This window comes from Saccoglossus kowalevskii, chromosome 10, assembly GCF_978046115.1.
Source record: "Saccoglossus kowalevskii chromosome 10, keSacKowa6.1, whole genome shotgun sequence".
Taxonomy (NCBI): domain Eukaryota; kingdom Metazoa; phylum Hemichordata; class Enteropneusta; family Harrimaniidae; genus Saccoglossus; species Saccoglossus kowalevskii.
Window position 1 is genome coordinate 24,798,091 of NC_140650.1, and position 52,108 is coordinate 24,850,198.

Sequence of the window (52,108 nt, forward strand, 5' to 3'; positions counted from 1 at the left end):
ACTTCCTTGTAACGTCATTTTAAGACATACTGCTGAATAATACATTGATTTCTGAATCAATGTTTTGCATTCATTTAATGTGATTATATTGTAATTATGTATTACGGCACTAATGTGCATATATAAATTGCACAATATATAACTTTATCTGTCATCGGCAATTCGATCACAACCATATTTTACATCCCGTTAGAGCTTATGGGATGAACAAGCGTACGTCGTTTATATCATATAGGTCCCGTTTGACTGTATTTGGATGAGGTATATTTCACGATCATTTTATGCGATCCCTATTAATTTTGTTATACTTGTCATATCAGTAATTCCCTTTACTAAAATACAATTTTCACGCGCCTCGCATTCTCGTACAACACATACGTTTAGTAAACAATGTCCACAACACGCGATAACACGCCATTACAAGAATTACAATACATTCATTATAGTACATGAGAGATATTTTCATAATAAACTGAATGTATTTTTCTTGGCATGTTAGCGTGATTGATTTGATATAAATCTCTTAAAGTATTACATCTGTATTACTGCATAACAAACACATCATTTTGCATCATTCTTTCTCATATTACTGTTCGTGTCTTACCCATGTGTGATACACACTGTATACGTTTTATGTTTGTTTTTTTAAAACCATTCAAACGTTTTATATACGCAATTACGCGTTTAATACATTGGACATTTGATTGCGCGTTACGGAATCAATCTAAACCAGAATTGTATTTCATGATTTTTTTAGTAACTATAAACAAGAATGACATCCAAGTGATTATAGGTAATCCTACACTCTTTCACGTTACAAGGCAGGTATACTTATTAGGAGCGATTTAATGCAGTCATATTTCTAGCGGAAACCACATAAACTGCATTAAGGCGTTCGACGTGCATACAATATAAACGACGACGAGTGTTGTTTAACAAAAAAGATTCTCACTGTGGGTCAGTCTAGGAAGTCTTATACTCAGTAGTTGTTTGAACGCATCACTGACAATCGTTACGCGGTGCGAGTTCGCATTTGCGTAAACAATCTTTTTCAAAGAGACGTTGTGTGCGTCGTTTGTAGAATTACTTGTTTAGCTTTATAATCGGAATAATAGTTTAACACGGGACATTTAATTAATGCGTGGATCAGAGTCACGCAACATATCAGTTCATCCGAACTCAAAAGTAGAAGGTCATCTCATAAGCGCCAGACCACAAAAACCATTCTCAAAACACACAATCAGGTCTAAAATTTCAATCGTCCCAAGAGAGATGAGAAACTTGCATTTACAACCTGTTTCACCTGATTTTAGTTTGAGTAAAAAGCAACTAACAATTGATTACTGGTATTGTTTGAAATTCAAAATAGAAAATATGAACTGAATATCGACTAACTGAAGTTTAGAAACTTTTTTTCCCAACATACATGAAGTTACAGGTGTTTTAATGCTTGCTCTACACATCTTAGGACTGCGTAATTTAACGGACATTAGAATAATTTATTGCTACATGCTTCTAGAACGCTTGAATAGCACCATAAACTAAACTGTCGGACGGCAATCAACATTCCAGTCGGGTATAAGATTTAAAGTAAGCAGAGTAAACCGAATTAGGAAATGCGAAAAATCAAGATTGATTATGACAAATTTCAAGTAAGGGTGCTCACACACAATTCAGCGAATTCAATAAGCTACTGTCGTTTATATTCAGACAGACTTACTTAGGTTAACACTGTTTTTGAAGCATTGGCACAAATTGATAAATAGTGACAATGCCAGCACAAAAAATGTCAAATACTTAGAAGGCTTGACCATATGTTGCAAATATCCTGGGCACATTTTTGCCTACATTTATAATTAAACAATATGATTAATGTTTGGTGAGTTATGTGTAGTGATTATATGAACAATCCGTTTTTCAAAACTAAATTATACTTATTATGCTCGTAATTGTTTCGGTAACTCGAGTGTTTGTTTCACTTGAAGTATATTTCTGTACGGTGTGCGGTCAAGATATATACTAAAGGGTTAGGAAGGATGAAAACATTTTTTTTATTTTTACGTCAACCACATATATAAATACATAAATGACCTCCATCAAAAGAGTACAATTTCTACACAAAAAACATGGTAACGAGATAATTATAAGAACATAAGATGGATGAAAACATATTATCAAAAATAAAGGTGCTGAATCAAAAACACTTGAATATTGGTCTTTCGTTTGCAATCTCTATATATAATATTAAACATAGAAATTTAAATAGCCAGGTTTCCATGGGAACCTGTTTACACAAACAATTCTAACTATTAAAGTAAACCACACGTCAAGTGTCTCAATTTATATTTACCTAATTAAATTTGTCACACCTGGGACACCGCTGTTATTTGTAATTCGGACACGTTTTACACCGACGAAATCAAATGACCTTCATGAAATTTCCATTTCATGGTTAATCCTACAAGTATCTGTCTATTTATGGATTTCAATATTGGTGCAAGATTAATAATGGAGTTCCTGTTTATTGTCCGACATAAACGTTTGTCAGTTACCTGTACGCCAACACTCACTGACATTGGTCAACGGGGAAGAACTTTCTGCACACTTTGTCCAACACTGCTAATAGCGGTAATTTAGCCAAATCGACGATAGTCGCATCAGTGAGATTACAACGACCTGCTAAGCTCTTGACATTTTATTGGCCTAAAAAATATCCCCCAGAATAAAACTAATTTATTTTGCCCTGAATTCCGGTCGCATCCCAAGAAAAAATCTGTTTTCAGCAAATAAATGTATTTACCGGATCTTTCTTTGAGTAACGAGCAAACGTAAGATGATTAGTTATCTAGCTGCGTATCGCACGATCCAATAAACTTCAAATGGTGTATTAGAATGTCAGTATATTTATATTACGTAAACGAGTAGCCTGTGTAATGAGACTCACTATAACCAGCCACCGAAAACGATTCGATTAAAATAACTCGATCAACTAGATGGCAAAACAATCTTCATTGGGGTATTGAATCACCGTGCTCATTTTCCAGCCAATAAATGAATTTATAACAGAGTAATGAGATAGTGTGTGTTAGAATGGCGTCTTGTCAGCCAGTAAAATACTCCCATGTGTTTATATGAACCGTCGAAAGTCGGCATGAAAATATAACGGGCAATAGCGCGAAAATTGTAGACGTATGCAATCACTTTTATTGGTCGGGTGATAATAATAATCGTATACGTGCATGTTACAAGGTTTTGGGAAGCAGTGGCTGATGGGTAGTGTCGTAAAGTAAAGTAAAGTGTAATCGATACGCGCATACACTGGGAATGTCCTTACATGGCCACTGCGCTGAATAGAAATATCAATCGTCGGATTGGTAACGTTGATAGCGCGAAAAAAATTAAAATGATTGTTGTTACAAAACACCCAGGAATTGATCTATCACGGGCTCATGTTGCCGCAAGCAGCTTGTCAACATGTAAGTCGATGTAATTGAAACAGTACACGCGTACACTTAAACATATTTATGTAATATTACTTATGTAATCGCAGCTGGGAAGGCAAATGCGTATCCATTAACGAATTAAATACGTGTGTGAAAGTTCTGGCTTTATTCCCAGTAGAAATATTACCCACATATTGCACTATTCGATGTAGGTTCATTTTAAAACAAAGTAGCAGTTCGTATGTTCACATAAAAGCTTTCAGTACCGGTTTCAGCTTATGGCGCATTCTTCCAATTTACTGAGCCTAATGATGTGGATGGAGCGATATTTCCCTCCGGGTTATTTCCATTGCATTTCTGCTCAAGTCACTTTGAGTCATTTTGTGTGCAGTCTGTTTCTATTTAAATCATTATGCCAATGCGTAGATTGTGCGTCAAACTTGTTTTAGTAGAAGGCCGTAAAGTCAGTGAATGATACGAGGTGGCGAACGGGTAATTCTGAAGCAGAATGCCTGTGAATGGAGACGTGGACACAACGGTAACTCGATGTACAAGAACATTTTATCAACAATGAGTCACAACGTATTATTTTCTTTAAGATCATAGTTTTTCATTCAAGACCCCATACCTGATCATAAAACACCCTCGTGCCAAAGACGTAGATGCTAACTTATAATAAATGTTCTATGAAATTTAATATGCATAGACGGTAAATGAAATATGAGAAAAACTATAACAAACAGAACCGCTTTCCGATGGCGTCTGTGGTGTAATGGACACTTTTGTGCACGATCTTCAACGCTTATCGGAAAAAGCTTCGGGTTACTTACCCGGATGTGTGGGCGCACAACACTACAATGGTGGCAATAATAGTTACGTATCATATTTGCCAATTATCTACTGCGAATATTACAACTAATAACCCCAGTATTTGTTGCTGGTGACTTGGGACATTCAGAGATTATCTTGATGGCGGAAGCTATAATTGGGGCTCTTGTTTTTATCAAATTTCAATATAATTTCTTATGAGAGGCTCGTTTGAAAATAAAAATACCAACTTGCTCAAAAAAAGGGATCTAGAAGAGTATGTGAGTACAGACCGTTAGCATTAATAATTCACGCGATTGATTCACGTTATAAATAGAGACACTAAGATACGTTTTACCTATCTCTATTCTCGGATGAAAAGAATATATGCTGAACTGAAGATAGCAATAAGGGACTAACGCTAAATACGGTACGAGTCAGTCAATCAAAGACTGCGCTCTTTTATACCTTTGTGTGCGGAGAATTGGATGAGACACTTCTGACAATGAGTGTTAGAATGAATTAAGAATCGAGGTAAAGCTGCAAAGTAAGAAGCATGATATACGTTATTAGACGTCTCTGTATATCTCTTTTAAGTAAGGTTTGAGTGGTGGTACTCGGCGGTTGTATATAACCGTATTGTCCTTCGTTATTGTCATCTAGTTGTGGTCATGGTGTTTACTGTAAGCGAGGGAGTGCAGATGTTTTGGTTATGAAACTACCTAAAGACTGAACAATCCGAATAGCAGTCACCTTATCAAAAAAAAAACATTACTTCTAAGTACAAATTTCGATGTAAACCAAAAGGAATTATCTGTTAGAGTTGACTGCCATTGATAAAATTAATATTTCTGTCTGAATTTGGTAAGCACCGCTCAAGAGACAATGTTAATATCAAATCTCTAGGTCAAGGTTAGGTGATAGCATACTGAGATAACAGATGGTAGCTCATGTATTTCTTAATCCGGAAATCCCACGGGAGCATGTGATTAGCACGATCGATATATAGCGAGTGATTAGTATTACCATCCAGGTGATCAAAGCATTGGAAAATGATAGTAAGCTACCAAGGCTTCAAATGAATAACATAATGAGCCCTCGTGGAGACTGACTGTTCCGTTTACATCTCGCGCATTGTTGCTGCAGCTGTCTAACAAAAACGCGATGAAAAGGAGAGTGACAAGCCCACTTTTCACCACACGGTTGTTAAAACAACAGCAGTATAAACTACGAATGATAGTTATAGAATCACAAAGTGCTAAATCTAGTCAGACTCCGTTTTATTGAGAGAAACGCTATACTTTGCAATGTGTCATCTGCAATCATGCTTAGACTAAATTGATTGATGGTACGTTGTACACGTGTCAAAAGGTTTTGCAATGCGGCGAGAAATATACAACTTGATTGAGAACTGCCATCACGTGATATCACAGTCTATTAAACGTTATGCTGATTATATTTTGTGAACTTCGTGATCTCGGGAAGTCTTAAGTAATATCCGGTTGCGCCATCGGCCATAACATGGGTAAGCAACCTTGGAAGAAAACAGTAAATAGTTTTGCCAGGTATATTACGAGGTTTGAACGTATAGGAGTCAAGTATACTACAATATATTGCTCGTATAAATGCCTGTGCTGAAAATTATTTCGAATTTGATGATTTTTTTTCTTATAATTTCAACACAGTTGTTTTCTTCGGACTTTCAAATAGTCAAGGACACGTTATCTAAATTTCAGGAAATTCCCTTGCCATAAAATGTAATGATGACACCTTCCCGTTTTTCACGGACATACATGAATGTTAATTGGATGGTGTCATGTCAGATTCTTGTTTATAAATAATTGTCCGTCCTAGTAGCTTACGGCTATCCTATCCTATAGGGTTTCAACCCATTGATGACTGTAGCATGAAGTGTCCATCTGTGTTGGTTATTTAATCGGAGAGTGTCTGTTACTTTCGCGTACTTTGAAGATGTAGAAGTTGTGCATGGTCGCACTCGTATTTTAAGAAGGAACATTTAGCCATTGTTAGTCATTGTTACAACTGGTCGCATGTAGTTGTAGTTGTAGCTGAAACTATTGGAGTTTATTGCTTTCACAAAACACCCTAATATAGTGTCAAGTGTACGATGGTTTCTGGGGTTCAATTATAGGTCACGCACATGTCAGAAATAGATCGCGTTAAGGGGGTGGTGTCATAATGATTCGCGTGGGATTGCTCTAAAGGTAGACGACTGCTCATAGTTATTGGGAGAATTGATTAATATGACTTGACAGTCTGCAATGTTTAAATTAGCATATAAACTATTCATTACGATGTGACAATTTTCTGTTGTGTGGTACATAACTACAATAATGAAATAGGTCAACTAGTTAAATTGTTCATCTTGAGGACAGTTTCCAAAGAATGATCAAAACATTTCTTTTAAAACTAATAGATATAAAAATAGCCCAAACTACCGTGGCCCTGTCATATATAATTTTTATTTGCAATTTAATGAGATGTCGTTACAATGGGAACCAGTGATAAAAAAAAGTTCTCAAACAAAATGGCCGCTAAGACTCAACTTTATTCACACGATAATTTCATAGTGTCAAAAATATAATATGTTTTGGGGTAGATTCGGAATATTTCATTTTTTGTAGGTTTTTGCCCAAAACAAAATGCATGTCACATAAAACAAACAAACACTCGCCTACTCCCGACAAAAGGAGGCGATACTACGCCAGTGATCGTATTCTTTACTTGATATGCGTCAACCAATAAGCTACTCGTGTTAATATCACTCTCGGCGTGATATGTCAAAGGTCAATATCATAACGTATCATGCTTACACTATGAATCATCATCTGCAGATAATAATAATGTTATATTCAATATCGCGCTATTGAACAAAGGCCGTCATACTTGTCATTGGTAATCTTTTATGATTTATTCCATCCTATCATGAATTATTCCCACATAAAAGACGCATAAATAGAATTTCTTTCCTAATTAATTCCAGATTAGTTTTATCCTTTGCTTTAATGGTTCATCGATATATCTTGTCACTTTGAGTATTTACGACTTGTTTTTTCCATGATTAATCGCTAATTTAATTCTCAGGATGGAGAAAGACGTACGGTAATAATATATACGAACATATGGCATCATAATGTTCATTTCCACTGATCAGCATGCATTCTAATTTACGTGTTTCTTCCCATGACTATTTGTGTGTACAGCAAGCAACTCACGCTGCTGCACGGAAGCCGGTGAATTGCATGCTATTACCGCTCGCCAAGCCACACATTTCATAGCATTATATCATTTTTTTTAAATGTGCAATCAAATGCTGCGAATGCCTATATTCCCACATAAATGACGCCGCCGTGATAATGTGTTCAATACTTAATTTGTTTACGTAGACACAATTACATTGAATCGCTTAACGTCTTTCTTGCCGAGATGACATATGCACATGCGTGATTAACTTAATTTTAATTTTGCCAGGGTATTGCTCAAAACCGGTATGACACCTGTAAATTCGATTGTTTTTGTTAAACTACATTACTTAGTTTGACACAATATTTGTTTTCGACTGTCAGCGTTTCAAGATAATAGCACACATGGGATTTCTTACTTGTCAGTTTAAACGTAATCTTGTAAGCCCGTTAATCAATGTACCTATGAAAATGACGGACGATTGTTGTAGAAGATGGGAAAAAATAGTACTGTAGAATACTTTATTTTCGCTTGGAATTTATTTTCGCTATTTTCGCTGAAGGGATGATTCAGTGAAAATAACATCCAGCAAATACACTTTTTTCCTATATTTCATATTAAACTCAAAAAAAATCAGTGAAAATAAATTCCATACAAAACATCCAAAAAGCCCTTTCAGCGAAAATTAATTCCAGCGATAAATAAAGTATTCCATGGTATCTGCTGTCTGTCTACCAACACGAAGTGATAGACTTTACATTAAAGCGGCGGAGTCGTCGCCTGAGCATGCGTCAGATGGCCATAGCGTGTCATTTTTTTTTTACAGCAAGCGTCTACCAATAAGCCTTTGCGTTTTTAGCGTGTGTTGTTATCGTCGTCTGGGACTCAATTCCCCCGCGCGCGCAGGTGACGACCCTCCCGCTATTAATCGCGACAGTCGGCGTGAAACAATTTGAATGTATTTCACACACGCAGTATATATCGCATGTCAAACAGGACACGGCGCGACGTGACGATCGTGACGTGTTGAAGTCACCGAGTCACGATGTGACCATGCGTTGAGTTGTGACCTAAAACCCGATGTCAACATTTTAGAGCACAGCTATGATTACAGATAATTAAGCTGGTCCGGCATGTTTCTAGCACGAAAGGGTACAATTCTTTCTCTTTACGGACATGTTTGTACGTGTACTATACGTCATTAGTCTTACTTCGTTGCTAGTAGTGTTAAAAACTCTCTCAAAATACATTTAACACACGATTTGGCAGGTATATATTTGATTTGAAGTGCTAGAGAATCGCCATATCTTGAAATAAAAATGTAGCTCGGCTTAGTGTACATGAACAAGTCGGTGACAGTACGCCTGCGCATAGATCCTCTGTTATGGCCTGCGCAACAAGCTGCCGCTGACTCGACGTAAATTGAAATAAATCCTGCGCACGCGTCAGAATCTAAGTAATGACAATGTATTGCAGATGAAAGTCCCTACCACACTATTACGACTTCATCTTGATTACTAAGCGGAAATTGGTGACTACTCTTTGTCAAGTAGATTGGTTATTATTATTATTAACGTGTTCCAGTAGAGAGTGACTGTTAAGGAGCAGCCATTATTATATGAACAACTGTTGTTATTGTTTGAACCGGGGTAAATAAATAAATAAAAGTCACTCCAACTGGGACTTCGCAATATATTATAATAACAATATCCTTCTTTATGTGCAAGACAACATTACAAAGTCATTTTGACTGCCAATGGAGCACTCCTTCCGCACATGCCGTCCGCATTACAATAGGTACAATACTAGTATATTACATTCAGGAAAAGCTCCCTCAACGGTCCAATCACAGTCTCCGTCTCACTGAGACACGTCGCTTCGTACAAATCATTTACATACGTGTATGTAATACGCCACGAGTGATTAAATTCATCCAACATTGCTTTGAAGACGATTTTGATGGTCATAGACAATATCTGTGTTAGTGTGAGTTGATTGCACGGTTTGGCAGATATATGCTGTCATCAGATTGTGGTTTGATTCAGTATTGATCCCGGTGAACTCATTATAATTGATCGGCTCAGTTCTAAGAGATACTACTGCATGAGTAGCGTAAACGAAATATGGAAGGTCATAACTCAATAACAAGTCTGGAGATCATTTAAAATGATAACCCCCGAGGTGACATCATATGCTATCAAAATGTCAACGGGTGGGAGTGTCTATGATTGGTTTAAAGTTGAGAATATGATGGTCGTCAGCATGCAATTGGCTAGTACAACTTTTGAAGGGCGGAGTTTATGTCAGAATTCTGGAGTGTATCACATATTATATACTTTCGTTGAGCGCAGAATTAAGGCAGATATACGAGGAGGGTGCTGGGAGGTTCGGCACCTGGTTCAATCCAAAACAGACATTAGACTGAATCTATCGTGTTGTGTGTATTCATCGTAATGAGCAAACTTTATCCCCGAGAACTAATTCCCGAGGTAGCTAGAGACAGTGGAGAATCCGATTCCAAGTAACCTAGATGAGGACATTCATACAAGACATGATTTGATTTATTGAAAGAACTGTTAGTTACTTCGACTTGATTTCCAAAATGGCCTGATTGAACTTACTGAGTCGTTCCATGATGTAATGCAGATTATTAACCGGAAATAGACTCAGTTGTTGTCACACTTATATGATGGTATAACGCACGAACACATACACGAGAACCTACGTCACGTCTACGTCACGTTCACTACCATACCGTACTATTCCTGAATCTCAAACAACCATTCGATGCAAAACGCGGTTGGGGTACAGGAGAGAATATCAACACTCCTTTGACTTTGATAATATACACTCATCAGAATCAGAAACTCGTTTGACGCAAGAGAGATTATCCAATTTTGCTGCAGCATTCTCAATACGTTGTAAATAAGTAACAATAAAGTTGCTAAAATAGATATGTTTTCAGTACAATACGGAATATCAGAATTGTTTTATTCCTTCGAAACGCCGGGATAAGACGGCGAAATTATCGAGCGAGGCCATGCTTATTTCTGACTCTGACATCTCAGAGATCTGATTGGCCAACTGAATTAAATTTAGCCGGGTAATTTTCAAGTTGTCCTCGTTCGTCCTGAAGAAAATGGTAGTCACTAAAGTTACGTAGGGTTTGGCAACTTAATCCCGAGAAAACTATTTGAAACATATCAGTTTTGTCGCGTTTTTCGAGCTGGTGAATGGAGTCGATTGGTGATAGTTTTGATTGTGTGATAAGAGAAAATGGTTTACTTTTGTTGACTTTTATTTGCGATTCCCTTTGGCGTCGTACCTTAGTGTTACGCAATTCTAAGGGATGAGTCATAGCTCTTCTGTGTCGATAACATTTTAATATTCAACAACAATTTTTAGGACACCAAGTGTGACAGAAATGGCTTAACTACCATCACAAAGTTTAGGGACCGAGACAAAAATAGATATGGACGTTTTATGTGATTTATTAAACAAGACAGTATTTTTGCAAGATGGGATGAGAAGGCATACGGCTGGTGTTATAATTTTCTAAACATCGTTTTATTGGAAGGAATGCGGGGTCTATGTGTTGTCAGGTGCCGTTTCGAATTCATACTTTTGATACCCGAGGGTTCTCATCTTGATATTTTGAAAAGGAGTGAGAACTGGACACAAACAAATTTTCATTTTATTTTATTTTATTTATTTTCATTTTTCTTGGAAAACGGTTCGACTTGTATGTAAACCAGTACGAAGATGTCGGAGCGTTGTCTATGCCCACTGACAAAACAACTCTCTGTGGAAGTTATGCTGTATATTTTGAGACGCAAAGATTAAAGCGGGGGAGTCGTCACCTGCGCATGCGTCAGATGGCCATAACGTGTCATTGTTTACAAACAAGCGTCTACCCATGAGCCTTTGCGTTTTTAGCTTTAAATGAAGCTACACAGCGTTACTATTCGTGTGTAAGTTTTGAACTATTCGTTTTATTTTCTCGTTCGTTGCAATTCGGGCTGTGATATTTCAACCGTCGGAAAGTGTTTGAAATTACTTGCTACCAGCCTCTACGCCAATACGGAGAACTTTTCGATCGGGCTGGTAAAAGTCAAAACAAGCACATGCCGGCCGGTGCTGTGCCGTGGTCGAGCACAAAAATGGCACCAAACTAATATTTTATGCATGGCTTTCCGGAAAGAATGGAAAAATATGAAAGTTTCCTGTCTTGGTGTCTGGTACACAAGTTTGAAAACTCTCAGACACTGCCTCAGGCCACTTCTTTGATTGGTCTGATTTTAACCGAAGTTCCCAGACCTGTAGTGTAGTACGCTGGGAACCGGTGACAACAACTTTTTGGTAGTAGAGGGCGCCCTTGCTTCTGAAGATCTGAAAAGTTGCCCTCTGTGGTTGAATGTTATATGTTTCAAACTGCCTGTCTTCTTCGGGAGTCAACCAGCGATGAGACCATTGTGTACATTTGTTGAGAGAGGGTCTGTTATTGTGTGTCTGTGGAAGCCGCGATACGGGTCCCATGCAACGCGGAAAAAGCGCGCTACACGAAGCACAGTAATCCCATTGAAATTTGTGCAATTCAGGCTAGCACTATATACTTTATCATGGGGTAGAAATCCACTCAAGAACAAGAAACAAACAGATAAAATTCAGAATATATTGCCAATATATATTTTTTTCTGGAAAGGTTTCGGTTTCACATTTTTTAATGAGAGAACGTTCCAACTTTTTTAATTATTAAAAGACTGTACGTTGAAAACCAATTGAATATAGTCCACCAGAGGGCGCTATATCAATATTTATTGGTTTAAAGGGATACAAAAGTCCACAATTTATCACTTTCACAATGATTCTTTTGTAGTTTTATTAAAATAAAAATAAATTTAAAGTTAAACCGTCTGTATCGCTTTAAATGACCCTGGTTAAAACATTGGGAAAATGAATAAACGAACGAAGCGCTCACTTGGCCGTCATTTCCCCGCGGGCGCTACAGCGAATTGTAACGTCATTTCTGAACCACACTTTAGTTACGCTGTTCGTGTATAAGTTTGCGTCTCTACTTTTCTGAGCCGTTGAATATGCAGAATACTATGGTAAGGTGATGTACAGTTGCCTGCAACAATAACTCGAGAGAAAACTCGAGAGAGGCTAAATGTTATTCAATTACCAGCGACAAAGTCCTGAGAGGCAGTAAAATTGGCAAATGAAATAATCTCACATTATCTCACACGTAATTATGCTCCGAATATTATTATCATGTTATTACGAGAATACTGCGATATTATGCAGATTGGCAGAGTGCAAATCATAACAACTGACAAGTAAATAAAGTACGCTCATTTAAACTTACAATTGACTGTACAGTGTAGAGTGCAATGTTTATTTTATCAAAAAACCCACCTCGGTAGTCCGTACGGCGTTTTTCTGTTGGCTGAATTATGTTTTCTCTGCCAGAAAACATTTTCACTAATCTGAATGGTGCTTTTGTGAATACACTGTAATTGCCACTCGTCTAACAGGAAATGTAGTAGGAGCTCATAATATCTGCCATGATTATATGTACATGTACTTGACTTTACTATAATTTCAACACAGGAAATGATCCATGTTTTAGACGTTGTATTGGGCTCAGATTATGGAAATGGAATGGAAATAGTTTCACACATCTTTGATCGGTAAAACAATGCAACGGTTTAATAATAACCCATTTTCAAACCCGCGTTATGAAGCAATAAAAAATACATGTGACCTATTTTTTTTTTTTAAATATACTTTATCCAGGGGCATCAGAGAGCATGAATATAACATACAATCCTAAAGTTTTTGACCCAGTTTGTCCCTTGACCGTTTGCATCTGAATAGACGTCCATTTGCAATCTCCTTATGCAAGAACAAAATAGTTTACAATTTGCATAATAATAAAAGTGTGAACATAAACAATCGTCACATGAATACAAGTTCCTAGTCTATGAACAACATTAATATTGCCACTTACAACCTCTTTATGGATGAAACTTGTATATAAATTAAAACTCCACGTCCTGCTTACACAGAACGAGAAAGTTGCGGTTTATCAAATTAAAGTCTGTAATCGTAACTAATAGATTTCCTTGCCAAGAGTGACATAAAATTGGGAGATACCAACATTTCTTTATGTTGGCACCATCAGTGGAGGTCTATTTCATATCCATCGTATACGCTGACTCTTGGCATGTTATTGTAATTGGGCCAGTGGTAGATCGGGGGTGGGGGGTTCTTGGGGTCCGGACCCCCTGTTGAAAAATTTATTCAATTCGGTTTTGTATAATATAAAAAAATCATTAACTTAGTCTGGCGATTTTAAAGTTTGCCCCCCCCCCCCATTAAAATCGTGTATCCGCCCATGTGGTCGGAATTCAATTAGAAAAATACCGGAGTGTGTGGAGTGTGGGATGTCTGGAGAAATCAAGAATTGGACAAGAACTATTATTCTTTATCTTTGAAAATATGGAATTTCGAGCCAGAAATGACAACATCCCAAAATTCCATAAGACAGAAAGTTGTTTACAAAAACCTTTCAGGTGGCGCTATATAACTCTAATCACGGCATCTAATCACGCTCTCGATTCCAGGTTTAGCTGGAGCCATATTTTTTTAAGTTGCCAATGAAACAATGAAACTTCTATAACCAGAGAGTGAAATGAGAATTTAGCAGTGTCGAATAGAAATTTAGCGTACCCAAATGACTTATGTCGTGCAAGAAAATTGGTAAAAAATATAGTTAAGAGTTACTTAAAACCCCTCCAGTACCCCAACTCCATTTCAATGGTATATACTCCACTTAGGGTCACTTATAATTATTTAGGGGGCATATCGAATTGCATTGTGGGACTGGAGTGTTAAGATTAGGGTTCAGGTTAAAGGTGAGGAGGCCTTAGGAAACTCTTTCCGAAAATTGGCGTACACGGATGTTTGACATCATATACGACATTAAGTATAAACTTGAACAAATAATGAAATTTTCCTGACTTCACTGGGCAAGCTGAGCGCATATACGGCTTACAGAAAACACTACTCAGCTGATGTCTACTATACACCCTCGTCTTCCAAAATGAAGTTATTGTTTGGAACTACGCAGCATTCTATTTGCGGTCACATGAAAATCAAAGGTTTTATGATGTTGTTCCTAAGTAGAAGATGATATATTTCTCAGGGTTCAACATTAAAACCGCGATATCGTTTTCGTTAGGTTTATGTAAGTGCCATTTCATATTACTAGGGTGAAGAAACTTGAAACAAGATGGGATCAGCTTATACAATTGTAAGAAAACTAAAGTATACTATTGATTGAAAATGGGAAGTTTTCGTACTAAGTGACTTGAAGTAAGTTTAAAAACGTGTTTTTAAAGAGGTATTGTTATACGACAAACTTCACAACCAATTAGACAGAGTCGTCTATTTGTACGACACTGCCTACGTCATGCCGACGTCACGGAATCACTTAATTGCTGCTAGTAGAAGCGAATTAATGGGGAGTTGTATAAGTTTACGTTACGTAAAAAAAAAAAACTAGACCAGAATAGACAATATGGGAAACACGGGGACGCTAGTGGCATTGTAAACAACGATAAACACTAGAAATGGTGGACATAAGACATGATGATGGCACCTTGCCATGGTAGTTACAATATAGGAAAGTAAATGCAGACGAGCAGATGGCGAGATACTATATTTGGAACAGTACGCGATAATCTCAATAAGAAGTACAGAACATATAAATCACGGCGAGTAAAAATTACATCATCATGATTAATGTCAATGAGAGGCTACGCGTTAAACGAGATAACAGCAAGTCTATATACCCGGTTTAGGATAAGCTGGCATAAACGTTGAATGGCGTATACAGCACTCCGCAGCCGGGCTCTATTCCGTGCATACGTCTTCTGTGAGCACCGTCGGAAACTTCGATGTTTCACAGTATCAAAAATGGCGTCATGTCTAAGTAAGTGCGACGACCTATCCTATATTTGTTCAAGTGTTTACCTTATCTACACAAATTATGCCGGTGTAACTCGAAACCGAATCTATAAAGCAACGTCGGTGTTTCTATTAATAGTAACATTACTCATGCCTTAGTCACGTGACTACGCGTTGGTCACAGGACTGTCAAACACTTCCGCAGTGAAATGGGTGCTCTCCAATCATATTGATTGCGTTATGTACTACTCTGACCCAGTTGCTGCCCAGCTGGTCAGCCACCTGGTTAGCGTTGACAACAAGGATGGCAGGATAAGATCAAAACGCCGGTCGTCAACAGTTAAGTCAACCGGAAAATCGAACCAAAGCTTGAAGACTTCAATATGGATATGTATGTACTTCATTTGAACTAGGCTTGCTATATCTGGATCGGGGTCTCAGTACGTCACTTCAGCGGTAAGTGAGTAAGTGTCGATTTCATGTGTCTTCAACAAAGCACGATATTTGACATATATCGAAAGACAAATATTTCACTATTATTATTATAATTTCCTTTATACATTAATTAATCTATTACGAGATGTATTTTGTCGGCATATATTAATAATAGACGTGTTACTATGGATACGAAATTGTGAATGGCATGATAATTAAAATATACTCATGACAATGGTGTGTTAATTACCATGAACAATTATTAATTGAATCAGTACGACGTATAGTTTTGGAGTGAAAGATGAGCGAAATATACTTTCCATACCGTACAATATACATAATATTTTAATCACGATTATACACGTAAATCAAATGTACACAGTTCCGTACTCATTGATCTGTTTTTAACGTGAGCATTTACCAAGTACTTAAAAAAACATCTTTAATATTAATTCAGAATTTCCTGTAATTCAGTTTTGTTGACTGTGGTGTATGATTTATACCGTCACTGTCTTGGTTACGCCAAACCAAAACGTGTGTGCATTATAGACACCGTATAGTAAGTGCATTGTTGTGATTAGATGGTGTACTGAGGTGGCTAGGTCTATTCGTGACACGGTGATGCTTGGCTGACAAAGAACTATGGGTGCATTGTCCGCCACCACGGGACGGTCATCGTGATAAATCGCTGTCACTATTCCATGCTACTGAGTCTGAGAACGACTATGCCGATCCATAACCACACAGTCTTTCAATAAATTGAACCATGTTTGTTAGTGTATGCAGTGCATACTATTATAATACCCGTTCTCAATCACGTCGCCAATAGTAAGCCCGTGATAAGAAGTAGTGTTAGATTACAAGCAACATCCGCAGCATTATGGCTCCACCAGACAGACAGGCATCAATGATAACTTGAAATAGCACGTCAAACTTCTGATGCCGTATATGGTTGACACACTTGTTGTTTTTGAGAGATTATAAACTGTGCTTACTGTCTTCTCAGATCTGCTGCTGGGAGTGACCAAAAATAGGATGGGGACGAAGACTGTAGTTACCATGACTACAGCTTATTCGAGTCAGTTCACAGTTATTCAAGACATGCCTGATTCCCGAAAGGAAATCGAGAAGAAGACTAATCAGTGGCGCTGTCATTGGACACTTACTGGACTTATTTTGTTACTTATTGCTGTGGGAAGCGATGGCCGCTGTGACGTCATCAGAATAGTCACACACATCATCATTGCGTATATTGTATCTATCATTACCATATATACCCTTCGAAATCACGCGCATGTGCATTGGTGTACGTTGAGGGCGCTGCAAAAACTTTCCACGCCACCTGAGAATGGATTACTCAACCCGAAGGCAGTTAAAAGACACTTGGTCAGACAATTGGGCCGTGAAGGGGAGTCTGAGGAGGAAGAGGAGGAAGAAGAGGAAGAGAAGGAGATGAAAACTACAATTACAGAAGATTTTCATATTTCGAAGAAGCGAAGTGCTATTGTATTTTACTGGAAACGCTACAATCTGAGACGGAGGCGAATAATTCGCAAACCTAAATATAGATTGGACTGCATTGGGTGCAAGTGACCTTGCACAATTTACTATTATTTATTACCGAATAAGTTATCCTTTTTTTATAAATGACATTATATTCAAAGTATAATAAAAATGTATACTTTTCTTTTCTACTCTGTGACGTGCTACTGTTCTCGATGCGTTTACTCGTGACGTCATTCTTATCGGACCCCTGGTCCCTAAAACTAATTTACATAAGCCCGACATTTGCTGCTCTACATGAGAACACCATCGTATCGAAAGTGAATGTAAAGTATAGATTTCAATTCACACTTTGCAGAGGAGTATTGGACAAGGTTGTCTGTTATCTACCACACTCTTCATTATATCGATTGAACTACTTGTGATGCAATATAAACTATCTATACATTGAAATATACATGGATGTATGCAAATAAGACAACATTTGAAGAGAGTGTCTTATGTTATATTTATTTATGAAAACCAATTCAGATTCTATGATTTCATACTTTACCCATAATCCTTTGCTTGGGAATCAAGATGGATAACTACATAATACTGATAAAAAGTTGAATATCTAGAGAATGAAAAGTAATATAAAAAACTGTAAATTGCATTCTCCTACATTTGTCGAGCTTTTTCTTGAGGGGTCATTATGTTGTTTGGCTTTTCCTTTCACACATTAGTGACTTCGGAAAGAACAGCAGCAGAGACACTAAAAACTACAAAACAATACACAAAATGAATAACAGTGACAGATAAAAAGTGGAAACAAATTCCAATGTTACATTTACAAATTATAAGATTCACTGACAATTAAACATACGAAAAAAATAGTACTACATATGAGGTGTTGCTGTATGTAGCGCCCTCAACCATGAATAACATTAATTGCGAAATGTACTAAACAGCTACTGGTATATGAGAGGACGCTACTAAACGACTACAGTTCACATCACGTTTGACTGCGCTAATAAAAGTACGGTACTGACATCATATACTACTACATTATTATTTCCCCACTCTCATAGTGCACGTGATTACCATCGATACTATGTGGGTTATGTAAACATAAGCTGATTTAGTAACATTTTGGTAAATATCACAAATACAGAGACATTTGTTTGCTTCATACATGAAAACATAAGTTTTTTCCAAATGTTTTTCTTTTCTTATCTCCAAATAGTTTGATGGTTTGCTAGAGTAGTGGTTAATTTGTAACATACAGCAAACAACATTTTTATATCCGTAATAAATAATTCTTAGATAATTCAGAGATTCCCAAGCATCTGATTGTGACTTTGAATGAATGGAACAAATAAATATGCATGTTAATTTCCTGGTGATGAAGACGAATACTTGTGTTGGTAATTACATTCTCAAAAAATCGCAGCATTTTTAGAATCATTTTCTTTCATCAGACTTTGAGGTAAATTTAACATTCGGATCCTACAGTTCAAAACGTACCTTTGAAGAACAAATACAACATATTACTTATTTAGCAGTCCGAAAATGGGGACTTATGTTTTGACCCTTGTGCGTCCGTGCGTCCGGACCTGTATCTTAGAAATGCCTGGACCAATCACAATCAAACTTCACACATGTATCGTACATGATATTATACATATGCACGTCAATTTGTTTCACGATCTGATTCAAGATAGCCGAATGGCGGCAATTTTTGTACTAAAAAATCGTCAAAATCAAGCATTTCTCGGCTGTTTACAGATGGATTTTGTTGAAACTTGGTATATACGTTAGCCATTATAAGACCTTGACGCACATCATTTGTTTTTAAGATAAGATTCGAAATAGCCGACTGGCGGTCATTTCCATTTAATGAATGGGCTTCTAGAGCCATATCTCTGACATGCTTTGACTGATTATGTTCAAATTTTATATATTCATTATACATGTATTCAAAATGGCTGATTTTGTTTTAATTAATGCTGTTCCAGAGCAATATCTCTCAATACTTGTTTGACGATCGGATACAAATGTCAATCATTTTAATGTTAAACAATCATTATAATTATATTCCTGACATGTTTATATACCAGCTATATTACTATAAATAAAACTATATATCTTAAATTCGATTACTAACGGGACTGTGCCATGCATGGCTTGTTAATCTTTGTTAATTTTTATTATTATTCAATCAAACATTGAGCGACGGTATGGCGGTTAGCGTGTTCTCCTCACATCAGGAAGGTTCTGGGATTCCCGCAGTCAGCTGTTCACTCTGCAGTTCATTACAGTACAATTCGCTCTGCCTTCCAAAAACATATCATGAGGTAAGTGAGACTGGTCTGAACACATGCACTTGCAAGTAGGACTCAAGACGAAAATATACGTTTTCCTTTTTTCCGTTTAACACGTGTTTGTTCTAGATATGTCAACGAGATCATAAGAAATTATACAGGCGTATTGTCAGTGAAACCTTGTCAGTAATATACTGTCTATGGCGAAACCCAAATGGAATAGCGTACGTACGTATAACTAATTAATGTTTGTCATCGTCATCGTCATCATCATCATCATCATCATCGTCGTCGTCGTCGTCGTCGCCGTCGTCGTCGTTGTCACCAATGACGGCATAGACCACGTGTAGAAGAAGCAGTATAATCAGCAGGTATTTTTTTTTAAATTCATCATACTAGTTGTTGATCATGGGTTGTGCGAGTAGTGCCGTCGTTGTGCCGATCCATGTTGCTGATGACAATACCCGAGTACCATCTTCAGGTGCGAGTATTCAAGTTAATGCTCATTTAACGAATCGCCAGCGAGAATCACTATCAGGAGAGAAAAACAGACCGATTGATTCCCACCTCCCTCATACCCCCTCAAAGGGATCGAGTTTCATGGTATGTGAATATATACGAATTTACGCCGCGAAAGAAGGGGTATTAGCACATGCAGAGGAAAAACAAACGTCGAATTAAATCACAGAGATGTGTGAAAAAAGTCCAAACAAGTAAGTTTTGTTACATACACCAACCTTGCAAAGAGACGGAACTTATTACATACGTAATGAAAACAGTTGCTTATTTCGTCACAGCTGCTTGTGCAATCAGTCAATCAATCGATCAATTTAACGCAATGTTATTTCTACAAAATATGCATCAAACGATGAAACAGTAGTGAAAGTGTGCAAGTCATTCAGCGTGATGTAAAAACAATCCTAACCGGACGTTAGGAGTAACTTTATAGTCGACGAAATCAAAATAAATTCGACGTTCTTGCGTGAAAGAATTCCCATGCATACAACAGTAGCCTTTCATTTGATTTGTTTACTTGTATATGATTCAAGATATGGTTGTCCAAAAATATGAGCAAAATTATTTTATTTGTTAACTATCATTTACAATCGGCTGACTATTCATATCCATTCCGTATTCCGCCTCATACGAATTAAACCAGGATTTACGGACGTCAGTGAATCGTGACTGTTCCCCTGTGTACGATTTTGTGACGTATTTTGTGAGTTTTGACAATAAACCTAAATATATTGTAAAATTTTTGTGTTGGACAATGATGATGTTGACATACATGTAGGCCTAAATTCGAGCTCTTCAACTTACAGATGTGTGTAAAAACAGTCACGTCTATATGAGGGTTAACTCATACGACTCAACGCCACAATGTCTGTTTTAATATTTATTTTTTATGTTCATGTTTATGTTCACATCTGTTCGCTTGAACCAGTGTCTATTGGTGCTAATAGACAACCAGAACATGAACTGGAAATTGATTATCTATACCTCGTGACGTCATACATCTAAGTGGTAAATTTGTATCTCAAAACTGTTGAAGCCGCCAATATCTAGATAACGGCGTTCAAAATACTGGACGTGCAAATGAATAAACTATGTGTATAGAGACTAGTTAATAATAGTAGTTTTGTTTTATAAAAAATAAATAAAATCTTTGCATTTCAGTTCCTCCATTATAAAAAAGAAAACTTGGTACGGAATGCAAGAGAAACCTCTATCACATACGTAAGCACTGATGGCGAGACAATGTAGAAATAGCAGAAATCGCGGCATCATTTTATAATCCCCAAGATAGTATTGGGAGCACTCGAGTGGGCATCAATCCAATGCCTGGGAAGAATTCGCTGCCAGTAGAGGAAACGCCGATTCGGTGAATAATCATCTAAATGAAGGAAGGAAAACATTCGGGTTATCACTATAGCAACAGTGGAAAAACGAGTTAAAAAATAATCTATGTTTCAGAAAGTTGCAAAGCATGCTAAAGTAACAACGTATACATCATGTGAACGCATTGGTATGGGCGATAACGGTAGTGGATATGTCGTATCAATGTTTGCCTAAGCGATTACTGGGACGGTAAATATATTACTAGTATTTCTTAGACGAATCCGACTATTAATAAACACAAATTTAGCACAATCAGTCAAACGACCGACCGACTAGGCGATCTTCAAAGTTACTAAAAACGACTTGCCGGTGGCATGTCAGTCAGTCAGTAAATGACTTTTCTCGTCAGTACTTGCCGGATATATACATGTTTTTACTTCGTGATTTATGGTCGACGAGTGTGGCTTTGAATTCAATTGTCTGTTTGCACTCTCCATCCACTATACACCATATACAGAGGCGGCGACACGAAATTTTGCGCGACCTTACTACGGGGTTCGGGGGTATGCTCCCCCTTAAAAAAATTTGAATTCTACACCCTCTGAAAGACTATTTCCTGCATTTTGAGGAGCAAATTTTGCTGATACAAAGGGTTTCAGCTTAATTTTGGAAGGGCGACGCCCCAAGGATTTTTCGAGAGCCCCCATCAAACCCCCCCCCCCCCTGTGTCACCGCCACTGATATATACGGAAAATATCACACTTTTGAACGAGTGTCTCCGTCTATTGTACACCATATATACGGGGAATATCGCTCCTTGTGAGGGACTATCCCCACCCAATATAAAACATAAATACGGGAAATATCGCTCCTTCTGAAGGAGTGTCTTAATCCTCTGTACACCATATATACGGGAATGTCGCCCCTTCTGAAGGAGTGTCTCAATCCACCGTACACCATATATAAGGGAAATGTCAACCCTTCTGAAGGAGTGTCGCAATCCTATGTACACCATATATACAGGGAATATCGCTCCTTGTGAGGGACTATCCCCACCCAATATAAAACATAAATACGGGAAATATCGCTCCTTCTGAAGGAGTGTCTTAATCCTCTGTACACCATATATACGGGAATGTCGCCCCTTCTGAAGGAGTGTCTCAATCCACCGTACACCATATATAAGGGAAATGTCAACCCTTCTGAAGGAGTGTCGCAATCCTATGTACACCATATATACAGGGAATATCGCTCCTTGTGAGGGACTATCCCTATCCAATATAAAACATAAATACGGGAAATATCGTTCCTTCTGAAAGAGTGTCTTAATCCTCTGTACACCATATATACGGGAATGTCGCCCCTTCTGAAGGAGTGTCTCAATCCACCGTACACCATATATAAGGGAAATGTCAACCCTTCTGAAGGAGTGTCTCAATTCACCGTACACCATATATACGGGAATGTCGTCCCTTCTGAAGGAGTGTCTCAATCCACCGTACACCATATATACGGGAATGTCAACCCTTCTGAAGGAGTGTCTCAATCCACTGTACACCATATATACGGGAATGTCAACCCTTCAGAAGGAGTGTCTCAATTCACCGTACACCATATATACGGGAATGTCGCCCCTTCTGAAGGAGTGTCTCAATCCACCGTTCACCATATATACGGGAAATGTCAACCCTTCTGAAGGAGTGTCTCAATCCACTGTACACCATATATACGGGAATGTCGCCCCTTCTGAAGGAGTGTCTCAATCCACCGTACACCATATATACGGGAATGTCAACCCTTCTGAAGGAGTGTCTCAATCCACTGTACACCATATATACGGGAATGTCAACCCTTCAGAAGGAGTGTCTCAATTCACCGTACACCATATATACGGGAATGTCGCCCCTTCTGAAGGAGTGTCTCAATCCACCGTACACCATATATACGGGAAATGTCAACCCTTCTGAAGGAGTGTCTCAATCCACCGTACACCATATACGGGAATGTCGCCCCTTCTGAAGGAGTGTCTCAATCCACCGTACACCATATATACGGGAAATGTCAACCCTTCTGAAGGAGTGTCTCAATCAAATGTACACCATATATACGGGGAATATCGCTCCTTGTGAGGGACTATCCCCACCCAATATAAAACATAAATACGGGAAATATCGCTCCTTCTGAAGGAGTGTCTTAATCCTCTGTACACCATATATACGGGAATGTCGCCCCTTCTGAAGGAGTGTCTCAATCCACCGTACACCATATATAAGGGAAATGTCAACCCTTCTGAAGGAGTGTCGCAATCCTATGTACACCATATATACAGGGAATATCGCTCCTTGTGAGAGACTATCCCCATCCAATATAAAACATAAATACGGGAAATATCGCTCCTTCTGAAGGAGTGTCTTAATCCTCTGTACACCATATATACGGGAATGTCGCCCCTTCTGAAGGAGTGTCTCAATCCACCGTACACCATATATAAGGGAAATGTCAACCCTTCTGAAGGAGTGTTTCAATCCACTGTACACCATATATACGGGAATGTTGCCCCTTCTGAAGGAGTGTCTCAATCCACCGTACACCATATATACGGGAATGTCAACCCTTCTGAAGGAGTGTCTCAATCCACTGTACACCATATATACGGGAATGTCAACCCTTCAGAAGGAGTGTCTCAATTCACCGTACACCATATATACGGGAATGTCGCCCCTTCTGAAGGAGTGTCTCAATCCACCGTACACCATATATACGGGAAATGTCAACCCTTCTGAAGGAGTGTCTCAATCCACCGTACACCATATACGGGAATGTCGCCCCTTCTGAAGGAGTGTCTCAATCCACTGTACACCATATATACGGGAATGTCAACCCTTCAGAAGGAGTGTCTCAATTCACCGTACACCATATATACGGGAATGTCGCCCCTTCTGAAGGAGTGTCTCAATCCACCGTACACCATATATACGGGAAATGTCAACCCTTCTGAAGGAGTGTCTCAATCAAATGTACACCATATATACGGGGAATATCGCTCCTTGTGAGGGACTATCCCCACCCAATATAAAACATAAATACGGGAAATATCGCTCCTTCTGAAGGAGTGTCTTAATCCTCTGTACACCATATATACGGGAATGTCGCCCCTTCTGAAGGAGTGTCTCAATCCACCGTACACCATATATAAGGGAAATGTCAACCCTTCTGAAGGAGTGTCTCAATCCACTGTACACCATATATACGGGAATGTCGCCCCTTCTGAAGGAGTGTTTCAATCCACCGTACACCATATATACTGGAAATGTCAACCCTTCTGAAGGAGTGTCTCAATCCAATGTACACCATATATACGGGAAATATCGCCCCTTCTGAAGGACTGTCTCAATCCAATGTACACCATATATACGGGAAATATCAACCCTTCTGAAGGAGTGTCTCAATCCAATGTACACCATAGAGGCGGTGGCACAAAATGTTGCATGAGAGGCGAGATCTACTCACCAACCTAGCGCCAAAGGCGCAACCTTACTAGGGGATTTGAGGTAATTTTGAAATCTAGACTCTCTGAAACGCTACACCATATATACGGGAAATATCACACTTGAACGACCAATGAATATCAAGAATTGCTAACTGTACCTAATCGAACCTAACAAATATCAAAACTGTTTTGGAAATATAAAATGGCAATTTTCACAGAAGAAACAGAATACAGTTAATTTAATTTATGGCCATGAAAGGCCATATCTGGTAGATTAACAAATGAGTATCAACACCACTTGGTAAAAAGTGTGAAACTCCATTATCATCACTGGTCGTGATCATTGGTGGTTGACGTCTTGGCTAGGATTTCAAAATGCTTTTTTCTGACGGAGTCGGGGAAGCAAGATAGAACTTGTAAAGGGGCAGACTGGCATGGTGAGGGACAATACACATTCAAATAAAAGAATAAAAATCTAGATTTAATACTAAATATCTCTATCACAAAATAATAATATACTAGCACATAAAATAAAGTCTAATAAAAAGACTGCAATAAAGTGTCTGACACTGTCAGTGACTTTAGTGATTACATTACTACATAACAGTTCTCCCACACAATGGAGATGCGTTTCCGCAGGTACAGTATCAAAAGCCTGTTTCACACATGTAATAAATTCCACGCCCATCCACGAATCCAATCGCAGCTACATACAATATTCCATTCACACACCAAGAAAAACGATTCAATATTTGTCTTATGTTGTCAGGCAGGCTAACACCCTTTGATCGACCAGGACCAGAGTGATTTCGATCTTTGTTACGTCCCAAATGTAGTTATAAATATTTATAAGCTTATTATGCAATGTACAATCTCCAGGTGCGAGTGACGTGCTGCAAGTCAGATAAACTGTAGGAAGGTTGATATTTGATGGAAAAATAGCAGAAAAACTGCAATTTTTTGGCCGAACGAGCTTCAGGTCGAAAGTATCGGATAACGCGCAAGGCTTGATCTGTATGTATACTGATTTCGCGATCATTCCAAAGCAGACAATAAGAACAGAAGTACAGAGAAGTGAAGTGAAACCATTTATTGAAGGTGTCCAGATCAAACTGATTAAAATCAGATGTATTGTTACAGTAGGGCAGCTTATTTTTCTTTCTGAATTTCATATATTTTATTTTAATAGTACTACATTTGTTTAGTATTTCGTAATTTTTAAAAAACTGCTCAAATGCTTTAAATGCTCAATTATTCAGTTTTACAATGTACATATTCCCCCATCCTCAAATAAAAGCTAAACACCCCCTAAACAATTATAGGTAAAAACTTCTGAAACATGGGCATGGAACGGGAGCTGGGATTAACTGCTTGAGTTAATGTATCAACAAGACGAAAGCAACAACGAGGAGTATACATGTTCGTGGAGTATACACCCTGGGCTCTTCTCACGGGGACGCACACACTTCCCATACATTTACGCCGAGCGTCAACGTCAATGTACCGGCATGACATTCAAATTTCATCGATAAGCTTATCGTAGCATTCAAGGCGAATTTCGTTGGTGCTGGCCTGGGTGATAGTCACACGGCAATGGACAGATATTACGCCGAAGATTCCATCCATTACAGCCATACATGCGAGGATGTTCCGGCAGAATGCCATTGTTACAAACATCAGGTTCTAGTGACTGTCGGGGTCCCAATGGGCGCCGCCATTAGGTGAGTATAATACAAACGTACCCTGAGTGAAGGTTAGACCAGTGCGAATGAACGGCAGCAGTTGTACATCAGTTTTCCAAATTTCGGCGAATGTCACCAGTGCGGTTAGCAATACTGTAATCACCAACATATAGTGCAGGGAAATGTCTAAAGGTGAACGGGCGTGAACGTGGAAGTAAAACAGCATACCTTTGATGACAAAAGCCAAGGCCATGAAAAAGTGCTCAAAAGCTTTCAGCCCAGTGACACACGTACGTGCAATGACAAATACTGCACCGGCGATGCCAAAGAATATGTGCATAGTGCAGTGCTGCCATTCTACAGAATGCACAAATTTTCCCGTATCTTTGTCTAACATGGTCCATTTTCATTCAGGCCAAGATTGTTCAACGATGACCCCAACACTACCGAACACAACGACGATTATACCTTCAATGAACTCGGCATCGCGGCTTGTAAAGAAACGTCATATTCCATTGCTGTTGACAGTCGGGTTGTTGGTCTGCCTAAATATGTTTGAATTCTTACGAATAAAGCGGTAGGAATACTTTATGCACCACCATACCCCGAAGACGATGAAGAAGCTGCCGAGGAGAGCGTGTCCCATGAAAAGCCCTCATAGCTGTTCCCGTTAAATTATCGTCCAATTCAATCGTAACTAAGAAAGTAATCAGATGCTTGACCTGCAGTGTTTTGCCACGTCACTTGTGCATGGACAATATGGCTTCTCATAGGGTCTATGAGCTTCCAAGACTGTAAGCTACAACTGCGGGTCAAATCTCGAAACAAAAGAGTCGTGAACAAAGAACTTTCGAAGGCAATAAATAATACATGTGAATTACTTAGAGGTCGCTGTTCGATTCGCTAAAGGGTGAAATCGACCGTGACCATGGAGATTTTTTTTAGCTCCATGAGTCGACGCATGTGTCACCCAAATTATGTTTGAATGACAAATTGAAAAAAAATAATAAATTTAAAGGTATCCCCACTTATTTAATGAACCCCTGCAGATGGTATTCCATGAAATACAAAGGATCAGAAATGTGTGAACAATTATCAAGACAAGTTCTAACAGGAAACCGGTTATGTAAGAATGTATCCACTCACTGTGTACTTGTACCTTTTTTTTAGTTATCATGAGTACTACGTTTAGGGGGCGGTAAAATTCACATGGGTCCGGAAGTGGGGGGCTTGTTGCTGAAAATATTTTCCAGTGGCACATGAATATGAAGGCCCATCCCCTCAATTGTAAACAGTGACTCCACTTCAAACACATTTTAGAATAGAGTACCCCCCAATTTTTATGTTGAGCTATTTTTTTTCTAAGAAATAAAACATCATTACATACATTTAGTTACTTTTAGAGTCGCTACAACATGAATACATGTACGTTGTTGTGACTTTCACTAATTCATGGTTAGTACCTTCATGGAAGTAAACAATAATGGATCTCGATGGACGAAACATAATAGTGGATGTTCCTGTCATGAATTTGTTTTCGCGTATCTGTTAATCCACTTAATTAGTTGATTATTAGCTGAATTGCTGTGTTATGTCTGTCATCATTTAGGCCTATTTGAAGTTTTGGACGGAACTCGACTCAGTGATTTGGAACTAATTACGAGATAACCGTCACTATTCTGACTATTAATTCTGACAGTTGGTATCCGTAGTTATTAATGTAGTGAACGATTAATCAAAAGATATGACGTATTCAGTACTTAGTGTGATTGGCTTTATGATTGAAGGTTACGCTCTAGAGTCTTTTCACTGCTTTGTAATTGGTTAGAGTTTTGAAAATGAATAAAGAGAGTTTTGAGTTGGTCTTGGGGAGTACAGCAGAACAGACGCAGTCCTGGAGAGCCTTGGGGCGAGTGTTGACGCAGTCTAAGAGAGTCTTGAGTCAGCCTTGTGATAGTCTTGGGGACTTTTCCCCAGGGCGCTGTGTCTTATAGAGTGCTCCACAGTCCGACTAAGACGAGAGTTGAAACGTATTTCGTTGTGTGTGTCTTATCTGACTGTAAACTATAAGAGACTTTCCCGATCCTGTACCTCAAGGGGACGAGATAGAGAGACGAGACGAGATTCCCCCCTTGGCAAGTGTGGAGAACCCCGTGGAGAAGAATTTACCCCCGTGATACGTGGTGGTGAACCCGGGCATTGCGTTTTACGCACATTGACATCCTGTGAAGAAAAGTGAAATGGCGAAGGTATGTCTTTCTTGTGAACCGAACTAACAGCTCCATGGCAGAGACGACTCAGAAACCGCGCTTGATGACTAACGGCTTTACCAGTATGGCACCGATGAACGACGCTGAAGACATGAAGATTTCAGAACCCCTTCGGAAGGACGAATATCGTATAGGACTGAATAATTAAGAATTGAGCGACATTAAAGACAAGAGGATGACAAAGAATGACCCGGACTAACGCAACAAGAGAAGAGACGCTTATAGACTTTGATTAGAACTTTAGCTATCTGTGTATTGCTTAGAGAACCGCTCGTTGGACACTGTAACTGACACTGTGTAACTCAGGACGTTGAACTCTTTTCCAGAATCCTAACCCTATTGTTCAGTAATGTAATGTATTGCTTGCTTTTCCTATCATTTTTACCTTTTTTTGTGATGTTGAATTGTATGTTATGTAAGCGTCCAGATACTTGTTTGGAACTGATATTTAGTGATGTGCGAGGTCCTTTATAACGATTTAAGCGCGCCTCAGTGGACAAGTATTTACAACACAGTGTTTTGAGTTTTGTGAAGTTTTATGGTGTTTTAATGAGTTTATGAGTAAGGATTATGATGGGAGGAATGATGCCCCCAAGAGTTTTTCAGAGTTTTAAGAGTTTTGAGATTTGTCGAGTACAGAGATACCGACGTTTAAGAGTTGTTTTTGTTTACGTGTTGTTCCGGAATACTTCTGACGCTTTTTGAGTTGAGAGCACTTTGTAAAGTTTTTTAATATCTTTTTGGAATGGAGGTGGTGCGCCTATATACATATTGTTTGATAACGCAAGCTTTTGTCCATGATTGACAGGATTATATGTAACTCAGTAGTTTATTTCGTTTTAGCCTTTTCCGTCTTAATTGCCAGAGGAGTAATGTGTTTATACAGCGGCTTTGTCTTTGCATTCCGTTTCCACGCCATATGACTTTTGTTTAGATTAACGACTTGTAAGTTCAGTTGAAGTTTATAAGCGTATGTGACAGGAGTTTGATTAATAGCTTTTTATTCATTGTTTATTAGTTACCGCTTTGCAATGCTTTAACCGAGAGACGCATTCCTGGTAATCACGTGATCATGCTGTTGACTGCAGCGATTGGCTGATCGCTTGGTTACACCGCCACGCCTTAGTTTTTTTGACCTTTTGATATAGAGTTTGTAACCTTAGTAACGAGAGACAGTGCAGTGAAGGGTTACCTCAGCGAACCGTTTTGAGAAAAGTGAGTCAATTGGTAGCCTTTCCCTTGTTTTTGATTTATAACCGTTGATATTTGAGACTTTATAACCATTGTATTTAGAGTTATAATCAGTTTATTAATTAGTGTGTTTTACTCTTTTTTGATTTATTCCTTTTCTTAGTATTGTATTTAACCTGTATGACAATGAGTAGATGACGGTATCTTTGATTTATGAATGTGTTATGCCGGGAGGCATAATCTCAGTTTGGGTGAAGGGATGTGTCATGAATTTGTTTTCGCATATCTGTTAATCAACTTAATTAGTTGATTATTAGCTGAATTGCTGTGTTATGTCTGTCATCGTTTAGGCCTATTTGAAGTTTTGGATGGAACTCGACTCAGTGATTTGGAACTAATTACGAGATAACCGTCGCTATTCTGACTATTAATTCTGACAGTTGGTATCCGTAGTTATTAATGTAGTGAACGATTAATCAAAAGATATGACGTATTCAGTACTTAGTGTGATTGGCTTTATGATTGAAGGTTACGCCCTAGAGTCTTTTTACTGCTTTGTAATTGGTTAGAGTTTTGAAAATGAATAAAGAGAGTTTTGAGTTGGTCTTGGGGAGTACAGCAGAACAGACACAGTCCTGGAGAACCTTGGGGCGAGTGTTGACGCAGTCTAAGCGAGTCTTGGGTCAGCCTTGCGATAGTCTTGGGGACTTTTCCCCAGGGCGATGTGTCTTATAGAGTGCTCGACAGTCCGACTAAGACGAGAGTTGAAACGTATTTCGTTGTGTGTGTCTTATCTGACTGTAAAGTATAAGAGACTTTCCCGATCCTGTACCTCAAGGGGACGAGATAGAGAGACGAGACGAGATTCCTCCCTTGCCAAGTGTGGAGAACCCCGTGGAGAAGAATTTACCCCCGTGATATTCCGCTCACCGCGATATCCCACGAGATGCCCTGACAACGGTCGCCAGCCACGTGACACAAGCTTTGGTTCAAAATGGCGTCCTAGCTTACGATCCGTTTGTTTTACGTTAATATAATGGATAATGTCGACAAACTCACAGTGCCACGGTTCAAGAGCTTTTTACGTAAATTTGGTGTCTCAACATCGAATTCTACACTCCTTGCACCAATCACATTTGCCCATTTCAACCACAGTCCCTCAACAAACGGTTTAGGAACGCTATTGTTCAAAGTTGTGAAATACACTTTACGTTGATCCGATGCCAGTTATGCTATGAGTTGTGGGTAAAATCGTCATACCGCCCTCTAATAGCTGTGCTGTTGCCAGTCGGTTTTGCTCGTTACAGTTGTGTATTTTATGATACATGTATATATATTTAGTTTCCGTTATTCTGACATTAACACACAGCTATTGCAATATTCTTGTGTAAAATAGTTTATTTTCGCTTGGAATTTATTTTCGCTATTTTCGTTGAAAGGATGATTCAGCGAAAATAAAATCTATTGAATATGCCTTTTTTCCTATATTTTACATTTAACTTCAAAAATCAATGAAAATAAATTACATACAAAACACCCAGCGAAAAATAATTCCAGCTAAAATACAGTAATTTACAGTACCGCGTTTCGAAGTATAGCGGTAAACTATTATCTGTTCCTAATAAAAACAGACGGGGTATGGTATGAGGGGTCACGTTACTAGATTTTGAATACTAGTCTAGACCAGTCACGCCATAATGCAGTTTTCAATTTAATTTGTTTGTATTTTTTCATATTTTTCGTTGTCACAAGTGGTGTGACACCCGCTACTGTCCCCGGGACACGCCTGACAGTGCAACGGATACAGGCTTTTTGTCAAACTTCCTTTTAGAAAGGGCTTTTCATTCCTGGTCGGCGGTCGGAGTGTTAGTAACGGGGAGTGTTATTTTTATTAATGATTGCGTTTACCATTTTCAAATTGTTGTTGACTTTGCTGTCAGTTATTTCGAATATTCTTTCCCTCGTAATGTTAGTTGCCGTGTTCCACAGCCCATTTCGGCTTTTTGGGGATATAGAATCCGAATTCAGTAAACTTGTGCACTACATGCAATATAATGACAAATATTTTGGTTTGTTGTGTCTTGATAAATAAATTGTTCGCCGTACTGCATATATGTGGCTGCCCCTTACTATATGTAAGTGTGTGTTGTACATTATTCAATGCGGTGGGTCCAAATAAGACTTACTCGTAGTTAGTTTACGCCATTGCGTTCATTCGTTGAGATTCACATAATATCACTCTAGAGGGCGCAATTGCCATCTATAATTTCTCCGGTAGACCTTGTATGTTCTGGGACGACGGTAATTTACTTAGTTGAAGGCCTCATATTAATACAATTATGAACAAAATTAGTAAAAAGATTAGGTTAATATGTACGTCATTATTTGTCCAAGTGAACCATGATAATATTATATAACTCACTAATTCTGTCACACACATACATGTATGGGGAAATACTTTCGCCACGTTCATAGGTTCTATTTTTAGATTACAGAAGAAATTTGTCTGTTTAAAAACCTTTTCGTATTCATTCAACTACTTCCATTGACTCGTTTTAAAATTGCCCAATTTATAATAATTCATTTTTTAAGTTTGACTATTTTTGTTTACTGCTATTGGCATCATAATTTTCTGCATTATCTTTATTATAATTACTGAATTTAATTTTCCGATTTCACTGTCCATTTAAATATAGTTTACAACAATTAGCAAGGGCAAGCTACTTGATTAGTTCCACCGTGACTAAAACTACATAACTAGTCCTCATCAAATAAGTATATATATTTCTTTTCGTAACGGCGTTTGTTGTGCGTGTATACTTTATTTCATATCTGGTGGAATTAACTTGTATAATTATTCAGATGCAAATAGCCACTGAGATCTCAATCAGAGCGAGGGAGCCGCGAGACTTCGATCACAGCAAGGGAGTCGCGAGACTTCGATCACAGCGAGGGGGGGCGCAAGATTTTGATCAGAGCGAGGGAGTTGCGAGACTTCGGTCAGAGTGGGGGAGCCGTGAGATTTCGATCAGAGCGAGGGAGCCGCGAGATTTCGATCAGATCGAGGGAGCCGCGAGACTTCGATCAGAGCGAGGGAGCCGTGAGATTTGGATCAGCCTGAGAGCGAGGGAGCCGCGAGATCTCGATCAGAACGGAGGAGCAGTGATATCTCGTTGGCTGTCTGAGGCTGAGGTTTATTCTAAGCGAAACAAAAAAGAAACAAATGAACAAAGCGAATACAACTCTTTATAATAGTACATCACTGGAATCCATACCTTATATTTTAATTACATTGGAATGATAAAACTAATCTATATCTCGAGTAAGTACATGGCGAGCTTCATATAATGTATAACGTAAAATGGGTTCTTGTATATTTATATATATATTACTATATTTCTGGGTAAATCTCCATAAGCGGCAGTTTTGTAACCAATGACGGCAATGATCTTCTCATAAGTAAATGTTGTGTATTATTTTGGCAGTCATGAGTTGTCTTGAAATGTTGCGCCCTCGCCGATGGAATTTGCATTTGCGATTACCGGAGAGGGCACTGATTAGTGTTGACTATATTTCTATCACGTTTTTTAGTTTGACATTTCGATAAAACGAGCAAGTTTAAATAGAAAGGCGCCCTCCTAACATGCCCCCCCCTATTGTCAGCACATATTAAAGCAATTGATACAAACATACCCACATGACTAAGTGACAGTCGTTCGGATAAACAAAAAGTAAACATCGACAATATAGTAAAGTTCGAGAAGAGCTGGCAGTCACTTTTGTATTATATTTTTGTGGACTAAATACAAGAGACAAACTTGATTTTGCCATAAATCTACGAAATCCAAATCATGCGACAAAGATTGAACTAGAACATGCGCGGATTGAACTCTATGCATCAGGTGAATATGACAGACGTCGCTGCAGACAGCCGCCATTGCATCAGGTGATTATTTGGTCACATCGAGGCACTGTGATTACGTCATCATGATCACTCACTGCTTGCAAAAGGATTCAACATTTCTACAGCAGGCCAGCATATAGTCATGGAAACGTGTCTGAATATACAGAGATCTGACATCGGGGTCGTTGCTTTCTGAAAGACGTCGCGATGCAAGTGTCGAGCCCGATGTACCATCGTGATTGTCTGGCTGCCATTCGAATTGAGATAACTGAAATAGGTAAGTAGTAGATCCAATAAATCAATATGACGAGAAGTTATGTTGTCATAGTAATAATATAAATACATCATGTTAAATTTGTGATTGGTATATTGAATACTGGCGTCGGACAGCACAATCGCTCAAAAAGATTTTTTTCGCCAAAGAACATATACATAGGTGTCCCGTGGAAAGAAAGTAATTATAATCACGTCTGACGTATGTGCACTTCAAATTCCCGTTGTCTTCCATTGAACATGGAACCTCGAAATTAAATTTACTTCATATTTAATGAAGAGAAAATAATGTACAAATGAAAGGAAATCTGCCATTCCCAGGGATTGTAATAGAAAATCATGGGACACCATAGTCTGACAAGTTGGCGTGGGTGGGGTTCGCCCTTTGTCATTTTCAATGACTAATTCTAAATTATTTCACAACCAAGTTCGTCAAGACTGTCTCAGTCGGTACTCACCCGCCCTTCCAGTTTGCGGATAACTCTTCTTGTGGTACGGCCCTGATCTTTAAAATGTCTGGCGTAGTTTGGTTTGGTACTCTGACTATGGCGCTTTTCTTCTTCTTCAAGGGCTGCCAAGTAGGTAAGAAAGACATGCAAGTCTCCCCTGTGCTGTAGCAGGACATCATCCTTGGGTGGGAATAAAAGAACGAGATTGAAAAATCAATATAATTCCACACTTTAAATTGTAGTTAACTTTATTATCGAAATGGTTAAATTGGGAATAGGTCGAAAACCTTAATAGATATAATTTAATCAAAGAATTATTCGGCGCAATTTATTTATTGTAAGAAGGATATTTTCAAACGAAGCACGTGTCAACATAATCTAAAGACTTCATGCATAGTCAATCACATTACGTCATGCGGAGTGACGTCATTCGTTATTTATCTAAGTACTGGTAACATGCGATTTCCGTGTTCTTAGCAAGGTTTTAATTAACGCCTAACGATTTACATGTGAATGTCTCATCGCAGACCAACGCGGCGATGATGATTGTTAGTTAAAAATAGAGCATGAAATGTAAACTATTGGTTGATGGGGATTGTGTAGACTGGCCAAGTCGGAACTTCTTTTTTGTTTTACAAAAAGAAATAATTAATTGGTCTTTTAGTCCTTTTAGCGTGATCGCGAAAACTAATCTGACCGCTAGAGAAATCCTGACGGGATGTCTTTCGCAGTCACGCTAGTTTTCGTGATCACGTTAAAAAGGCTAATTGACAATTAATTATAAGAAGTCCCAACTTTTCCAGTCTAGGGACTGTGTGTCCTCATTTTTTCGAGTCTGTAATCGACTCCGACGTGATGATCAGAAATGATAGTATGAGTGGGCACAGCTTCAATCCTGGAATTGTTGGCCACATAAATTAAAATTTAATAAACATAAAGGAAGCATACAAATGTTACCTCGCCCCTTCCACGAATCAGCCGGAATGGAATCGGAAGTTCATCACCTGCTGGGAAGTCGGAGGGCAGTGACTGTTCAGTATGCCGATTCGTGACCTAAATATCAGAAATATATTAAATTAGGACGGTTAGATATAGAATTATATTAAAAATAATCCATGACATATAAGTTACAGAGCCAGTAAGATCACTCTACTGCAGACGGTGGTTTGATCACTTTCACGTGCTGTGGAATGTTGAACGCAATACAGACATTACGTATCATAGTTTCAACTTATCCGGGTCATCTCCCCCTTTGCCGTGGATAACTGGTATATTCCATGACTACGAGTATTTGACCTCCACTCTCATAACTGTTCAGTTGGAATGCTGAGGTCACGACCTTAAAAATTGTTGACAATAACATGAAGGTGATACAGCGGTGATAGTATATTTTGGTTTCGTGACACAATGGCATGACTCGATTCTTTAATGTAAGGTAATACAAACGCCGTCACACCGTTACAGTAGATTTACACTGGGTACGTGATATTTGTGCCCGTTCGGGGAGTGGTGGGCATTGATTCTATTGGGACTACGCTACAACCAGGTAATGACAATCAATTTAACCGAGAGGAGACTGGATCTATAAACGGCAAACGATAAATCACCAAGGCAACAGATAAAAAGAAAAGGTACAAACCATGTACATTCCCGGAAGATATATTGGTCTTCACCGTCAAGAAACACAAGTTTAAAGAGAGTATTAACTGAACTGAATCTGCAAATGCTGTTTAATCACGTCAGTTAAAATGGGGCACCACAGTAACCGCAGTAAAAAAAATCTGCTTATTTAGAAAGTTGTAATTGACTGTTGTAATTAATTTACTATTATTCCGACCCCTGTTACGTGACAAAGTATCTGTAGTACAGCAACCTATCCACATAAACGTTTACGCAAAGCCCCCTTCTATTATAGAGGGACTGTGATTTACGTAACTAATAATATACTCACAAATGAGGCCTTTGTCGAACCAACCATCTGGCGTAGTGTGTTGCATTCTTCTAGTAGGCGATCAGACTCCATATTTGCAGGCAGCTCTCCAAGTTTCCGATTCGTTACCGACGTCTTGAGCACGGCCCCTTCGTGGTGAGATAACTGACTTCCGCTGACAGCGCTATCCTTAGTACGGTCTAAGAGTCCCATGATGATTGGTTACGCGTATCGTGGTAAATCAATTTAAGAGACACTACAATATCTAGTTTCTGTCGTTCTATTATACCGGAATTATATATTACTTCACAGCCCCTCTATAGACGACTGTAATTAATTGATGATTTGCGGTCTAGCCCGTGCTAGGTTATATCGTACTGTGAGTTATATATATCACCCGATGATAGCTAGCTCTGGAAATAGGAGTCAATCAACTGGTAATTCAACCGGATACAGTGCAGTACTCGTTATAAAATGAGCATGCGCTACTTATTGTAGACCTTCAACTAGGCATTCACCAACACTGTCAGTACCAGTGTTATTCACAGATCAATAAACAATTTAAATTTCAAGCTGATGCACGAACTAATCGGACATACAGTAACACGTTTTATCAGCAATACAGTTCCTCCAATTACACCATTCAACTTACCAGTCGAAGCTAGAAACGTTTGAGTAAACGCGCGTATTTATACTTTGTTTTCCGACCGAGAAATCCCCGGACAAGAATAACTACATGATCTCATAGGAAAGTTTTCCACTGTGACGATGGTAATCCCCGGTCCATTTATCCCGCGTGAGGACCACGTGATCCTCGCCACGTGCACAAATTGATGCGTCTCAAGGATGTTGTATAGGTTTGGGGGCAAATATTACCGGTAATCCTTGGAACGTTTTTTATAATCTATCTAATCTAATCTAATTTAATCTAAGTATATCCAATTATTATACAAGAGAACTGGTGATGGTTGTGAAACCATAACTGCCTCAGCACAAAGATTGTTATGTAATACAAGGGAATGTAAAGGGAAATGACTGGTAGAAGCAAGGCTGGGCAAATTTTGCGAAATAATAGTCAGTTAAAACAAGACATGAATGTCACAGTCCCCGTCATTTAATTATAAAATGCTCATGTTAAAATAATACATGGAACATCTGCAAACAGTTGAATTAATATGTACTAGTACTCTATGTGGGTACTACTCATCATAAAGTGATTTCCCTCAATCTAGTATTCAACTGATAACTGAAAACTTTGTTAATTTTGGTTTTTGTATATTACCAGGACCTGGGTTTGTTTCAGTATCACCATTGTAATTCCCCTCAAAATGTAGCCCTGACACCCCTTTACGGTTTCCTGCTGAAATTGGTAATGGTACGACCTATCTGTCACTGATTAAGTTCAAGGTCACGACCAGGTCATGATATCAATAAAAACCCTAGCATTACAATTTAAGCTTAGCCTAATTATTTATTCTGAGCATGCTCAGTTGTTCTGTCAGGGGTGTTGGGAGAGGTAATTTTGGGTGAAAATCATGAAAAAGACCCACTTAGGATTTTCAGATCTGGAAAAAAAATTACGTGCATATTCGGCAGAGACTTATTCATCAACCTGCCAAGTTTCATCGATATCTGCTGCAGAATATCTGAGAAAATGTCACAGACGGAAACCGGAAATAAGAAACTATACTCCCGACTAATTAATTGCCAGACACGAAATCAACACATTGTGGGATATCGAAATATGGATGATAAACAGCAAGTGATATTTCCAGAGATATGATAGTTGGAATTGAAGCAAAGGAGTGGCCTATTAATCCATGAATATACAATGAAACACGGAAACTAAACCTAATATTGTAACCTGGTCTGCACAACAGGGTCTTTTTAAATGCTGCCCACTGTCTTCCCCCAATCAAAAATGAGAGGGGGGCAAGGGTGGTATCTGGTACAGTTTTACGGAAAATAAAAAGGGCTTTTTACAATTTACAAGGAAAAAAAGACGTCTTTACAGTTTACAGAGAAAATAAAGGTTATTTTACATTTTACAGACTCAAATTCTCCGTGTGTAGAGACGCATGTGCATATTACCCTCGTAATGCTCTTCATTCGGTTAGAGGGCCTTTTACGCCTTGACATTCAATTTTGAAGTGAATTGTGTCATCTAGTCGTTTTACAGTTTCGAAAATGTAATTTTCCTTGATTATTCTTTACGACTTTTTTTATTTGGATGCAAATTCTTGTACGTACCAAGTAAAATGACACATTTTTACAGTGTACGAAAAAAAATATTTGATTGATTACGTTGTACGTCTAGCCTGTGATTACAGAATTACGGAATTTGTTTTTTTTCAATTTATGTTGTACGAACAAAAAATATTGCAATTACGTTGAACGAAAATAACCCTTGCCTCCCTCCCCTCAAAAATCAAACCTGGGTCAGTAAGTTTTTCCGGGTCTAGATTCTAAATTTCGACGCGAGGGGTGGTTAGCAGACCCCCCCCCCCTGCACAATTTCGTGCCGCCGCCCCTGATTCTATTTAGCAGACTCGTATGTTCACTGCTGGACACTTTAAAAAACAATGTCTCGATAAGTGTTTTATTAACCGGAATGAGAGGTCCGGAGTCACGGTGACTCTAAACATGTCTTCAACCAGCCTAGGCCAATTATTAATGTGCGGGGTAATTACTAGTACTCTGGCCAATGATATTGAACTTTGCTCCTCGATAAAGCAGTGGTTTTTCACTTCAAATAATACCCTTGATATCCTGGACAAATGTGTCCATTGTTTCACAAGTACAACTGTTCCAAAGGATTTTCGTCTTCTCAATTTCTCACGATAAACCTCCAAATGTTGTTTTGTTTACTTGAAGGAAATGTCTTTTGACAGCATTTCTTGTATTAATTTCCAATGCACAAAAAACAGCAAACACCGTTACTGAAGCACAGAATTTGCATGTATTTTTTCCCGGCCAATCACGAAAACTGCAAATCAAAGCTAAAACCTCATCCATAGTTGTTGACACTTTGCAGCAGCCATGATGAATGTATGGATGTGTCTCATGCCTCATGTCTCAATTTAAATGCCTAGCAAGAACCAATGAAATTTTTTAAATATTTTTGTTCTCAGGTGCTCCCTGTTTGAGGGCGTAATCACCTGGGTCAGAGGTGGGACCAACTTGTGGTCTTTTGTTTACTACTTAGCGGCTGTGTATTTTGGTTTATTCTGTGTGTATTCGGATGTTCTAATCTTGGTGTTTTTCCAGTGATTTCTCTTGGTGCAATCCAAATGCAGTAGGTGTGTCTTGTTTACCTGAGATTTGCAAGAGTTTGAGCTGGCCAACATGTTAGTTTTTTTCATATGGTTGATTACTTTGAGCCATATTTTCAACTTTCTTCGTCATTTTCATATAGCAATCTCGTCATATGTTAGCATTGTCGTCTATGGAAATTCAATTAGTGGTATGAGCCCTGAAGTAACAGTTTGCCTAGGACCACCTGAGGTTGTTGTTTTGACCATAATTATGGCTCTATTCACTGGAATTTAGTCATTTTTGGCAGATCTCATCTTACATAACCAAAGTTTACTTTGACCTAAATATTATAAGTTTTGACCTCTCCTGACCTTGCATAGATCTGATAATTATGAGGTTGTGTGTTCAAGCACACATTTCATGAGATCAGCTCCATTTATTTAGCAGGTATAGTGCAAAGTAATTGGGAATCTTTTTTATTTTTATTTTACCACTTTTCTTACTTTGTATTCAACTATTTAGACACAATGGAGTATTTTTTTATCCAGAAATGTCATATTTTGCTATGCATTTCACCCATTTCTGTCAATCTCTTATATCTTGGTTGAATATTTTGAAAATTTGTAATTCGGTATATTTTTTGCCCTAATCTTATTAATTGGCTGTGGTTGGGCTGTGGTCTGTAAATATAAAAGTTTTTATTAAACTGGTCCAAAAATGTTATTCATTCATCAATGAAATATTCATGTCACCACTAATTTCAATGGCTCTAGGAATTCTGAGAAAAATGCTTAACCCCATTTTATGGGTTTTTTGTCTTATTTTCACATTATGGCAGACAAACTTAACAATTTGTAGTGTGGTCATTTCTAATGTACCCTATTCAAAGTTTAATGAGGTCAAATTCCCAAATATTTAAATAAATTCTCAAAATTGTGTTGTGTATCTTGTCACTGACAAGAGATTTGCATACTGTCAGTATATTAGCCAAGTATTACAACTCTTTCAATTTCACAATTATTGCTCTTTTCTCAGAATTTTTGTGAATAGTTAGCTAATTAATCCCATCTTGAGTTTATTATTGAACAGTGCATGTAACCCCCCCCCCCCAATTAATCAGAAATCCTGTTGATTTGAATTTAATTTGATCAGGGATGTGTAATACAAGTATTTTATAATTAGACCTTTTTCTGGTTTGTATATTTTTATTTTTATTTCTTTTTAAATCATAAAATTGTTTCGTTGAACTACTTTTTTTCACATAAGATTTGATTAAGCTTTTTATGTTGAGCAAATTCTATGTGTGGTCATGGTAAATCAAACCACTGTTGTGTTTTGGTATATCCAAGGTTGCCCATCACAGGTCTCTGGCCTAAATGTAGATACCGTGGAATTGTTTTTTTGTTTTTAATTAATTGGAGAAATAATGAGCTGATGAATTGAGACTTTTGATTCAGTAGAATTTTTTGTTTTTAAATTATAGTGATAAACTACCTTTAATTGTCATTATTCTATGTATTATTTCTAGAAATTAATTAAAATTACTAATCATGCCAAACGTTGGTCTGTACTTGTTTGTGGTGAATGAGAACATTATATTTTACAGTACTGCATCTAATAATCAGGCTTATATTCATTGCCTACCATCTATTTTGGTGTTATTCTGAGTGTGTATGTTGCCACTTTCTACAACTAATTGTCTGGGTATAGGGCGCCACCAAGTGGTAGATTTTGATAAATAACTCCCAGAGTTTAAATTTTGGGGATTTTTTTTTTGCATGGGAAATTACTCGTTTAATGATATTCCATCATATATAAGATCGACAAGAACTTTATTTAACCTTCTTATTTCTCTTAAGGTCTCATGCCACTAATCAACCAATGGCTGCTCGTAGCCCTATTGTGGCGTGTTTGACCCCTGGATTCTGACCTTGAATTCTGGCTACATTTACTGCCCTTTCATATCAGTTCGATTTCCTTTCATTATTTCATCCAGATTTCATGATATTTAATATTTAAAACCAACCTCCATTTTACAGTCACTCTAGTTTTCACTTTTTTTAAATTATTTTACTGATCAAAAGAATTATCACTCTCATCATGCAATCCCCCAGAGTACTTCCGCAAACTCAGCGACGATCACCAACATAAATACAAAAAACCTCACTCTCGGAATGAACATTTCAGAGCTCTATCATAAATGGAATATGCTTAAAAGGTGGTGGTGGTCGCGTAAACAAACAATGTATTTTACACGCGTTATATACGGTACGTCGCTATGAGTCCCGCATCGGACAGAACGCGGGGTAACGACCACCGCCCTTTAAGACAGTGATCTCAATTTAAAACCTGCATTGTTGTAATGACTAAATTTTCACATTCCCATGTTTTATTAAATAATTAATAGTCAAGTATGAAATAGTGTTAGAACATCTTTAGTTATATATACTGGACGTCAAAACATTAGTGCCATTATTCATTTATTGATATGCAAATTGATGTGTTTCTTTGTATTAATTCTAACATCAAAATATTCAATCAAATGGGTACTACTGTAAAATACTTTATTTTAGCTTGAATTAATTTTTGCTGTAAAGTCTTTTCATATTTGGGTGTTCTGTATGGAGTTTCTTTTCACTGAATCATCCCTCCAGCGAAAATAGTGGAACTAAAGTATTTTACAATATTCACGAACCAGATTTTCGCACTGTTTTCAGAGATTGTAGATGTAATACATATGAGTATACCAGTCATAAAAAATAAATTCATGCATTCTAGAGATTTCACTATCTGAATTTAAAAAAGAAAAACAAATCTTGTTAAAATGCAAAAAATTACTTTTTGTTACAGCTCAGTCCCGAGAATTCCCCGGACGAGAATAATCAGTACATGATCTCATCATGGGAAAGTTTTTTCCGCCGTGAATATGGTAATCCCCGTTCATTTGTCCATTGCGAGGACAGCGTAGTCCGTTTATATGATATGAAACCTATACGAAGAAACGAAACGAAACGAAACGATCTCTCGTCATTTTTGTCGTTTAAAACAATTAATGTATATATGTCAACGAGTTCGACAGAATTGTTATAATTGTCAGTGAAGACTTGACAATATGCGGTCAATGGCAAAACCCAAATGGAATGGCGTACGTACCTACAACTAATTAGTGTTTTATTGTCGTACATCATCGCCGCTTTCACCAATGACGTCATAGATCACGTGTAGAAGAAGCAGTGTAATCAGCTGGTAATTGGCAAACTCCATCATACTAGTTGTTGATCATGGGTTGTGCGAGTAGTTTCGTAGATGTACCAACCCATGTTGCTGAGGACAATACTTGAGTAGCATCTTCAGGTACGAGTATCCAAGTTAATGCTCATGTAACGAATCGCCAACAAGAATCACTATCAGGAGAGAAAAACAGACCGATTGATACCCCCTCAAAAGGATCGAGTTTCATGGTATGTGAATATATACGAATTGACGCCCCTAGAAATATTGCATTGGTAGATGCAGAGCAAGAACAAATGTCGAATTCAATCACGGGACTGTGTGAAAAAGTTCAAACAGGTAAGTTTTTTTTTTTACATGCACCATTTTGCAAGACGATGGAACACGTACACACGTAATGAAAACAGTTCCATATAACGATACCAATAAGTTAGGCAAAATCATTTTTCATGATAAACACGTCATGTGCCGGCGGGGTGTGATAGGTTTAAGGTTGTTAATTTTTAAGTGTTCCATATTTTATTGAAAATGCGTTGAGTTTCAAACTGGGAACTGCATGCTAAAGATCTGGCACACACTACAGTTCCAATTCTATATCGGACATTCTTTCTCACTGAGTCGTTAATTCGAGTCAATCAATCAATCAATTGAACACAATGTTATATTCACAAAGTATTCATAAAACGATGCAATAGTATGATTTCGCAATGAAAAACATTCCTAACCAGACTCGACGTTAGGAGTAACTTTATAGTCGACGAAATCATAATAAATTCGACTTTCTTGCGTGAAAAAATCCAATGAATACAAAAATAGCGTTTCATCTGCTTTTTTACTTGTTTGGCCATGAGTCAAGATGGGTGTCTCAAAATATTGGCAAAATTATTTTACTTGTTAACTATCATTTACTCTCGGATGACTATTCATATACATTCCGTGTTCCGTCTCTCATCATTCAACCAGGACTCTACGGACGTCAGTGATTCGTTACTGTTCCGTTATGTGTTATGTGATATGTGATTTTGTGACGTGTTTTGTGAGTTTTGACAGTAAATCTTAATATAATATCAATATAAATATAATCTTTGTGCTAGGCGTGAATGGAGTTGAAATACACGTAGGGCAAATATGGAGCTCTTCAACTCACCGTGCAAATTTCTACAATGCAGTCCCGTCTATATGAAAGTTAACTCTGTGGGTAGCACATACGATTCAAAGCCACAATTTCTGTTTTAATATTTATTTTTTATGCTCATGTTTATGTTCATAATACTGAACGTGCAAATGAATATTTTATAATATGCATCTAGAGAATAGGTAATAATTGTTTTGTTTTTTAACATCTTTATTTGCATTTCAGTTTCTCCATCATGAAATAGAAAAAACGATACGGAATGCAAGTGAAACCTCTATCTCATTCGTAGTACTCAGATGAAGAGACAATGTGGAAATAGCAGAAATCGCGGCACCAATCCTTAACTTGTTGGAGCACTGAACTGAGCATACGAAAAACCCGATTCGCTGAATATTCATCGATGGAATGATGTATTGCCAAGGAAACAATTTGCAGAGTTCTTAGTGTGGCCCTCTCTCAGTGACCCTCTAATGACCTTTGTAACCAGTGACAACGGGTCTCCCTAACGTCACAGTAGAGGCACTCGAAGCAGACAAATTTATAACACAGGTTCGGGTTATGGCATGGACAGCTTCACCGATATTTACCAGTGCAAGGGAGGTGTATGACCAAACACACATGAAATAGTTTCTCACAAAAAATGATTTAATAAATAACAACACAAAATTGTACACTGGCTAACTATACACAACATCAATATAGTTTAGCCTAAAGCAGCAAAATGTATACACTAGACTTAGTAATTTCAGAATAGAAAATACTAAATGCCCAATACAATTTCTCCTATCAGTAACAGGAATCCACTCAAAATTTACAACTTACCACAATGTCAGTAAGTATAACAATTTAGTACTCACCCTTTAACAAATAGGCCAAACATAAGAATAGTTAAAGGGGTCTACGTAAGATATACCACAGAACAATCTATGTTTAGTTCTCAATACAGGAATATGTAACAAACGCAATAGAAATACGGTTTATGCTCCCTAACGCTTAAACGCACAAACCCGTATAACAACAATTTTAGCCGGAATGGCCGAAAATGTAAAACAGAAAACTGAGCGCGCGGTACGCTGAATAGTGCGACGGAAAGGCCAAATATATGTCAGTCGCACAGACAATGAAAACGTCAAAACACACGATAAACGCTAAGTAGCCAGATTCATTGAACAATCAAGAGAAAATTACTATAAATGCAACAAGTTATTCATTGAATCCGGTACTCCCGAAACTCTTCACTGATAGTGTACTCTATAGGGCGGTAAATTCAAAGGACGATAAAATACACTATGTCGCAACAAAAAATTAAAATTATACGCTTCAATAAAAACAACTCATACGGGGAAATTACTAAGGAACCTTAGATTATAAAACATATGGCATGCACTATCGAAATGGGTCCAACTGAAGTTTTTATGGACACAGTATACGGGACTCACGTATCTTCAACGGCGGTTCTGTCGGTCCACAAACTTGATTTCTTCGTGCACAATAAACGATGCTTGAAAAACTTCAAAAGATCCGGAATTTCTGTCACATCCACGCTGAGTTTCTCTGCAGCTTGATTATTGACTTTCCGAGCACATAGTCCGTCAAAAATGTAGAAATATTCAAAATGTTCCGGAGACTTCTTGTCGCACGTCAGCTCACAACATCCGCCATAACATCCGCCCCCTCCGTCTCGCTCTTAGGTAGGCTCGTACCAATTGCAAGAAGGCCGGGGGACCAATCTAAAATCCATGCAACTCTAAATATTTAAACCCTAACTACGAAATTTATATCATCTAAAATTATAATAATACTATAAAATAATACAACCCATGGAGCGAAAAAAACAACGCGCTGACACAATACAAAGTCATAAGCGGTGCGCAGCAAAACCCTCTAAAAAAACAACTGGTCATGCCCTACGCGTGTTGAAATCATGACGTCACTCACATAGCAACTTTCCAAGACCAACTTGTCAACAAAAGTCACGCCGTTTAGCCCATACTGCGTCAAATTAGAACACACTCATAAATTTTATAACACAAGAAAATTCCCTATCAAAATAGCATGATAATGAACAAAAGAAATACTGCTTACTCCTAGGAATATACAAGACAAATATATAAATAACTCAAAATATAAATATAACTCAAAAACTAGGTCACCGACATAATTTATACAAATTATCCTTGACACCAGAAAGATCTTCAAAACAAAACGCGCTGGTTAATACAACTCAATGCTGACTAAATAATAAAAATGAGGGTCTCGTTCACAATACAAAATGAACTACTCTAGGTGATGTTAACCCAATCATGTGTGGCCTACCTACACTAATATCCTCCTTTGGGGACAACAAATTAACCCCATGGGTCTAATACCCATTGGCGCAACTCGACAGAAGTTGTGGTTACATTAGCATACCGAATATGCTGCAAAAACCGAGAATTCCACATGGAAATAAAACATGGTAGCAACAGGGGGAAACGCGTTAATCGGACATTCTCTAAAAGTTAAAGAATAATGCCGTAATAACGGCCTCTACATCATCTGAAAACTTGAATATGGACGAGAACGGTGGCGCATATACCGCATTAATGTTTGTCCAGGGGATTACATACCGGACGGTCAATTCTGGTTTTATTTCTGTGACTACAACGACTATCAACAACACAATTTGTAATATTCACAAGAACGACCTGTGACGGCTATACGATCGCGTCTCGGTTCTTCGTCATCTGTCGTTTACGTCCAAATTACTACATAACAACGGCTTCTCAGTTGTCTGTCAGTAAATGATCTTTCTCGTCATTACTTACCAGACATATACATATTTCGTGTCACTTTACGATATGTACTCTAGTGCCCACTAGTATCATTGTATACAGTCACAAACACACTTACTCAACGTGACGAATTCTCCAGTGTAATCCAGAACATTGCAGTTGCTGAAATTAACTCAAATATTGTGCTAATAAATTATGTGTGAAATATAAAACACAAAATACACGTAGTGGAATTGTAATATGTTTTTTTTTTTTTAGTTTTTTGATGATGCAACAAACAATTATCACTTCTAATAATCATGCAAGACACTAATGTTGAACAAAATAGTTCACAAAGATCAAACCGCATTCTTTAAAGGGGGACTTCTTACGCAGAATACTAGTATACATCGGATACGCGACGTTATTGATTGGTGCGAAAAAAACAGGAAATACGGAAGGGGCACTTATGTTTTTTGATTATGCTAATTTATAAAGCAGTTGATTCGTTGCGATGATCGGTTTTGTCCGAAACTGTTCAACTTCTGTGAATCATTTATCTCATGGGTGAACATCTTTTAGACAGACATACAAAGTTGCGTTCTAAATAGAGTAACTGTACTTGTTGGTTCACTTTACAGAGTGGTATTAGACAAGGTTGTCTGTTATCTTCCACACTCTTCATTATTTCGATTGATTCGAACTACTTCTGATGCAATATACAATATATATACATTGAAATATACATGGATGTATGCAAGTAAGACAACATTTGAAATGAATGCCATATTTTATTTTTATATTTTATTTATTAACAGAACATTTACTTTGGAGAGTACAGGTGTAAGTTCACTAAAACTACAAAACAATAAACATATTGATTAACAGTGAAAGATAAAAATGAGAACAAGTTACAAGATTCACGGGAAAATGAACATGAATTCATCTACAATATATATCTATAATTATACTTCTATCAGGTATCGCTGTCTGTAGCGCCCTCAGTCATTAATAACTCTCATTGCCAAGCGTACTAACCAGATCAGTATATGCAAGGACACTACTAAACGACTGCATGTTACTCATTCTCCGTCGCAGAGACTATGGGTCTTTTATCGCTAAGCTAGGAAGTCGCCAAGAAACGTTCCACTAGTTGCGGCTCTCTGTGGCTCCCTGTGGCTCCCTAGGTCACGAAGACTCTGCAAGGGAGAGTGCATGTTACTATTATTATCCCTCCCACAGTGCATGTGATTACCCTTATCACTATGTGGGTTATGTAAACATAAATTGATCAGTAACATTTTGGTAAATATCACAAGTACTTAGACATGTGTTTGCTTCATGCATACTAAACAAAATTCACAATGTTTTCTTTTTTATCATTTCTCCAAATTGACGAAGATTTTGATGGTTTTCTATAGTAGTATTTATTTTACAACATACAGTAAACATAACTTTATAACCATACAGCATCTGGTTGTGTCATTTAATTGATGGAACAAAGAAATATACATGTTAGCTGCCAGGTGATGAGGGCAAGTACTTATGTTGGTAGGTACATTCTCAAACAACCACCACAGTTTAAGCGCCTCTATAAATTGTCTTTCACCAGACTTTGAGGTAAATCCGACGTCACTGTCAACCCATATAATCACAAAGTTTCAACAACTTTTTTTATGATTATATAAATTTGTATAATAATGGATTGTGAGTTGAATATGACTATATATTGAAAATACGAAATAAACAAATGTCGATATACATTGTTTTTCTCGTTTAAAACATGTTTGTCCTATATATGACGAATTCATAAGAAATTATACAGACATCATTGTTATAATTGTCAGTGAAGCCTTGACAGTATACTGTCTATGATGAAATCCAAATTGAATGACGTACGTACGTATAACTAATTAATGTTTGTCATCATCGTCGTTATCATCGTCGTTCATTATCGCCAATGACGTCATAGATCACGTGTAGAAGAAGCAGTGTAATGTTTCTTCCCAATGCATCATCGTCATTATCGTCGTCATATTTCGCAGTGACGTCATATTTCGCCTATAGAAAAAGCAATGTAATCAACTGGTTATTCGCCAACTTCGTCATACAAGTTGTTGATCATGGGTTGTGCGAGTGGTGCCATCGATGTACAGACCCATGTTGCTGATGACAGTACCCAAATAGCGTCTTCAGATTCTGGTAGTGCCCATTTTAATACTCATAAATCTCCGACAAATCTCCGAACAGAATCACTGACAGAAGATAAAAACAGACCGATTGATTCCCACCTCCCTCATACCCCTTCAAAGGAATCGAGTTTCATGGTATGTGAAAATATACGAATTGACGCAACGAGAGAAGGAGTACTAGTATTAGCACATCACGCAGAGGAAGAACAAACGTCGAATTCAAACACAGGGACTGTGTGAAAAAAGCCCAAAAAGGTGAGTTTTGTTTCATATATCAACCTTGCATGTGGCAGGTTTAATGTCGTTAATTTTTACGTTCCATGTTTTATTGAATCGGCGTTAAGTTTCAAACTGGGTACTGCATGTATTGAAGCTAAAGATCTGACACACTATTCAAATACATTCCGTGTCGCGCTTCACACGCCCTCACGCATGACTCAACGTACGTCAGTGAATGGCGACTGTTGTACGCCACCGTTGTGTTATTCTGTAACGTATTTTGTGTGTTTTGACAATAAATCAATAAAGGTAAATTGCTGTATGTTGGACAAGAATGGCGTTGACATACATGTAGGCATAAAAATCGAGCTGTTCAACTTACAGATTTGTGTAATGCAGTCACTACAATGGGTAACACATAAGATTCAGCGCCACATTTTCTGTTTTAATATTATTTGGGATAATAAAATAGTGCGAAAGTGGGCATGCAATTGATTGAACAATGCGCTTTTAGGGTAGCAAAAGAAACTGCATGTCCTTTTTTTCTGGTCAACGATTATATACTAGTAGTAGCGCTAGAAGACACCCAGAGTAGAGCCTGGACACCGCGTGGTCCCTTTGAAATGTGACGTCCTTCGAGTAACTCCGCCCCGTGACGTCATACATCTAAGTGGTAAATTTGTATCTCAAATATGCTGAAGCCGCCAATATGTAAACAACGGTGTTCACAATACTGAACGTGCAAATAATATATATATTAAACTATGCTTTATATGGACTAGGTAATAATAGTTGCTTTGATTTTTGACAAATTTGTGTTCGTATTTCAGTTTCTCCATCATAAATGGGAAAACATGGTACAGAATGCAAGTGGAACCTCTATTTCATGCTTAACACTGGTGGCGAGACAAGGTAGAAACAACAGTAATCGCGGCATCATTCCATAACCACCAAGCCTGACTGGAGATAGTATTGTTGGAGCACTGAACTGAGCGTCGATACAGTGCCTGGGAAGAATTCGCTGCCAGAGGAAACCCCGATTCGGTGAATATTCATCGGTGGGTTGACTTGTTGCGAGGGAGACGAAGTTGAAGAATTGTTAATATAACGAATACGCTGTAAAGAAACAAGAGGATTTCACTAGGAAAAAAACGCGACTAATTCGTCTTATCATATGGTAGTAACAGTGGGGAAAGAAGTTAAAAATCAGATAAAAAAAGACATTCTCTAAACGTTACAAAGCATGCTACTATACAACATCTGAAAGCTAAGATATGATGAACGAGAACGGTATTGCATATGCCGTACTATCAATTGTCGTTCAATGATTATCACAAGACGGGGGTCCTCCGACGAATAATTTACCATGTGGCTGAATTGCGCGAGCTTGCAATAATGAAAGTCACGGTAAAAAAGCAAATAATTATGCGATGTTGTGTTTTTATCAAGTAAAATAATATATATTGAAGGTATTATTGAACATGAGCTTTTGAACACATTACATACTTTAATCATTCAGCTTCTTTAGAAAGAATAACTAAAGTAACGGGGATGGGGTACTAGTAATTTCACCGAAAATTACGTTTTGCACATTTATTTATTTATTAATTGTTTGTTTGTTTCAGAGATTAGTCATGTGCATTCTGAAAAAGTTTCGCGGGGAAAGGGTATACGATTCGAAATTCGCATACCCGTAAAAAGGGGCGCCTTTTAAAAGACTTGTCACTACATGGGACAAATCAGTGTTTGGCAGTGTTTTTTTTTGGAAATTCCACCTGAACCAGACACATTAAATGCACATTGATGTTCGAACAGAACGAGAAAACATTTTAGTGTTTCAATCAGTGGAAAGGGATTGATTTTGTGGAATACTCGTATGTCCGACTCTAGCCATGTGTACATGCCTGTTGTTCCAGCCGCTAAGCCACCCTACACACATAGCGACCGTCCGGAACAACATATATGCACACAGGGCTAGCCCGACTCATACCCATACCAGCCACAAGTGTCCTGCCTTCCATTCGGACGGATAACTGCGATCTGTCATCTGGAGTTGTTACAATTTGCATAAATTCATGATTATTAATAACTTCGTACTTACAGATGTTTTCAGGTGAAATTAGTTACTAAAATGAAGGGGCAAGAGGGAGTAGCTGGTACAGGTTGCAGAAAATAAAAAAGGCATATTACGTTTTCACAGGAAATAAAGTCAAAGTTCCATTTACAGTAAAAAATAAGTTTTTACACTTTACAGATGAGGCAATGTCCTAATGAAATTTTACATTTTTATAATATATTTGTTAATTTGTCTAAGAATCAAAATTGGCAATTTCGCACGAATTGTGACATTTAATGTGGAGAGTGCTGTATCCTCGGGGGCGGACATCCGGGCATTTTCACCGCCTGGCAACCGGAGGCGGTGAAAACAAAGGCCCAAAACTCGCAGAAAACGGTATTTTGGGATGATTGTCGAGACTCCTCTGAACAGTGTAACAAGATTAGCCCTACGTGTGTAACATATATAAATTTGGTTGTTCAGGATTACTTTAAAGTTGAGTTTGTGTTGTTTTCTCGAATTTTCACCGGCTCGACCGGCGTTCCACAGCAGCGCGCACAGAGCCCATAGAAA

The 52,108-nt window shown here is 38.0% G+C and overlaps 2 protein-coding genes across 3 annotated transcripts; one reads left to right on the forward strand and one right to left on the reverse strand.

Annotated features, from left to right (window-relative positions):
* Window positions 1-15,610: 15,610 nt before the first annotated feature.
* On the forward strand, window positions 15,611-17,844 carry LOC144350261 (uncharacterized). 2 transcript variants are annotated; one of them, XM_078008517.2, is made up of 2 exons: window positions 15,611-15,889; window positions 16,867-17,844. In XM_078008517.2, exon 2 carries the CDS (start codon window positions 16,896-16,898, stop codon window positions 17,451-17,453), a length of 558 nt encoding a protein of 185 aa, XP_077864643.1. In that variant the 5' UTR covers window positions 15,611-15,889; window positions 16,867-16,895; the 3' UTR covers window positions 17,454-17,844. The 2 variants fall into 2 exon arrangements, with proteins under 2 accessions (XP_077864643.1, XP_077864644.1); XM_078008518.2 differs by having other exon boundaries at window positions 15,611-15,881.
* A 16,061-nt stretch (window positions 17,845-33,905) lies between these two features.
* Window positions 33,906-37,400, reverse strand: LOC100366599 (uncharacterized). The gene is made up of 4 exons (XM_002733870.4): window positions 36,716-37,400; window positions 35,722-35,817; window positions 34,774-34,944; window positions 33,906-34,310 (listed from the first exon to the last, which is right to left on the reverse strand). Exons 1-4 carry the CDS (start codon window positions 36,905-36,907, stop codon window positions 34,134-34,136), a joined length of 636 nt encoding a protein of 211 aa, XP_002733916.1. The 5' UTR covers window positions 36,908-37,400; the 3' UTR covers window positions 33,906-34,133.
* Between the last annotated feature and the right edge of the window lie 14,708 nt (window positions 37,401-52,108).

Coding starts and splice junctions, on each gene's coding strand:
- LOC144350261 (XM_078008517.2), top strand. CDS start 16,896: ATGGGGACGAAGACTGTAGTTACCATGACTACAGCTTATTCGAGTCAG.
- LOC100366599 (XM_002733870.4), bottom strand. CDS start 36,907: ATGGGACTCTTAGACCGTACTAAGGATAGCGCTGTCAGCGGAAGTCAG. Junction 34,945..35,721: donor TGATTCGTGGAAGGGGCGAG/GTAACATTTGTA, acceptor TTCCCACCCAAG/GATGATGTCCTGCTACAGCA. Junction 34,311..34,773: donor TCCGCAAACTGGAAGGGCGG/GTGAGTACCGAC, acceptor TACCTATTTCAG/TTATCTCAATTCGAATGGCA.